Consider the following 72,089-nt stretch of genomic DNA (forward strand, 5'->3'; position numbering starts at 1 on the left):
GTTTCCTCCCACTGTCCAAAGATATGCGCGTTAGGTGGATTGGCCATGCTAATTTGCCCCTCAGTGTCAGGGGAACTAAGCTAGGGTAAATGCATGGGGTTATGGGGATAGGGCCTGGGTGGGGTTGTGGTCGGTGCAGACTTGATGGCTGAATGGTCCTCTTTCTGCACTGTAGGATTCTATGATTCTATATGAGGAGAGGGAGTGGAGAGCCACTGATTCCCCCTTCATGGGCATCTGAAGGGAAAGGATTATTCTAAAAACAATAACAGTAATACATTTTGCAGCAAGGATAGAAAATTATGGGGTGATCTAATTTTCGTGTTTAATGTATTGAGATATAGTAAAAAGTATTGTTTTTTGCACGCTATACGGACAGCATACCATTCATAGAGTACATAGGGAAGGAAAGGAGAGGATGCAGAATGTAGTGTTACAGTCATAGCTAAGGTTATGGCCAACTCACTATAAGAAGGATGTGGAAGCGCTGGAAAGAGTGCAGAGGAGATTTACCAGGATGCTGCCTGGTTTGGAGGGTAGGCCTTATGAGGAAAGGTTGAGGGAGATGGAGCTTTTCTCTTTAGAGCGGAGGAGGATGAGAGGCGACTTAATAGAGGTTTATAAGATGATGAGGAGGATAGATAGAGTGGACGTTCAGAGACTAGTCCCTCGGGTGGATGTAGCTATTACTAGGGGGGATAACTATAAGGTTCATGGAGGGAGATACAGGAGGGATATCTGAGGAAGGTTCTTTACTCGGAGAGTGGTTGGGGTGTGGAATGGACTGCCTGCTGTGATAGTGGAGTCGGACACTTTAGGAACTTTCAAGCGGTTATTGGATAGGCACATGGAGCACAGCAGGATGATAGGGAGTGGGATAGCTTGATCTTGGTTTCGGACAAAGCTCGGCACAACATCGAGGGCCGAAGGGCCTGTACTGTGCTGTACTGTTCTATGTTCTATATAAGATCATAGAATAGAATAAAATGTCTACAGTGCAGAAGGAGGCCATTCAACCGATCGGACCCGTACTGACTCTCTAACAGAGCATCTTACCCAGGCCCTATCCCCATAACACCATTAATCCACACATCAGGGCAATTTAACATGGCCAATCTAACCCGCACATCTTTGGACTGTGGGAGGAAACCGGAGCACCCGGAGGAACCCCACACAGATACGGGGGGAATGTGCAAACTTCACACAGATAGTGACCTAAGATTGGAATCGGACCCGGGTCCCTGGCGCTGTTAGGTAGCAATGCTAACCACTGCACCACCGTACCGATGATTAATTTATGGAACAGTTAGAGATTAGAGAGACTGAGAGGAGATTTGATGGAAATGTTCACAATCATGAGAGGTCTGGACAGAGTTGATAGGGAGATCGCACTGACGGAAGGATCTAGAACCAGAGGACACAGATTTCAGATCAATGGCTAAAGAACCAAAGGCAACATGAGGAAAATTGCAAACTTTGTTACTCTACACTCGGTCCCCTCCTCCAGATCGTCTATGTATATGGTAAATAGTTGAGGCCTCAGCACTGATCCCTGCAGCACGCCACTAGTCACTGATTGCCAACCAGAAAAGCACCCATTTATTCCGACTCTCTGCTTTCTGTGAGATAGCCAATCCTCAATCCACGCTAACACTTTACCCCCAACTCCGTGTACCTTTATCTTATGCAGCAACCTTTTGTGAGGCACCTTATCGAGTGCCTTCTGGAAATCTAAATATACCACATCCACCGGTTCCCCTCTGTCAACCGCACTCGTTATATCCTCAAAAAATTCCAGTAAATTAGTCAAACATGACTTTCCCTTCATGAATCCATGCTGCGTCTGCTTGATTGAACCATTCTTTTCCAGGTGTCCTGCTATTTCTTCCTTAATGATAGATTCCAGCATTTTCCCAACTACGGACGTTAAGCTAACCGGCCTGTAGTTACCCGCCTTTTGTCTACCTCCTTTTTTAAACAGTGGCGTCACATTAGCTGTTTTCCAATCAGCCGGCACCTCCCCAGAGTCCAGTGAATTTTGATAAATTATAAACCAACGCATCTGCTATTACTTCTGCCGTTTCTTTCAGTACCCTGGGATGCATTCCATCCGGGCCCGGGGACTTGTCTACCTTTAGTCCCATTGGCCTACCCAGCACTGCCTCTTTAGTAATAGTGATCGTTTTAAGGGCCTCGCCCCCTACAGTCCCATGACCGTCAATTTTCGGTAAGCTATTTGTGTCCTCCACTGTGAAGACCGACACAAAAAACTTGTTTAAGGCCTCGGCCATTTCCTTGTTTCCCATTATTAAATCCCCCTTCTCGTCTTCTAAGGGTCCAACATTTACTTTAGCTACTCTTTTCTGTTTTATTTCTCCTGTCCGTCATTGGATCACAGGGTTTCAGGTATGCCAGGAGATTTGATAATGGGAAATTCAATCATTACTTTCTCCAACCTCTCTGTCCCCGGGTACCCTGCATCTCCTGGCCTCCCGTTCCCTGGGAAGGGCCCTTCATCATCCTCCATCACTTCAGACACTAAACCTTGATGAAAGTATCAGGTGGCAGGGAGATTGGGACCTCTCTCCTTTGATCCAATTACATATTCCGCTTTGTTCCCCCCTTAGTCTCCTGCCCCCACCCCGCCCTCCCCCCTTCCTGGGACCGTGCATGACCCAGCCTGAGGTAGAGTTGAAGACCGGTGTTCCAGTGCCTCAGTGGGTGATACTCTTGTCCCAGGGTCAGAGCTTTGGGAGCTCAGGCCCCTTCACCACAGCGATCAGCACAAAGTCTGGCTTAACCTCCCAAGTAAGAGTTTTAACAACACCAGGTTAAAGTCCAACAGGTTTATTTGGTAGCAAATACCATTAGCTTTCGGAGCGCTGCTCCTTCGTTAGATGGAGTGGAAATGTGCTCTCAAACAGGGCACAGACACAAAATCCTGTGCCCTGATTGAGAGCACATTTCCACTCCATCTGACGAAGGAGCAGCGCTCCGAAAGCTAATGGTATTTGCTACCAAATAAACCTGTTGGACTTTAACCTGGTGTTGTTAAAACTCTTACTGTGTTCACCCCAGTCCAACGCCGGCATCTCCACATCATTAACCTCCCAATGCAGCGCTGAGGGCAGGAGATAACAGGAGAGGGCAGGACAGGGCAGGAAAGGGCAGGAGATGGCAGGAGAGGGCAGGAGAGGGCAGGAGTGGGCAGGAGGGGGCAGGAAAGGGCAGGAGTGGGCAGGAGATAACAGGAGAGGGCAGGAGAGGGCAGGAGATGGCAGGAGAGGGCAGGAGTGGGCAGGAGAGGGCAGGAGAGAGCAGAAGAGGGCAGGAAAGGGCATGAGTGGGCAGGAGTGGGCAGAACAGAGCAGGAGAGGGCAGGAGAGGCTAGGAGAGGAAAGGAGAGGACAGGGGAGGACAGGGCACAAGGATTGTTTCTGTAGGTCTCTGAAGCTGTTTGGGGGTGAGGAGGGTGGAGTATGGGGCTTGGGGGACGGGGGGGGGGGGGGGGGGTGCAGGAGAGATGGTCCAGAGAGAGACTACCTGCTCAAGGAAGGACCTCACTGACTGAGGGATCACTGAGAGACTGTGTTTCCTGTTAGATTCATTGGTCATGCTAAATTATTGTTGTCACATGTATTAGTATACAGTGAAAAATATTGTTTCTTGCGCGCTATACAGACAAAAGCATACCGTTCATAGAGAAGGAAAGGAGAGAGTGCAGAATGTAGTGTTACAGTCATAGCTAGGATGTAGAGAAAGATCAACTTAATGCAAGGTAGGTCCATTCAAAAGTCTGACGGCAGCAGGGAAGAAGCTGTTCTTGAGTCGGTTGGTACGTGACCTCAGACTTTTGTATCTTTTTCCCGACGGAAGAAGGTGGAAGAGAGAATGTCCGGGGTGCATGGGGCCCTTAATTATGCTGGCTGCTTTGCCGAGGCAGCAGGAAGTGTAGACAGAGTCAATGGATGGGAGGCTGGTTTGCGTGATGGATTGGGCTTCATTCACAACCTTTTGTCGTTCCTTGCGGTCTTGGGCGGAGCAGGAGCCATACCAAGCTGTGATACAACCAGAAAGAATGCTTTCTATGATGCATCTGTAAAAGTTGGTGAGAGTCGTAGCGGACATGCCAAATTGCCTTAGTCTTCTGAGGAAGTAGAGGCGTTGGTGGGCTTTCTTAACTATAGTGTCGGCGTGGGGGGACCGGGACAGGTGGTTGGTGATGAGGACAGAAGGATTAGCAGGGTGGGATTGAGGGGATAGGACCTGGGTGGGATTGTGGTCGGTGCAGAGTCGATGGGCTGAATGGCCTCCTTCTGCACTGCAGGGATTCTATGAATCAATGAGACCACTGCAGCTGAGGAGGTGAATTCCTGGGAATGGGAGCAGTGCTGGAAAAGGGCAACATCCTGAGAGTCACATTCATCACTTCTCCGGTGAAAGATATCAACCTTGAAGTAGACAGGGTCGACAGTCAGAATCGCTTCCCCAGAGTCAGAGTGTCTCATACTCAGGGACATGCACTGAAGGTGAGAGGGGAAAGTTCAAAGGAGATGTGAGGGGCAAGTCTTTTACACAGAGGCTGGTCGCTGTCAGGAGTGACTCACCTGATGAAGGAGCAGTGCTCCGAAAGCTCGTGACGCCAAAGAAACCTGTTGGAAGGAAACACCACAAGCTGGTGTTGTGGGACTTCTCAGGAGTGGTGCTGCAGGCAGGTACGACAGGGGCATTTTTAAGTTTTAACTTTTTAAAGTTTAGTTTATTTATTATTGTCACAAGTAGGCTTACATTAACACTGCAATGAAGTTACTGTGAAAATCCCCTCGTCGCCACACTCCGGTGCCTGTTCGGGTACACTGAGGGAGGATTTAGCATGGCCAATGCACCCTAACCAGCACGTCTTTCAGACTGTGGGAGGAAACCGGAGCACCCGGAGGAAACCCACGCAGACATGGGGAGAATGTGCAAACTCCGCACTGACAGTGACCCGAGCTGGGAATCGAACCCGGATCCCTGGCGCTGTGAGGCAGCAGTGCTAACCACTGTGCCCCCTTTAAGGGGCTTTTAGATAAGCACATGAATATGTAAGGAACAGAGGGATATAGAGCAAGGGCAGGCAGAAGGGATGAGTTTAATTTGGCGTCATGTTCGACATATGATTGTGGGCTGAAGGGCCTGTTCCTGTTCCTGTGTTGGTCTATATTCTATGAAGTGTTAGCTCAGTTTCTGTTCACACAGTCCTGCCTGGCCTGCTGGGGACTGTACTCAACATCAGGGACCCCTTTTAAAGTCCAACTCCGGCATCTCCACATCACCGCTGGGTGCTTCCAGCATGTTCCATTCTGACTCCAGAACTGGAACATGTGCACGGTCTGCCCTCTGGTGGTGACCCAACCATCTGCTACATCAGAGTGAATTGCAGTGAAAATCCCAGCCGAGACACAGACTGCAGGCCGGAATCTCCCTCCTCTCCCGCGACCGGGATTCTCCGTCCTCACCGGAGTGAACGGACATTTGGCTGAGCGCCAAATTGCCCACTCGCGCTGGCAACGGTGGCGGGGCGTGAAGGGCTGGAGAATTCCGCCCTCCAGCTGTGAAATCAGGGTGATGGCAATGTGTGTGACATCACCTCAGGAAGAAACAAAGGAACAGGAGGAGGCCATTCAGCCCCTCAAGCTGGTTCTGTAATTCAATCCAATCGTGGCTGATTCAATCGACCCACCCTGGCTCTTTATCTTTTCACACGTCCTGCCTCACAACGATCTGTCAATCTCAATCTTACTCCCAGGGGAAGAACGTCAAAGAGTAAACGGGATCTCATGAAAATCAGATGGATCTGCCCCCCCCCCCCCGCCCCACCCCCCCGCCCCCCGCCCCCCACCCCCCCGCCCCACCCCCCCCCCCGCCCCCCCCCACCCCCCCACCCCCCCACCCCGGACTAAGAGAGTTGAGGAGTGAGTGGGTTCAGTCGAAGAAGAATTACAGAGTTCTGGCCATTTTCCTAACCAATAGTCATCTCTGAGTCAACACCTGGAAAACTGTGAATAGTTTTGGTCGCCTTATCTGCCAGTGGGCTGACGAATGGCGGATGGAGTTTAATTTAGACAAATGCGAGGTGATGCATGATCGAACCAGGGCAGGACTTACTCAGTTAATGGTAGGGCGTTGGGGAGAGTTACAGAACAAAGAGATCTAGGGGGACATGTTCATAGCTCCTTGAAAGTGGAGTCACAGGTGGACAGAGTGGTGAAGAAGGCATTCGGCATGCTTGGTTTCATCGGTCAGAACATTGAATACAGGAGTTGGATGGAATGCCTTGTTGAAGATGTACAGTTCATTGGTAAGGCCACACTTGGAATACTGTGTGCAATTCTGGTCACCCTATTATAGAAAGGATATTATTAAATTAGAAAGAGTGCAGAAAAGATTTACTAGGATGCTACCAGGACTTGATGGATTGAGTTATAAGAAGAGGCTGGATAGACTGGGACTTTTTTCTCTGGAGCGTAGGAGGCTGAGGGGTGACCTTATAGAGGTCTATAAAATAATGAGGGGCACAGATCAGCTAGATAGTCAATATCTTTTCCCAAAGTTAGGGCATAGGTTTGAGGTAAGAGGGGAGAGATACAAAAGTGTCCAGAGGGGCAATGTTTTCACACAGAGGGTGGTGAGTGTCTGGAACAAGCTATCAGAGGTAGTAATAGAGGCGGGTACAATTTTGTCTTTTAAAAAGCATTTAGATAGTTACGTGGGTACGATGGGTATAGAGGGATATGGGCCAAATGCGGGCAATTGGGATTAGTTTAGGGGTTTTAAAAAAAGGGCGGCATGGACAAGTTGGGCCGAAGGGCCTGTTTCCATGCTGTAAACCTCTTTGATTCTACGACTCTATCTAAGGAAAGATGTACTGGCATTGGAGACAGTCCAGAGAAGGTTCACTTGAGTGATTCCGGGAATGGAGGGATTTTCCTATGAGGAGAGGTTGAGTAGATTGGGCCTGCACTTATTGGAGTTTAGAAGAATGAGAGGCGACCTTATTAAGACATACAGGATTCTCAGGGGGGTGAACAGGGTGGATGCTGAGAGGTTGTTTCTCCTTGTGGGAGAATCTAGGGCCAGAGGGCAGATCTCAGAGTAAGAGGGTCACCCATTCAAAACAGGGATAAGGAATTTCTTCTCTCAGAGGGTGGTGAATCTGTAGAATTCTTTACCACAGAGGCTGTAGAGGCTGGATCGTTAAGTATGTTCAAGGCTGAGATGGACAGATTTTTAATCAGTAAGGGAATCGAGGGTCATGGGAGTAAGGTGGGAAAGTGGAGTCGAGGATTATCACATCAGATCAGCTGGGTTCTTATTGAATGGTGGAGTGAACTCGATGGGCTGAATGGCCAACTTCTGTTCTTACGTCTTATTGCCTTATGGTCAATCGCTCCTTTTATAGAGTCCAACCGTCAGAGACCCTTTTTAGAGAGAGAATCTCACCATCAGGGACCCCTTTTATTGAGAGAATCTCACCATCAGTGACCCCTTTTATAGAGAGAATCTCACCATCAGTGACCCCTTTTAAAGTTTATTTATCAGTGTCACAAGTAAGCTTACATTAACACTGCAATGAAGTTACTGTGAAAATCCCCCAGTCGTCACACTCCGGTGCCTGTTCGGGTCAATGCACGTAACCAGCATGTCTTTGGACTGTGGGAGGAAACTGGAGCACCCGGAGGAAACCCACGCAGACACAGGGAGAACGTGCAGATTCCACACAGTGACCCAAGCCGGGAATCGAACCCAGGTCCCTGGCGCTGTGAGGCAGCAGTGCTAACCACTGTGCCACCGTGCCCCTTTCCAGAAAGTCTCACTATCAGGGACCCATTAAAAGGTTATCCCTGGTTCATATTGCTTTGCGAGTGAGTGCGTTTGACACTGGGTGGAGAGGGAAGTGTTAATTCCCTCCGCGCGCTATTTTTAGCCCCTTGCTTTGCACATTCTGTTTAACTTCCTGTCTGTTCTTATTAACAACCGTTAACCCATCTCAAATCAAATTAAATTGAGCGAAGTTAGCGACTGTGCTAAAATAGCTGGGGAAGGACATTAACTCCATTGGACAGCTCAACATTGCAGACACAGGGGGAAGCATGGTGGGGGCACATCTGGCTGCAGCTGGAATCACATAAGCACACTGTTTATTGTTAACACATCTGGTGACCCGTGAATAGGCCACGGTACATACAAACAGGCCCATTTCGGAAGACAATATCAGAACTGGGGGTTTTAGCCATTGGGAAAGTCTGCGCAGGCTGGGACACTTTCCAAAAGGCAAGACTGAGGGAGTGACTAATAAATCCCACAGGAAATTCAAGGATCATAGAATCGCTACAGTGCAGAAGGAGGCCATTCGGCCCATCGCGTCTGCACTGACCACAGTCACACCCAGGCCCTATCCTGATAACCCCATGCATTCATCCTAGCCAGTCCCCCTGACACTAAGGGGCAATTTATCATGGCCAATCCACCTAACCAGCACATCTTTGGACTGTGAGAGGAAACCGGAGCACCCGGAGGAAACCCACGCAGTCACGGGGAGAACGTTCAAATTCCACACAGACAGTGACCCAAGCTGGGAATTGAACCCAGGTCTCTGGCGCTGTGAGGCAGCAGCGCTAACCACTGTGCCACCTTTACCCAGAAAGTGAGGAAGTTCCTAACAAAGAACAAAGAACAAAGAACAGTACAGCACAGGAAACAGGCCCTTCGGCCCTCCAAGCCTGTGCCGCTCCTTGGTCCAACTAGACCAATCGTTTGTATCCCTCCATTCCCAGGCTGCTCATGTGACTATCCAGGTAAGTCTTAAACGATGTCAGCGTGCCTGCCTCCACCACCCTACTTGGCAGCGCATTCCAGGCCCCCACCACCCTCTGTGTAAAAAACATCCCTCTGATATCTGAGTTATACTTCGCCCCTCTCAGCTTGAGCCCGTGACCCCTCGTGATTGTCACCTCCGACCTGGGAAAAAGCTTCCCACTGTTCACCCTATCTATACCCTTCATAATCTTGTACACCTCTATTAGATCTCCCCTCATTCTCCGTCTTTCCAAGGAGAACAACCCCAGTCTACCCAATCTCTCCTCATAGCTAAGACCCTCCATACCAGGCAACATCCTGGTAAACCTTCTCTGCACTCTCTCCAATGCCTCCACGTCCTTCTGGTAGTGCGGCGACCAGAACTGGACGCAGTACTCCAAATGTGGCCTAACCAGCGTTCTATACAGCTGCATCATCAGACTCCAGCTTTTATACTCTATACCCCGTCCTATAAAGGCAAGCATACCATATGCCTTCTTCACCACCTTCTCCACCTGTGTTGCCACCTTCAAGGATTTGTGGACTTACACACCTAGGTCCCTCTGTGTTTCTATACTCCTGATGACTCTGCCATTTATTGTATAACTCCTCCCTACATTATTTCTTCCAAAATGCATCACTTCGCATTTATTCGGATTAAACTCCATCTGCCACCTCTCCGCCCAATTTTCCAGCCTATCTATATCCTGCTGTATTGCCCGACAATGCTCTTCGCTATCCGCAAGTCCAGCCATCTTCGTGTCATCCGCAAACTTGCTGATTACACCAGTACACCTTCTTCCAAATCATTTATATATATCACAAATAGCAGAGGTCCCAGTACAGAGCCCTGCGGAACACCACTGGTCACAGACCTCCAGCCGGAAAAAGACCCTTCGACCACTACCCTCTGTCTCCTATGGCCAAGCCAGTTCTCCACCCATCTAGCCACTTCTCCTTGTATCCCATGAGCCTTAACCTTCTTAACCAACCTGCCATGTGGGACTTTGTCAAATGCCTTACTGAAATCCATATAGACGACATCCACGGCCCTTCCTTCATCAACCGTTTTTGTCACTTCCTCGAAAAACTCCACCAAATTTGTAAGGCACGACCTCCCTCTTACAAAACCATGCTGTCTGTCACTAATGAGATTGTTCCGTTCTAAATGCACATACATCCTGTCTCTAAGAATCCTCTCCAACAACTTCCCTACCACGGACGTCAAGCTCACCGGCCTATAATTTCCTGGGTTATCCCTGCTACCCTTCTTAAACAACGGGACCACATTCGCTATCCTCCAATCCTTGGGGACCTCACCCGTGTCCAAAGAAGCGACAAAGATTTCCGTCAGAGGCCCAGCAATTTCACCTCTCGTCTCCCTGAGCAGTCGAGGATAGATGCCATCAGGCCCTGGGGCTTTGTCAGTTTTAATGTTCCCTAAAAAACCTAACACTTCCTCTCTTGTAATGGAGATTTTCTCTAACGGGTCAACACCTCCCTCCGAGATACTCCCGGTTAACACGCCCCTCTCCTTCGTGAATACTGACGCAAAGTATTCATTTAGGATCTCCCCTATTCCCTTGGGTTCTAAGCATAATTCCCCTCCTTTGTCCCTGAGAGGTCCGATTTTCTCCCTGACAACTCTTTTGTTCCTAACGTATGAATAGAATGCCTTAGGATTCTCCTTAATCCTGCCTGCCAAGAACATCTCGTGACCTCTTTTTGCCCTTCTAACTCCCCGTTTGAGTTCTTTCCTACTCTCTCTGTATTCCTCCAGAGCTCCATCTGTTTTCAGTTGCCTGGACTTAACGTACGCCTCCCTTTTCATTTTAATCAGATCCTCAATTTCCCAGGTTATCCACGGCTCTCGAATCCTACCTTTCCTATCTTTCCTTTTTACAGGTACATGCCTATCCTGCAGCCTTATCAATAGTTCCTTAAAAGACTCCCACATGCCAGACGCGGACTTACCCTCGAACATCCTCTCCCAATCAACATCCACCAATTCCTGCCTGATCCGGCTATAGTCAGCCTTCCCCCAATTTAGCACCCTGCCCGTAGGACAGCACTCATCCTTGTCCATTACTATCCTAAAGTTAACAGAGTTGTGGTCACTATTTGCCACATGTTCCCCTACCGAAACTTTGACGACCTAACCGGGCTCATTTCCCAGAACATAGAGAGTGGTTGAGGTGAATAGTGGAGATGTACTTCAGGGGAGCTGGATAAACACCAGAGGGAGGAAGAGATGGAAGGATTTGTTGATGGGATGAGATGATGATGGGTGGGAGAATTCTCCCCTGGACCTGATGAAATATATCCTAGGATTCTTTGGGAGGCAAGGGATGAGATTGCAGAGCCTTTGGCTTTGATCTTTGGGTCCTCACTGTCCACGGGGATGGTGCCAGAGGACTGGAGAGTGGCGAATGTTGTTCCTCTGTTTAAGAAAGGGAATAGAAATGACCCTGGTAATTATAGACCAGTTAGTCTTACTTCGGTGGTTGGTAAATAGATGGAAAAGGTCCTTAGGGATGGGATTTACGACCATTTAGAAAGATGCGGATTAATCCGGGATAGTCAGCACGGATTCGTGAAGGGCAAGTCGTGCCTCACAAATTTGATAGAATTTTTTGAGGAGGTAACTAAGTGTGTTGATGAAGGTAGGGCAGTTGATGTCATATACATGGATTTTAGTAAGGCGTTTGATAAGGTCCCCCATGGTTGGCTTATGATGAAAGTAAGGAGGTGTGGGATAGAGGGAAAGTTGGCCGATTGGATAGGTAACTGGCTATCTGATCGAAGACAGAGGGTGGTGGTGGATGGAAAATTTTCGGACTGGAGGCAGGTTGCTAGAGGAGTGCCACAGGGATCAGTGCTTGGTCCTCTGCTCTTTGTGATTTTTATTAATGACTTAGCGGAGGGGGCTGAAGGGTGGATCAGTAAATTTGCTGATGACACCAAGATTGGTGCAGTAGTGGATGAGGTGGAGGGCTGTTGTAGGCTGCAGAGAGACATAGATAGGATGCAAAGCTGGGCTGAAAAATGGCAAATGGAGTTTAACCCTGATAAATGTGAGGTGATTCATTTTGGTAGGACTAATTTAAATGTGGATTACAGGGTCAAAGGTAGGGTTCTGAAGCCTGTGGAGGAACAGAGAGATCTTGGGGTCCATATCCACAGATCTCTAAAGGTTGCCACTCAAGTGGATAGAGCTGTGAAGAAGGCCGATAGTGTGTTAGCTTTTATTAACAGGGGGTTGGAGTTTAAGGGCCGTGGGGTTATGCTGCAACTGTACAGGACCTTGGTGAGACCACATTTGGAATATTGTGTGCAGTTCTGGTCACCTCACTATAAGAAGGATGTGGAAGCGCTGGAAAGAGTGCAGAGGAGATTTACCAGGATGCTGCCTGGTTTGGAGGGTAGGTCTTATGAGGAAAGGCTGAGGGAGCTCGGGCTGTTCTCTCTGGAGCGGAGGAGGCTGAGGGGAGACTTAATAGAGGTTTATAAAATGATGAAGGGGATAGATAGAGTGAACGTTCAAAGACTATTTCCTCGGGTGGATGGAGCTATTACAAGGGGGCATAACTGTAGGGTTCAGGGTAGGAGATATAGGAAGGATGTCCGAGGTAGGTTCTTTACGCAGAGAGTGGTTGGGGTGTGGAATGGACTGCCTACAGTGATAGTGGAGTCAGACACTTTCGGAACATTTAAGCGGTTATTGGATAGGCACATGGAGCGCACCAGGATGATAGGGAGTGGGATAGCTTGATCTTGGTTTCAGATAAAGCTCGGCACAACATCGTGGGCCGAAGGGCCTGTTCTGTGCTGTACTGTTCTATGTTCTATCAGGAATCCCCCCCACTCCCACAACCGCCCCCCCCCCCCCCCCCCCCCCCCACCCTGCAGGGTGTTTTGTGGCAGTGGAGGTGGACCGGCAGTGGCCAGCGGTGAGATGTTCCAGTCCTGCTGCAGTCCACAGGACTTCCCGTTGCTCGCAACCTCTGTCACCAGGGAAGCAGGGGCATGCAGTCGACGGAGAATCCCCGCCCAGAGCGGTTTTATATTCTATCTAATTCCTAAAACACCGACAAGCCACTCTGTCTCAGAGACAGCCCGATACAGGCTGGTCAGATAGATTCAAGAAATGGAGATTGACTAGGATTGGAGTGGATAGCAGAATAGGTCTAAGGGCTGAATGGTCTCCTCCTGCGATCATGGGTGCTGAGTTAGGTACTGGAGTAAAGAGAGTTAGATAGCACTGCACTGTCAGTCCATTTACCCAGCATCAGAGGTTAGGGGTCACATTTACACAATAGTGAACCTTGACCTTTTCCCCGGAGTTGTGAAAGGTTAAGGGCAAACTGACAGAGATCTTTGATTTTCTCCTCAGTGCCTCGTGACTCTGCCCACACCCTCCTTCCCCCCCCCCAACACCCCTCCCACAAAGCCCTTAACAAACGTTGTCAGGACTTGTGGGTGGCACGGTGGCACAGTGGTTAGCACTGCTGCCTCACAGCGCCAGGGACCCGGGTTCGATTCCCAGCTTGGGTGACTGTGTGGAGTTTGTACGTTCTTCCCGTGTCTGCGTGGGTTTCCTCCGGGTGCTCCAGTTTCCTCCCACCCTCCAAAGAAGCAGTAAGTAGTCTCACAACACCAGGTTAACATCCAACAGGTTTATTTGGTAGCTCAGCTTTCGGAGCGCTGCCCCTGAAGGGGTCCTGAAGGAACAGCGCTCCGAAAGCTCGTGCTACCAAATAAACCTGTTGGATTTCAACCTGGTGTTGTGAGACTACTTACTGTGCCCACCCCAGTCCAACGCCGGCAACTCCACATCATGGAATCCAAAGATGTGCGGGTTAGGTGGATTGGCCATGTTAAATTGCCTGTTAGTGTCAGGGGGACGAGCTAGGGTAAATGCATGGGGTTGTGGGGATAGGGCGTGGGTGGGATTGTGGTCGGTGCAGACTCGATGGGCCGAATGGCCTCCTTCCGCACTGTCGGATTCTGTGAACCGGCTGCAGAGACTGAAATGAGCTTACTTTCCAAATCCCTGCCAATCTGTTCAATTCTGGTCGCCACACTACCAGAAGGATGTGGAGGCTTTGGAGAGGGTACAGAAAAGATTTATCAGGATGTTGCCTGGTATGGAGGGCATTAGCTATGAGGAGAGGTTGGAGAAACTTGGTTTGTTTTCACTGGAACGATGGAGATTGAGGGGCGACCTGACAGAAGTCTACAAGATTATGAGAGGCATGGACAGAGTGGATAGTCAGAAGCTTTTTCCCAGGGTGGAAGAGTCAATTACTAGGGGGCATAGGTTTAAGGTGCGAGGGGCAAGGTTTAAAGGAGATGTACGAGGCAAGTTTTTTACACAGAGGGTGATGGGTGCCTGGAACTCGCTGCCGGGGGAGGTAGTGGAAGCAGATGCAATAGTGACTTTTAAAGGGTGTCTTGACAAATACATGAACAGGATGGGAATAGGGGGATATGGTCCCCGGAAGGGCAGGGGGTTTTAGTTCAGTCAGGCAGCATGGTCGGTGCAGGCTTGGAGGGCCGAAGGGCCTGTTCCTGTGCTGTAATTTTCTTTGTTCTTTGCTCTCTGCTGGTGAGATCCGGAGCCGTTCGGGAGTGAATCCCAGACAATAATCCTTCAGCAGAGAAACCCAACACTCGGGAAGAGCAGTCTTTGGCTGACCTCTGCTGGCCCAGGCAGCACATTACAGGACAGTTGGCACTGTGACAGCAGTGGGGTCCAAATGAAAGGACAGGACATCCGCAAGCACTTTGCAGTCACAGAGGACAGTGTGGGATGGTTGTCCCTGTGTTTAATGTTGGAAACACAGCAGCCAAATTATGCACATTTGATTTGATTTGAGTTATTATTGTTACGTGTACTGGGATACAATGAAAAGTGTTGTTTAAAAGCAAATTACTACGGATGCTGGAATCTGAAATCAAAAGAGAAAATGCTGGAAAATCTCAGCAGGTCCGGCAGCATCTGTAAGGAGAGAAAAGAGCTGACGTTTCGAGTCCAGATGACCCTTTGTCAAAAGTATTGTTTCTTGCGCGCTATACAGACAAAGTTGATAGATTACATAGGGGAGAAGGGAAAGAGAGGGTGGAGAATGTAATGTTATAGTCACAGCGAGGGTGTAGACAGCTGTTCCCACAGTGAATGGTCAGATCAGCTGGTCCTGTGGCACAGTGGGTAGCGTCCCTGCCTCTAAACAGTAGAGTCCAGGTTCAAACCCTGCTGTGGGAGATGAGGGCCGTGGGAGGTGCATTGAGAACCTGGTCAAACGGCTTTAACATCAACCTGTGAATCCTTCCACAGTGCCTGTGTCAGCTGGTAAGAGAGAAGAGTAACTGGGCAGTGGGAGCCATGGGTCATCACAGTGTAACAGCCTCCCCATGTTAAAATACTCCGCACACAGGATCTTGTCCTGGGATGTACCGGGATTTTCCGGCTGTGCTTAGAATCATAGAATCCCTGCAGTGCAGAAGGAGGCCATTTGGCCCACCGAGTCTGCACCGACCGCAATCCCACCCAGGCCCTATCCCCATTCCCCCATGTATTTATCCTAGCTAATCACCCTGACACTAAGGGGCAATTTAACGTGGCCAATGCACCCAACCAGCACGTCCTTCGGACTGTGGAAGGGAATCAGAGCACCCGGAGGAAACCCACGCAGACACGGGGAGAATGTGCAAACTCCGCACAGACAGTGGCCCAAGCCGGGAATCGAACCCAGGTCCCTGGCGCTGTGAGGCAGCAGGGCTAACCACTGTGCCACCATGCTGCCTTTAGTGAGGATTCTTCAATGGGATTGGATAAGGAGACACAGTGAAACATGTCCAGCTCACAAATGCGGGGTAAATACTTGCGGTTACGGGGAAAAGGTCTGGGTGGAGTTGCCCCTTAGTGTCAGGGGGATTACATGGGGTGACAAGGATAGGGTCTGGGTGGGATTGTGGGCAGTGCGGACTCGATGGGCCGACTGCCTCCTGATGCACTGTGGGGGTTCTATGATTCTATGCCCCAGGTGTAGAGAAAATAATGTGGAACAGGTCAGTACAGGTCAGAGGGGTTATTAAACTGCAAAAAGGAAGCTTCAAGTTGATGCGGCGCCAATGAAATGCCTGTTCCAAAATGTGGATTTAGAACATACTTTGCCCTTAGTTGTTGGTTGCCACGTTTAACCTTGCCTGAAGATGCTAAATCAGCACCTCAGCAGGTTTAACACTTGAAAGCTGATTAGACGCAATTGCCACAAGTGTCAGTGACAAAGTCTCCCAGAGAGTCTCCCAATGGGTTCCAAAAATCCTCATCAGCCTCCAGCAGTGACTAATGATATCAGGATCTGACTCAGAAATATATCGCTGCTCCTTCACTGCTACCGGGTAAAAATCCACGATCTCCCTCCCTAACAGCACTGTGGGTGTACCTACACCTCCGGGACTGCAGCGGTTCGAGAAGGCAGCTCACCACCACCTTCACACGGGGCAATTAAGTTCATTTAAGTTTATTTATTAGTGTCACAAGTAGGCTTACATTAACACCGCAATGAAGTTACTGTGAAATTTCCCTAGTCACCACACTCCGGTGCCTGTTCGGGTACACTGAGGGAGAATTTAACATGGCCAATTCACCCTAACCAGCACGTCTTTCAGACTGTGGGAGGAAACTGGAGCAGCCGGAGGAAATCCACGCAGACATGGGGAGAACATGCAGGCTCCACACAGACAGTGACCCAAGCTGGGAATCGAACCCGGGTCCCTGGCGCTGTGGGGCAGCAGTGCTAACCACTAGCGACACCCAAATCCCATGAATTAATGAGAAATATACATCTATATCTTTGAGTAGTGCTCAGCGTCCTCAGTAGAGACGAGTTTACCCCCACTGAGCTGATGGAGAGGGTATGAGGTTGAGCAATCGCCACAAAGTGCTGTTACCCCCTAACCCTTACAGCTCTTGAGCAGGGTGGCATGATGGCACAGTGGTTAGCACTGCTGCATCACAGCGCCAGGGACCCGGGTTCAATTCCAGCCTCGGGTCACTGTCTGTGTGGAGCCTCCATAGGGAAACCCAGAGGGAAACCCACGCAGACACGGGGAGAACGCGCAGACTCCACACAGACAGTGACCCAAGCCTGGAATCGAACCCGGGACCCTGATGCTGTGAGGCAGCAGTGCTAACCACTGTGCCACTGCGCCACCCATGAATGACTGACGCTCGATCATCTCCAATAAACAATCAATAGAAGCGTTCTTTAGAAAAATATCAAGAAGATGCAATGTGCTTCTGTTCCCTGATAATTTTTATTCTGGGTGTTTCTGAGAGCTGTTGCCTTGGAGATAGAGGCAGTTCTGGAAGTTTGGCATCCCTAAATTATTCACCATGCATAATTATCTAAGTACTGAAGAATCATCTGGAAAACTGTGAGAGGTGAAAGCCTTTTAATAGTCCCAATCTTTGCTCCTCCTTTTGGTTCCAGCTCCTGTTATCATTGCGAGCACCTGCTGTATCTGACTAAAAGGCCAGTCCAATTAAGTGTATTTAGGAGATAAGCTCTCACAGACCTGCTCCAGTAACTATGACATCCTGTCACACCATCAGAGTACAGTGTCTCCCACTGTGTCCTTCTCTAGTTCAATATTATAGAATCCCTACAATGCAGAAGAAGGTCATTTGGCCCATCAAGTCTGCACCGACCACAACCTCACCCAGGCCCTATTGCCACAACCCCATGCATTTACCCAGCTAGTCCCTCCTGACACTAAGGGTCAATTTAGCATGGCCAGTCCACCTAACCCGCACGTCTTTGGAGTGTGGGAGGAAATCAGAGCACCCGGAGGAAACCCACTCTGACACCAGGAGAACGTGCAGACTCTGCACAGACAGTGACATCAGGAATCCGGATCCCTGGCGCTGTGGGGCGGGTTACCTGATGAAGGAGCAGCGCTCCAAAAGCTAGTGGCTTTTGCTACCAAATGAACCTGTTGGACTTTAACCTGGTGTTGTGAGACTTCTTGCTGTGGGGCAGCAGTGCTAACCACTGTGCCACCCATCTTCTCCAAGGAAAATACCCCCAACTTCTCCAATCTATGTTGCTCAATGATGTTCCTCGTCCCTGTTTCTCTTACGCTTGTGTGACTGTCTGTGTGGAGTTAGCACGCTTCCCCTGTGTCTCCCCCGCCAGGCCCTCCAGGGAGATGCGGCCTAGGTGGATTGGCCATGGTAAATTGTCCCTCAGTGTCCCAAGATGTGTAAGTTAAGGGGATTAGTGGGATAAATGTGTGAGGTTATGGGGATAGAAACATCAGCTGAGTTTCTGAATTAACAGTCGAGTGAGAATACCCACTCGGCCATCACTTATATTCAGGCAGTAAATGTTCCCCACACTCTAATGCCCCACATTCCCCCTTTCCCCACCATCCTCCGTCCATCTAATTCATCGGGTGGTTATAGCAGAGGAGGAGGCCATTCAGCCCACTTGCCTCTCTGAAGGAGCAATTCTCGAACCACTTCCCTGATTTATCCTCGTGCTCCACTGTCTCACTGAGGGTTACTGAACGCAAACAGCAGGATTGGGAAGGTCGAAAGGTTTTCACGGCCCGGTTTTACATGAAGTGACTTCAATGAAAACAAAAGTACAGAGAGATGTGCAACGGGCTGGGGACTGCTAGCGAGGGCTTTGGGCACAGCTTTGCTCATTGTCAAAAATCACTTGCAACAGAGTCATAGAGTTTTACATCATGGAAACAGGCCCTTCGGCCCAACTTGTCCATGCTGCCCCTTTTTTTAAACCACTAAGCTAGTCCCAATTGCTCGCATTTGGCCCATATCCATCTATATCCATTGTACCCATGTAACTGTCTGAATGCTTTTTAAAAGATAAAATTGTACCCGCCTCTACTACTACCTCTGGCAGCTTGTTCCAGACACTCACCACCCTCTGTGTGAAAAAACTGCCCCTCTGGACCCTTTTGTATCTCTCCCCTCTCACCTTCAACCTATGCCCTCTAGTTTTAGACTCCCCTACCTTTGGGAAAAGTGTTGACTATCTACCTTATCTATGATCCTCATTATTTTATAGACCTCTATAAGTTCATCCCTAAGTCTCCTATGCTACTGGGAAAAATGTCCCAGTCTAATAATATCCTTTCTATAATAGGGTGACCAGAATTGCACACAGTATTCCAAGTGTGGCCTTACCAATGTCTTGTACAACTTCAACAAGACATCCCAACTCCTGTATTCAATGTTCTGACCAATGAAACCAAGCATGCTGAATACCTTCTTCACCACTCTGTCCACCTGTGACTTCACTTTCAAGGAGCTATGAACCTGTACCCTGAGATCTCTTTGTTCTGTAACTCTCCCCAACACCCTACCATTAAATGAGTAAGTCCTGCCTTGGGTCAATCTACCAAAATGCACATTTATCTAAATTAAACTCCATCTGCTATTCGTCAGCCCACTGGCCCAACTGATCAAGACCCCTAGATAACCTTCTTCACTATCTTCAGAGTCTGTGAATCTTCACTCTCCTCCTGCCCGCAGGTCTCACACAGATGCACAAACCTTCAGTGAATCTTCACTCCACTCCCATTAACACACTCAGGATGTGTAAGGCTTGCTTTAGGCAGCAGACAGGCAATTTCTGAAGAACCACCCATATCCCTATGGCAGCAACCTCACAGATTGGGTGTGGGCCATCAGAGCAACCAGACATTGGGTGGATTAACTGTCCCCAGAGACACCGTGCCACTAGCTCAGTGACAAACCCGATGCTCCCCGCCATCACTTCTGCCAAGAGTTTCCACGAAAAACCACCCATCGTTTCAGGTTTGAAGGAGTCTTAGTCAAAGGGTCTCAAAATGTTAACAAGAACAGTCCCAACCTCTCCAATCGATCCTCGTTACCGGAGTTTCTCAGCCCTGGAACCATTTTTTGCAAACATATTCTGCACTCTCTCTAATATGTTCACATCCTTCCTATATTGTGGCGCCCAGAACTGTACCCAATCATCCAGCTGAGGTCTGACTGGTGTCTTGCACAAGTCCAGCATAACCTCCTTGCTAGTTACATGGGTAAGATGGGTATAGAGGGATATGGGCCAAACGCAGGCAATTAGGACTAGCTTAGTGATTAAGAAAAAGGGCGGCATGGACAAGTTGGGCCGAAGGGCCTGTTTCCATGCTGTAAACCTCTATGACTCATACTTTTGTACTCTGTACCCCTATTAATAAAGCCCAGAATACTATGTGCTTTATTAACTGCTCCCTCCATCTGTCCTGCCACCTTCAATGATCTGTGCACATTTACATCCAGGTCCCTCTGCTCCTGCACCCCTTTAAGAATTTTACTCCATATTTTCTATTGGCTCTCTGTTTTCCTCCTCCCAAAATGTATCACCTCACACTTCCCCACATTGAACTTCATCTGCCACCTATCCGCCCACTCCACCAACTTGTCTCTGTCCTTTTAAAGTTCTACACTGTCCTCTTCACAGATTACAATACTTCCAACTTACAAATTGTTCCCTGAACACCAAGATTTAGATCAGTGATACATATCAGGAAGAGCAAGGGTCTCAATACCGACCCCTGGGGAACACCACTACAAACCTTCCTCTAGGCAGAAAAATATTCATTGACCATTGCTCTCTGCTTCCAATTATTTGTATCCATGTTGCTGTTGTCCCTTTTATTCCATGTGCTTTAACTTTTCTCACAAGTCTGTTGTGTGGCACCAAATCGAATGCCTTCTGAAAGTCCATGTACACCACATCAACAGCATTACCCTCATCGACCCTTTCTGTTGCCTCCTCCAAAGACTCCAGCAAGCCAGTTAAACACAATTTCCCCGTTAGAAATCCATGCTGGTTGCTCCTAATCAACCCACATTTTTCCATGTGACTACGAATTCTATCCCAAATTACTGTTTGTCGAAGCTTGCCCACCACTGATGTGGAACTGACTGCGCTGCAATTGCTGGGACAATCCTTACAACCATTTTTGAACAAGGGCGTAATATTTGCAATGAATCTGTTGTATTGTTTCTACTGGAAATCAACCTTATGGGGCGTGACTGGTTTAATGGGATTGGATATGAATGATTTAGAGACAGAAAGCCTTCAAAGGACCAACCCAATAAAAAAGCTTAAAAGCAAATGATTTATGAAGATCACAAGAAATGGGAACAGGAGTAGGCCATTCAGCCCCTTGAGCCTGCTCTGCCATTCTATAGGATCATGGCTGATCCGATGACATTCCTCAAGTCCACTTTCACGTTACTCTTGACTCCCTTAATGATCAAAAATCTATCTATCTCAGCCTTAAATATACTCAAGGACTCTGTCCCCACAGCTCTCTGTGGCAAGGAGTTCCAAAGACACTCAACCCTCTGAGAGAAAAAATTCCTCCTCATCTCAGTCTTAAATTGGTGCCCCTTTATTCTGAGACTATGCCCTCTGGTCCTAGACCTTTCTACAAGGGGAAGCATCCTCTCAGCATTTACCCTGTCAAGCACAAGTCCCCCCAAGTCCCCTTGAGCTGTGGCTTCCTGCAGTTTTTCTCCATTTAAATGATACTCTGTTCTTTTGTTCCCTCTTCTAAAAGAAACAACTTCACATTTTCCCGCATTCTCCTCCATTTGGCAAATTTTTGTCCACTTACTGAACCGATCAATATCTCTTTGTAAACTGTTTGTACGCCTCTCACAACTTGTCTTTCCATCTATTTTTGTGTCGTCTGTAAATTTGGCTACAGTACATTCGCTTCCTTCCTCCAAGTCATTAATATATATTGCAAAAAGTTGGGGTCCCAGCACTGATCCCTGTGGAACCCTGCAGGTTACAGGTCAACATGAAAAAATAACCCCTTATCCTCACTCGCTGTTTCCTGTCCATCAGCCAATTTTCTATCCGTGCCAATATACCACCTCCAACACTATGGGCTCTTATAACTTAACCTTTTGTGAGGAACTTTGTCGAAAGCCTTCTGGAAGTCCAAAGACAACACTTCTACTGGTTCCCCTCGATCCACTCAGGTTGAGATTTCATCGAAAAACTCTAATAAATTAGTCAGACACAATTTCCCTTTCAGGAAGCCGTGCTGACTCTGCTTAATTAGATTATAATTTTCCAAATGTGCTGCTGTTACTTCCTCAATAATTGATTCCAATATTTTTCCAACAATAGATTTTAGGCTAATCGGCCTAAATTGACATGGTGACCCAATGGTTAGCACTGCTGCTTCACAGCGCCAGGGACCCAGGTTCGATTCCTGGTTTGGGTCACTGTCTGTGTGGAATTTCCACGTTCTCCCCGTGTCTGTGTGGGTTTCCTCCGGGTGCTCCGGTTTCCTCCCATACTCTGAAAGACATGCTGGTTAGGTGCATGGACCCGAACAAGCGCCGGACTGTGGCGATTAGAGGAATTTCAGAGTGACTTCATTGCTGTGTTAATGTAAGCCTTATTTGTGACTAATAAATAAACTTTAACTTTAACTATAGTTACCTGCATTTTGCCTCCCTCCCTTTTTGAGTAGGGATGTCTCTACTTTCTCAGAAGACTAAGGAAAGTTGGCATGCCAGCTACAACTCTCACCGCCTTTTACAGATGCACCATAGAAAGCAATCTTTCTGGTTGGATCACAGCTTGGTATGGCTCCAGCTCTGCCCAAGACCGCAAGGAACGACAAAAGGTTGTGACCGTAGCCCAGTCCCATCACGCAAACCAGCCTCCCATCCATTGACTCTATCTACACTTCCCGCTGCCTTGGCAAAGCAACCAGCATAATTAAGGACTCCACACACCCCGGACATTCTCTCTTCCACCTTCTTCCATCGGGAAAAAGATACAAAAGTCTGAGGTCACGTACCAACCGACTCAAGAACAGCTTCTTCCCTGCTGCTGTCAAACTACTTTGCATTAAGTTGATCTTTCTCTACACCCTAGCTCTGACTGTAACACTACATTCTGCACTCCCTTGTTTCCTTCTCCATGAACGATATGGTTTGCTTGTATAACGCGCAAGAAACAATACTTTTCACTGTATGTTAATACATGTGACAACAATAAATCAAATCAAATCAAAAGTCAATATGATATGTTGATGAACCGAGGGTGCCAGGGGAACTTGCAGAAGAATTCACACAAGACAAAGGAAGAGGTGGTTTGAAGTTGGCTATCTCATTTCAAAAACCAGATAATTGGAAGATTGTAACTCGATGAAGAATGATAGGGTAGGTTTATTTATAAAATATCGTAGCCGTAAAGTTAAAAAAAAGGGTTAATTAATTATGGGGAAACTGAACTTCAAAAGGATTGTTGGAAACAATAGGGGGGAAGATCAAAGGGGAAACAGATGAATAAAACACTGAAGACTATGTGAGCGCTGGCGGCTGGTAAAATCTCAGAGTGTGGACAAGACCAGACCTGGAGATCCAGTTTGCTGTCACCTTCAGAGAACACCCTAACAGCCACAGGGCATTGTGTGGTAAAGTTACTGGAACTTTATAGAATATCTAAAATGGCTGTTGCCATTTAAAGTGAGCACAGTAGGTAGTCTCACCACACCAGGTTAAAGTTCAACTGGTTTATTTGGTATCACAAGCTTTTGGAGTGCTGCTCCTTCATCAGGTGAGTCATCAGCTAAGCAGCACTCTGAAAGCTCGTGATGCCAAACAAACCTGGACTTTAACCTGGTGTTGTGAGACAACGTACTGTGCCCACCCCAATCCAACGCCGGCATCTCCACATCATTTACAGTGAGGTCAGCACTGAGTTATTTAAGCCAAGATTAGTTTGGAAATGTTAAAGAGTACTGTTAACCGTGTCAAGGTGTTCTTGTGTTGAACTGTAATTTTTTTTATTTTCATAAATGTATCATTTAATTAGTCTGAAAAGTTACTTCCTGATTTTGGAAAACCTCCACATAATACACAAATCACAAGACTGTTCTGGCAGCTGGATGAAGTTTCCCTTTGGGATTTGGGCAGCTCGGCACTTACCATCCGCGATCAAATAACAAAAATAAGATCCTGAGGGGCCTTGACAGGGTGGACGGTGAAAGGATGTCTCCACTTGTGGGGGAGACGAGAACGTGGTGATGCAGTTTGAAAATAAGGGGTCTCCCATTTAACAGAGAGATGAGGAGAAGTTGTTTCTTACATTGGGTCAGGAGTCTCTGGAACACTCTTTCCCAGAAAGTGGTGGATGCAGGGTCATTGAGTCATTTTGCTGGCAGCACAGTGGGTTAGCACTGCTGCCTCACGGCACCAGGGATCTGGGTTCGATTCCTGGCTTGGGTCACTGTCTGCGTGGAGTCTGCACATTCTCCCCGTGTCTGCGTGGGTTTCCTCCGGGTGCTCCGGTTTCCTCTGACAGTCCGAAAGACGTGCTGGTTAGGTGCATTGGCCATGCTAAATTCTCCCTCAGTGTACCCCAACAGGCACCGGAGTGTGGCGACTAGGGGATTTTCACAGTAATTTCATTGCAGTGTTAATGTCAGCCTACTTGTGACAAGTAATAAATAAACTTTGAAATTTCAAAACTCATTTTAAAGCCAAGGTAGCTTTGACCCCAAAAGGGGTCAAAGGTCATTGAGAAGTTACATAAGTGGAAACATGTGCTTCGCTTATTGTTAAACATTTAGCAGCTACAGAAAACAGATTGCAAGAGATTAGACAAGCACAACAGCGGAAATACAAATGCTTCCCAATAAAATAATATTGCCAGAACGATTGGCCAGATTTCACTCTTAATAACCCAATACTTTGTTGGTACTTGGAGCTGAGAAAACATCACACTGTCTTTTTTAAAGAAGGGGCTAGAGTAAGTAACACAAGTAAGAAACATAACCAACAGGGAAATAAAGTGGAGGCCAGGTAAAATAAGTTTGCCTCAGTAAACCAAAGTAAAATAACTGGGTGGCACAGTGGTTAGCACTGCTGTCTCACAGCTCCAGGGACCTGGGTTCGATTCGCCGCCTTGGGTCACTGTCTGTGTGGAGTTTGCACATTCTCCCCGTGTCTGCGTGGGTTTCCTCCGGGTGCTCCGGTTTCCTTCCACACTCCAAAGACATGCAGGTTAGGTTGATTGGCCAAGCTAAATTGCCCATTAGTGTCCCGGGATGTGTAGGTTAGAGGGATTGACGGGTTAAGTATGTGGGGTTGTGGGGATAGGGCCTGGGATGGGATTGTTGTTGGTCCAGAACTCGATGGGCCAAATGGCCTCCTTCTGCACTGTAGGGATTCTATGAAAGTTAACGGAAGGAAAGTAAACGGAAACCAGGTAAGTGAACTAGCCGAATATCAACTGGGATACGAACAGTGTGAAGGGCAGAGAGTGACCCAGGGTAACGCTCTAGGGACCCAGGTTCGAAACCCACCACGGCACATGGTGAAATTTGAAATCAATGAAAATCTAGAATTAAAAGCCTACTGATGACCATGAAACCATTGTCGATTGTCGGAAAAACCCATCTGGTTCACTAATGTCCTTCAGGGAAGGAAAGGCAGAGATGCTTCAGCCTGATTTGCACAGGCTGAGTGTGTGGGCATGTGCATGGCAGACGCAGTATAATGTGGATAAATGTGAGGTTATCCACTTTGGTAGCAATAATAGGAAGACAGATTATTACTTGAATGGGTGTAAATTGAGAGCAGTGGATACTCAGTGAGACCTTGGTGTCCTCGTGCATCAGTCGCTGAAAGTAAGCACACAGGTGCAGCAGGCAGTAAAGAAGGCAAATGGTATGTTGACCTTCTTAGCGAGAGGATTTGAGTATCTGGATAGGGATGTTTTGCTGCAATTGTACAGGGTGTTGGTGAGGCCACACCTGGAGTATTGTGTGCAGTTTTGGTGTCCTTATCTGAGGAAGGATGTCCTTGCTATAGAGGGAGTACAGCGAAGGTTTACCAGGCTGATTCCTGGGATGACAGGTCTGTCATATAAGGAGAGACTAAGTTGGTTAGATTTATATTCACTGGAGTTTAGAAGAGTGAGAGGGGATCGCATAGAAACTTACTAAATTCTAACAGGTTTCGACAGGGTAGATTCAGAAAGAATGTTCCCAATGGTGGGGGAGTCCAGACTAGGGGTCATAGTTTGAGGATAAGGGGTAAACCTTTTAGAACTGAGGCGAGGAGAAATTTCTTCACCCAGAAGGAGGTGAATGTGTGGAATTCACGACCAGAGAAAGTAGTTGAGGCCAAAACGTTGTCTCATTTGAAGAAGAAATTAGATATAGCTCTTGGGACTAAAGGGATCAAGGGATATGGAGGGAAGGGGGGAATCAGGATATTGAATTTGATGATCAGCCATGATCAAAATGAATGGCGGAGCAGGCTCGAAGGGCCAAATGGCCTCCTCCTGCTTCTAGTTTCTATGTTTCTATGAAATTTGACATCCTTACCCAGTCTGGCCTACTTGTGACTCCAGAGCCATAGCAATGTGGTTGACTCTCAACTGACCCTGAAATGGCCGAGTGAGCCTCTCAGTTCAAGCATATGCAATACTTTCCCTTATTGGGCAAGGTATTGAAAATAAAAGCAGCCAGCATAATGACTGTCTGTGTAAAGTCTGCACGTTCTCCCCGTGTCTGCGTGGGTTTCTTCTGGATGCTCTGGTTTCCCCCCACTGTCTGAAAGATGTGCAGGTTAGGTGGATTGGCCATGCTAAATTGCCCTTTAGTGTCCCAAGATGTGTAGGTAAGGGGGATTAGTGGGGTAAATACGTGGGTAACAGGGATAAAGCCTGGGTAAGATGCTCTGTTGGAAAGTCCATGCAGGCTCAAGGGGCTGAATGGCCTCCTTCTGCACTGTAGGGATAGAAGGAGGCCATTTGGCCCATTGAGTCTGCATGGACTTTCCAACAGAGCATCTTACCCAGGCCCGATCCCTGTCATCCCACATATTTACCCTGCCAATCCCTCTAATCTACGCATCCCAGGACACTAAAGGGAAATTTAGCACAGCCAATCTATCTAACCAGCACATCTTTTGGACAGTGGGAGGAAACCGGAGCACCCAGAGAAAACCCTCGCAGACACGGGGAGAACGTGTAGACTCCACACAGACAGTGACCCAAGCTGGGAATCAAACCCATCTCCCTGGCACTGTGAGGCAGCAGTGCTAACCACTGTGCCACCGTGCCGTCCCATTCTATGACTCAATCGTACAGAGAGTTTGCTGTGAATTACTTTAAAAAGTTGGACCCCCTAAAGTAAGGGTTTGGGCAAACTGAGACTAGTTTAAAAATATTTAGTAACACCTCTGCTTGTGTACAGACAGTGTGAGGATAAAAAGTTCAGTTTCCCTCCCTCTCTTGTCTGTAACACTATACATCTGAATACCGTGCTGGGAAATGCCAGAGTTTATGAGATGGGTTTTCACGGTGAGTTAGATATTCCCCCTCAGGAACACACAGTGAGAGAATTACCCACAATCTTCCTTCTCCCTTCACTCATATTTCAGTCTTTCTGGGCTCTGCCCTATTAGCTGATGACTCATTCTGAAAAAGGCCAATCGCAAAATATCTCGAAGGGGTAAACGATAGGGGGGACTTCCCCCCCACGCCCCCCGCCCACCTGCCACGGGAATCGTAGCAGGCAAGAGCGGACCATGCAAAGATCTGTTGACCTGGGGTGGGATTTTGCGGTCGGGGAGCGAGCGCGGCCGGAAAATCCCGCCGGATATCTCCGAGTGTTCCTTTTTCCAGGAATTAGAAGCCTCATTTTTATCACCTTGGCTGGTTTCCGCGGTTTCCATCGACCTGACAGAAATGCCAGCTCCATCGGTCCCTCGTGATCGCATTCACACACGTTAACAACTCATCAAACACAGGAACAGACAATAAGCAGCGAGTTAGGCTTTGGTCTCAGAATGAGAATGGGATCAGTCTGAGCCGGTGATGACACAGTTTGGAGTGAGGATCAGGGAGGCTGTGTTGGGTGTGAGAGTTGGGAGATGAGTTTGGGACAAGGGGATGCAGTAATGGTGGGATGATTGATAAAGAGGAGGTGGGGGGGGGAGGGAGGGAAGAGTAACCATGGCGATGATGAGGAGGAAGAGGGTAACCATGGCAATGGGGAGTTGGAGAAGGAAGGGGGTAATTGTGGCAACGTGGAGCAAGAAGTCTCAAAGCACCAGGTTAAAATCCAACGGGTTTATTTGGTGGCACGAGCTTTTGGTGCGTTGCCCCTTCATCAGGTGAGAGTGGGAGACTGTCACCTGATGAAGGAGCAGCGCTCCGAAAGCTGATGATTCCAAATAAACCTGTTGGACTTTAACCTGGTGTTGTGAGACTTCTTACTGTGCCCACCCCAGTCCAACGCCGGCAACTCCAAATAATGTGGAGCAAGGGGAAGTGTATCCAGGAAGGTGACCAATAGAAAGAGAGAAAGAGAGAGAGAGAGAGAACAAGTCTACCTGTGTAGCCAAACGAAGTGTCATCGTCAGAGGTAGGGATTGGTGTTCCACTCTCGTTACTCCTCTCCTGGCTGACCGGGTCTGTCGGGAGAAACATCACAGCTACTGATGGGTTCAGGATGGGAGAGACATGCGGCATTTCGAGCAGTGAGTGTCCACACACTGACACATCCAGGAACAAGACGGGAACATACAATGACCACAACAAGCTGACAGTCCTCAACGATGACCAGGTCAAACCGGGTGGGTGGTGTGATTGGCCACCCATGGCCACTCTACCCATTATTCCTCTGCTTGCCCTCTCCTCTCTTTCTTTCTGATGGCACTTCCCCAGAGCCAAGATGAGCACCCCTCTCTCCCTCTCTCTCGCTCTCTCTATCTTACAGGTTCTGACAAGAGGTTTGTCTCACAGTACAAGAGGCAGACAGGCGAATGGCAATGATGCTCCTTTTCAAGCTTATTGTTGATCAAACCCATTGACTGCATAATCAATTGCCACCCGCCTCTCGGCAATCACAACCCACCCCCCCCCCCCCCCCCGACATGACATCATCAACCCCATTGGCAAGTTGGGGGCTGGGAGTCGGGGTGGAGGGGGAGGGGTTCCATCGCTGAGGGGGAGGAATGATGCTTCGGTTCAGCTGCGATCTTCACTCAGTGACCTGTTTGCTCCAGAGTCACAATAAAGGATGAAGCTCCCCAGGTGGAGGCAATAATCAGGCCAACACCTGCAGGAGTTTAGGTGGGATGCCTTCCTCACCATAGCAACCAGCACAATAAAAGAATAGAAACCTCTCCACTCAGACAGTTCCAAGCCAGGAATAAAATTGCACTCGGGGAAAGCGGCGGGGGGAGGTATTGTTAGGAACTGTTCAAGGTTAGGGGCACATCCTGTTAGACTGTGATTATGGTGATTGACTGAAACGGCGGCGGAGAGACAGAATGGAAGAAAGTGAGAGACAAAGTGTAACATCGGGGTACAGAGGGAGGGAGAGAGAGAGACTGAGACAGAGAGAGACTGAGACAGAGAGAGACTGAGAGACTGAGACAGAGAGAGACTGAGACAGAGAGAGACTGAGAGACTGAGACAGAAAGAGACTGAGACAGAGAGAGACAGAGAGAGTGAGAGAGAGACAGAGAGTCAGAGAGAGAGAGAGAGACTGAGACAGAGAAAGATAGACAGACAGAGAGAGGGATATAGAGACAGAGAGATACAGAGACAGAGAAAGAGACACTGTGACAGGGAGAGACAGAGAGTCAGAGAGAGAGAGAGACAGACAGACAGAGAGGGAGAGAGAGAGACAGAGGGAGAGACAGACAGACAGACAAACAGAGAGAGAGAGACAGTGAGACAGAGAGAGACAGACAGAGAGAGACAGACAGACAGAGACAGAGAGACAGTGAGACAGAAAGAGAAAGAGAGAGAGAGAAAGATAGAGAGTCAGAGTGAGTGAGAGAGAAAAGCAAAGAGAGAAAGGTAGATCGGAAGAAGGATAAGAGTGAGAAACAAAGTGTGACACAGAGACAGAGAGGAAGAATGATAAGAGAATAAGAAACAGAGAGACAGGGAGAGAGAGAGAGAGAGATTAAGACAGATAAAGAGAGAGACTGAGACAGAGAGAGAGAGAGAATTGGCCAAATTTCAATTCTGTGCAAGTTGATGGGTTTTGATTGCATCAAAACCTCACCAATGAGTGAGGCAGACAGCAAGTGACAAGAGAGTGAGATACAGAGAGAGAGAATGAGAAGAACCGTAAGAGAGGAGTAAGGATAGGCAGAGAGGGTGCAATACACAGCTGGAGGTAGAGAGCGGGGCAGAGCGAGACACAAAGGAAATGAACTTAGTGAATGCAAAGACTATGGCCCGGATTCTCTGGGGGGCGGCGGGGGAGGTGGTTGGTGGGTTGGGGGTTGGGGGGGGGGGGGGGTTTGGGGGGAGGTCGAGTAGGCCGGTGAATGTGGGGGGAGGGCGCGGGGGGGGTCAGTGTGCATGCGCCGATCTTCCCGCTGATAGATCAGTGGATGTGCAGTGGCCCACTCAGCACTACGCTGCTGGCCTCTCCAGCGGGATGTGGTCCAGCCCCTCACTTTCCAGCGTGGGTCTCTCTGAGGCACTCTGTGATGTACAGAGTGCTGGAGATTCATTCAACTAAGTACGCCTAAAAATATAGATGGGAAAAGCTCTTGTTTTCCCACCCATTTTATTGGGGAGAATTCCAGCCAATGTCCTTCTGGATGAGTGGAGTGAAGATCACTGGATTTGTAACTGACACAATAAACTGATGTGACTGTGTAACATGTAATAAAGCCATGGAAATTAAACACTTGACATGAAAGGTCGAGAAACATATCAATGGACCCACCTCCAATCATGCAAAGTCCAGCGCCAAGCTGTCACAACATGCATTCCGAATGCTCCCTAAAATTACACTGCTGTACAGCGTTAGCAGCTACTCACTCACTGAGATACAAGTCGGAATTTTACCGGCACGTCTGCTCCGGAATCGGGACGGGCGAGGCTCGCAGAACGGAACTGTCTGTTGGCCTCGCCTGAGCGAGGTCGCAAAATTGTGGCCACAGTGTTACATGCTCCTCACTCACAGGGATACAGTGTTACAACTTCCTCTCTCACTGGATACAGTGTTACAACTTCCCCTTTCGCTGGACACAGTGTTACAACTTCCTCTCTCACTGGATACAGTGTTACAATTTCCTCTCTCACTGGGTACAGTGTTACAACTTCCCCTTTCACTGGATACAGTGTTACAACTTCCTCTCTCACTGGATACAGTGTTACAACTTCCTCTCTCACTGGGTACAGTGTTACAACTGCCCCTCTCACTGGGTACAGTGTTACGAGATCCTCATTCACTGGGATACAGTGCTGCAAGTTCCTCTCTCATTGGATACAATGTTACAACTTCCTTTCTCACTGGATACAGTGTTACAACTTCCTCTTTCACTGGATACAGTGTTACAAGTTCCTCACTCACTGGGATACATTATTACAAGTTCCTCTCTCGCTGGATACAATATTATAGCTTCTTCTCTCACTGGGATACAGTGTTACAAGTTCCTCACTCACTGGAAACAGTTACAACTTCCCCTCTCACTGGGTACAGTGTTACAGGTTCCTCACTCACTGAAATACAGTGTTACAAGTCCCTCTCTCACTGGGTACAGTGTCCTAAGTTCCTTACTTACTGGATATAGTGTTACACATCCCTTTCTCATGGGATACAGTGTTACAAGTTCCTCTCTCACTGGGATACAGTGTCCCAAGTTCCTCACTCCCTGGATACAGTGTTACAAGTCCCTCTCTCACTGGATACAGTGTTACAAGTCCCTGTCTCACTGGATACAATGTTACAAGTTCCTCACTCAAGTACCCGTGACCAAGTCCACACTTTGAATATATTTTAGCGGGGAATGGGAAATGTTGATGATATTCCCCAGCCTGGTCGAGTGCTTAATTATATAAATTACCAATGCACAATTTGAAAGGCTTAGTCAATCTCACTGGGCCTGCCAGGCTGCATTATCCATCCTTCCAGTTTTCATACATTTTAAATAAAGATTAATAAAGCTTTTGGTGTTTGCCGCTGTCTCTGGGCAATCTCGGCACAGACAGGAACTGTCTGCTTCTGTGGGTGCACAGCAATTATTAAGATTTGCATTAGACCCAAAATTCAACAGGGTTCAATTATCCTGTTAATCTTTGCATCCTGTGCTCAGAGGCCTGGGAGATTGTTCCACAGTCTGCCTGTGTCAACTACCAAGGCTCAGGGCAAGACCTGCTTGCAATGAATTCACTCTCAAAGTTCAGGTCCTTACATCAATGGAGACGAGGTAGAAATGGATGAGAGGTTCAGGTTTTTAGGTGTCCAGATCACCAACAACTTGTCCTGGCTCCTCCATGCGGACGCTCTCATTAAGAAAGCCTACCAACGCCTCTACTTTCTCAGAATACTGGGGAAATTTGATATGTCAGCTACAACTCTCGTCAACTTTTACAGATGCACCATAGAAAGCATTCTTTCTGGTTGTGTCACAGCTTGGTATGGCTCCTGCTCTGCCCAAGACCGCAAGGAACTACAATTGGTTGTGAATGAAGCCCAATCCATCACGCAAACCAGCCTCCCATCCATTGACTCTGTCTACACTTCCCGCTGCCTCGGCAAAGCAGCCAGCATAATTAAGGACCAAACGCACCCCGGACATTCTCTCTTCCACCTTCTTCCGTCGGGAAAATGATATAAAAGTCAGAGGTCACGTTCCAACCGACTCGAGAACAGCTTCTTCCCTGCTGCTGTCAGACTTTTGAATGGACCTACCTTGCATTAAGTTGATCTTTCTCTACACCCTAGCTATGACTGTAACACTACATTCTGCACTCTCTCCTTTCCTTCTCTATGAACGGTATGCTTTGCCTGTATAGGGCGCAAGAAACAATACTTTTCACTGTATGTTAATACATGGGACAATAAATCAAATCAAATCAAATCAAATCAAATCCTGTCCCTGTAGAATGCCTCCTTCATGTTAAAGATCTATAGGCTGAGCTCCTCTCTCTCTCTCTCACATTCACTCTTTCTCCGCAGAGATACTTAACACAATTTTAACCATCTATACCGCACTCTGACACTTCAATTTCAAAGGGACTAGAGGCACTGGAGAAGGTAGCAAAAAATAGATTTACAAGGAGGATGCTGTGTGTGGCCCAGTGGCACAGTGGTTGGCATTGCTGCCTCACAGCGCCAGGGACCTGGGTTCAATTCCTGTATTGGGTCCCAGTCTGTGTGGAGTTTGCACATTCTCCCCGTGTCTGTGTGGGTTTCCTCCGGGTGCTCCGGTTTCCTCCCACCATGCTGGTTAGGTGCATTGACCCGAACAGGGGCTGGAGTGTGGCGACGAGGGGATTTTCACAGTAACTTCAGTGTTAATGTAAGCCTTACTTGTGACTCATAAATAAACTTTACTTTATTTTTTAAACAGTTTCTCCCGATCTTTTCCATTAAGTCCCCTTATGATTTTGGACACCTATATTATGTCACTCTGTAACCATACAGAAAGTGTCTCAGTGATTGTCAGAATGTATATTTTTATAAAGCCTATAGTTCGATTAGCCATGGGAGGCCATTATCATTAGATTATTAATCCAGAAAGTCAGTGAATGTTCTGCGGACCCGGGTTCGAATCCCACCACGGCGGAAGATGGTGGAATTTGAATTCAATAAATAACAAATATCTGGAATTAAGAATCTACTGATGACCATGAAACCATTGTCGATTGTCAGAAAGACCCATCTGGTTCACTATTGTCCCTTGAGGGAAGGAAATCTGCCGTCCTTACCTGGTCTGGCCTACATGTGACTCCAGAGCCACAGCAATGTGGTTGACTCTCAACTGCCTTCTCAAGGGCAACTAGGGATGGGCAATAAATGCTGGCCCAGCCAGCGACGCCCACGAACCACAAATGAATAAACAATAAGCCTATGCTGGAGATAATGAAGTCATGGTGAGGTCAGTACCAAAAACAAATGCTAATATAAATCATTAATCCAACTGAGGAAGAGGTAGTTCTCAGAGCCAAATGAATCAATAGCTACATTAAGTATTAAAGAACATTAAGCTGTTTTTAAAAATCTCTTTCCTGGTCCTATTGATTAAGACAGCAAATGGGATGTTGGCCTATATCGCGAGGGGGATAGAATATAAAAGCAGGGATGTCTTGATGCACCTGTACAGGGCATTGGTGAGGCCGCAGCTGGGATACTGTGTGCAGTATTGTTCCCCTTATATGAGGAAGGATATATTGGCATTGGAGGGAGTGCAGAGAAGGTTCACCAGGTTGATACCGGAGATGAGGGGTTTGGATTATGAGGAGAGGCTGAGGAGATTGGGTTTGTACTCGTTGGAGTTTAGAAGGATGAGGGGGGATCTTATGGAGACTTATAAGATAATGCGGGGGCTGGATAGGGTGGAGGCGGAGAGATTCTTTCCACTTAGTAAGGAAGTTAAAACTAGAGGACACAGCCTCAAAATAAAGGGGGGTCGGTTTAAGACAGAGTTGAGGAGGAACTTCTTCTCCCAGAGGGTGGTGAATCTCTGGAATTCTCTGCCCACTGAGGTGGTGGAGGCTACCTCGCTGAATATGTTTAAAGCGCGGATGGATGGATTCCTGATCGGTAAGGGAATTAAGGGTTATGGGGATCAGGCGGGTAAGTGGTACTGATCCACGTCAGATCAGCCATGATCTTATTGAATGGCGGGGCAGGCTCGAGGGGCTAGATGGCCTACTCCTGCTCCTATTTCTTATGTTCTTATGTTCTTATCTGGTTGATCCTGGGCGGCCATCTCACAGGAAACCAGCCGTGGCTGATGTGCAATGAGAGATCCATTCTGGCCTTTCTCTGGACTGTGTCTGTTGGAATTTTCACATTCGCCCAAGAAGGCAAACTGAGTCCTAGTTTAACTTGAAACACTGCCACTGCCCACACTGCCACCCTGCTTCTCACTCTGGGAGGACACTAAATGCCAGTCTCTATGATTGCCATTCACATTCTGACCTTGATGTTTCTAGGTGTTCAGATCACCAACAACCTGCCCTGGTCCCCCCCATGCCGACACTATAGTTAAGAAAGCCCACCAACGACTCTACTTTCTCAGAAGACGAAGGAAATTGGACATGTCAGCTACGACTCTCACCAACTTTTACAGATGCACCATAGAAAGCATTCTTTCTGGTTGTATCGCAGTTTGCTATGGCTTCTGAAACCAAAAGAGAAAATGCTGGAAAATCTCAGCAGGTCTGGCAGCATCTGCAAGGAGAGAAAAGAGCTGACGTTTCGAGTCCAGATGATCCTTTGTCAAAGCTGTGATTTTGACAGCTTTGGCAAAGCTTTGACAAAGGATCATCTGGACTCGAAACGTCAGCTCTTTTCTCTCCTTACAGATGCTGCCAGACCTGCTGAGATTTTCCAGCATTTTCTCTTTTGGTTTCAGATTCCAGCATCTGCAGTAATTTGCTTTTATCTTTTGGTATGGCTCCTGCTCTGTCCAAGGCCGGAAGGAACTACAAAAGGTTGTGAATGTAGCCCAATCCATCATGCAAACCAGCTTCCCACCCATTGACTGTCTACACTTCCCGCTGCCTCGACAAAGCAGCCAGCATAATTAAAGACCCCACGCACCCCGGACATTCTCTCTTCCACCTTCTTCCATCAGGAAAAAGATACAAAAGTCTGAGGTCATGTACCAACTCAAGAACAGCTTCTTCCCTGCTGCCGTCAGACTTTTGAATGAACTTATCTTATATTAAGTTGATCTTTCTCTACACCCTAGCTATGACTGTAACACTACATTCTATACCCTCACCTTTCCTTTTCCCCTATGTACTCTATGAATGGTATGTTTTGTCTGTACAGGACACAAGAAACAATGGGCGGGACTTTACGGCCTCACTCATTCCAAAGTCATAAGATCCTTCCGAGGTCAACGGACCTTTCCATAGCCCACCTCTCACCCGCTCCAATTCTCGTGGTGCGCTGGATGGTAAAATTCCAGCCAATACTTTTCACTGTATCCCAATACAGGTGACAATAAACCAAATCAAATCAAATTAAATAGCTGGGGCCTTCACAGATATCTTCACATCCTCTTTGACCACAGGCGAGGTTCCAGAGGACTGGAGAATAGATGATGTTGTTCCCTTGTTTAAGAAAGGAAGCAGGGATAATCCTGGAAATTATAGACCAGTGAGTCTGACGCCAGCGGCGGGAAAGCTTTGGGAGAAGATACTGAGGGACAGGATATATGCACATCTGGAGGAAAATGGACTTGTTAGTGACAGGCAGCATGGTTTTGTACGGGGAAGGTCACGTCTCACCAACTTGATTGAGTTTTTTGAAGAGGTGACAAAGAAAATTGATGAGGGAAGGGCTGTGGATGCAGTTTATGTGGACTTTAGTAAGGCATTTGACAAGGTCCCACATAGTAGACTGGTACAAAAATTAAAATCACATGGGATCTGGGGTGGACTGGCTCGATAGATACAGAACTGGCTTGGTTATGGAAAACACAGTAAGAAGTTTAACAACACCAGGTTAAAGTCCAACAGGTTTATTTGGTAGCAAAAGCCACACAAGCTTTCGGAGCCCCAAGCCCCTTCTTCAGGTGAGTCTTGGGGCTCCGAAAGCTTGTGTGGCTTTTGCTACCAAATAAACCTGTTGGACTTTAACCTGGTGTTGTTAAACTTCTTACTGTGTTTACCCCAGTCCAACGCCGGCATCTCCACATCTTGGTTATAGAAGACAGAGAATAGCGGTGGAAGGGTGTTTTTCAGAATGGAGATCTGTAGCTAGTGGTGTTCCGCAGGGATCAGTGCTGGGACCTCTGTTGTTTGCAGTATATATAAATGATCTGGAGGAAAATGTGGATGGTCTGATTAGTAAGTTTGTGGATGACACAAAGATTGGTGGAGTTTGCTGATAGTGCCGAGGATTGTCAGAGGATACAACAGGATAGAGATAGATTGGAGACTTGGGCACAGAAATGGCAGATGGAGTTTAATCCAGACAAATGCGAGATGATGCATTTTGGAGAATCAAATTTAGGTGTGAATTATACTGTGAATGGCAGAATGCTTAGGAACATTAACATACAGAGGGATCCGGGCGTGCAGGTCCACAGTTCCCTAAAAGTGGCAACACAGGTGGCCAAGGTGATTTAGAAGGCATATGGCTTGCTGGCCTTCATCAGCCAGGGCATTGTGTCTAAGAGTTGGCAAATCATGTTGCAGCTATATAAAACCTTGGTTAGGCTGCATTTGGAGTATTGCGTGCAGTTCTGGTCACCACACTATCAGAAGGATGTGGAAGCTTTGGAGAGAGTGTAAAGAAGGTTCACCAGGATGGTGCCTGGTCTCGAGGGTGTTGGCTACGAGGAGAGGTTAACTAAACTGGGATTGTTTTCTCTGGAAAGACGGAGGCTGAGGGGAGACCTGATAGAGGTCTACAAAATTATGAGAGGCACAGACAGGGTGGATAGTCAGAGGCTTTTTCCCAGGGGGGAAGTGTCAATTACACGGGGGGGCACAGGTTCAAGGTGAGAGGGGGAAAGTTTAAGGAAGATCTGCAGGGGAGGTTTTTAGAAGACTAAGGAAATTTGGTATGTCTACAATGACTCTCACCAACTTTTACAGATGCACCATAGAAAGCATTCTTTCTGGTTGTATCACAGCTTGGTATGGCTCCTGCTCTACCCAAGACCGCAAGAAACTACAATGGGTCGTGAATGCAGCCCAGTCCATCACACAAAGCAGTCTCCCATCCATTGACTCTGTCTACACTTCCCGCTGCCTTGGCAAAGCAGCCAGCATAATTAAGGACGCCACGCACCCCGGACATTCTCTCTTCCACCTTCTTCCATCGGGAAAAACATGCAAACGTCTGAGGTCACGTACCAACTGACACAAGAACAGCTTCTTCCTTGCTGCTGTCAGACTTTTGAATGGACCTACCTTGCATTAAGTTGATCTTTCTCTACACCCTAGCTATGACTGTAACACTACATTCTGCACTCTCTCGTTTCCTTCTCTATGAATGGTATGCTGTGTCTGTATAGCGTGCAAGAAACAATACTTTTCACTGTATGTCAATACATGTGACAATAATAAATCAAATCAAATCAACTCATTACAGACAATATCCCAGACACAACCATCACCATCGCTGGATATGCCCTGTCCCACCACCAAAGCGGCCAGCACAGTGGCATTCAGTCAACTCCTGACCCCTGAGGTTTCAGGTCAAATATGAGTAAGGAAAGTTTCCTGCTGGTGACCACCTCCCCTCTCAGCTGATGGATCAATGCTCCTCCATGTTGAACTTCACTCGGTAGAAGCACTGATGGTGGTAAGGGCACAGAAGATATGCTGGGTGTGGGACTTCAGGGTCCATCAGCAAGAATGTCTCAGGACCACCAGCACCGACTGAGCTGGTTGTGGGAAGCAGGACAAAGTCAGCCCAGCCAATCACTGTCCCATCAGTCTACTCAAGGCGGAGTGAGAGTTAACTATAGAAGTTAAGAATAGTATCGAATTCAAGGAAAACACAAATAACAAGGCAAAGATGAATGGCAGGTTAGATGATTGGTCAGAATATAAAGATTAGCAGAGAATGACTAAAAGATTAATCTGGAGCAAGAAATTAAGAGTACGAGAGGAAGCTAGTTAGAAATGTGAAACAGGTTGCAAGAATTTTTCCAAGTATTTAAAAAAGGAAAGGATAAGTGAGTGTTGGTTCTCTAGAGAGTGACGATGGAAGAGTTAATCATAGGTAATAAGGAAATGGTGAATGAAATAAATAAAATATTTTGCTTCTGTCTTCAGGATAGAACATTCCAGGAATAGCTGTAAATCAGGAGGTGGAAGAGAGAGGGGAACTTGGTGAAGTTACAATCCCAAGGGAAGCTGTACCGAGCAAACTGATGGAGCTGCGACCTGACAAGTCCCCGGGTCCAGGTGGACTTCATCCTAGGCTCTTAATGAGGTTATCAAGGAGGTGATAGATGTGTTGGTGCTAATTTCCCAAAATTCATTTGATTCTGGAAAAGAGGGATTTGAAAACATGGACGGAAATTTTAGAATTGAGGTGTTCTCGGACTGGGAGCCAATTTCAGTCAGGGAGCATTGGAGTTTTGTGTGAACAGGACTTGGGGTGAGTTTGGAATCATAGAATCCCTCATGCAGAAAGAGGCCATTTGAACCATCAAGCTAACACTGACAACAATCCCACCCAGGTCCAATCTTGGATAGGGACAGCAGAGCTAGGGATCAACTCAAGGTGCCTTAGTGACTGGTGCTAATGGTGATGGAGAACAGTTATCTCCATTTGACTGAGATTGGCAGCTGCACGTGCGTGGACAGTGTAGGTGAGACTGTATTCCACTCCCTCGGTGGGTCAGTGGGTCAAAGCCACACTGAGTATGGAGACCTGAGCTCCAGTCCTTCCTCTGTAGTCAGTCACAGTCTGGGTGATAATGCGAGTGTTGTAATTAGCCTCAGTACCTCTGTGTTGGGGAGTGTTCTGTGACTGATTGGTTATCTTGCCAACTGACAAGGGCATCAGACAAGACCAGGTCAGATCCAGCTCTGCTGCCTTCCTACCAGAGTCAAATACCCTGGGGGGAATCACGGACCACTCGCGCCAGCTCTGAGGTGAGAAGTGGAAGCAGTGAGGCCTGTTGGCCAATGCAGACACAATGCCTTCAGAAGTAGAGGGAAAGATGGGAAGAGGAAATTAGATAGAATTAAATATCACAGACGTTTCACACGGAGGGAGAGAGATAACACGATATTAGTATCGATTGTAGAATCACAGAACCCTGCAGCATAGAGAAGGCCATTCAGCCCGTCACTCCTGTACTAGCTCTTGGAAAGAGCTATCCAATTTGTCCCACTTCTCCTCTTGTTTGTCCCTCACAGCCCTGCAAATTTTCAATTCTTTATCCCAACCAATCTTGAAAGTTCCTGTTGAATCAGTTTCGAATTCCCCCTTTCTGACAGTGCATTCCACAACTCACTGAGTAAAAAATAATCCCCTCAGTTCTCCCTCTGATGCACTTGCTTGCAATTGGAAACCTGAACTCCTCTGGTTACCTACGCTCTTGCCGCTGCCAACAGTTTTGTTTCATTCACTCTTATTAAAACCCTTCATGATTTTAAACACCTCTACTAAATCATAGAATAAAGTTAATTTATTAGTCACAAGTAAGGCTTATATTAACACTGCAATGAAGTTACTGTGAAATTCCCCCAGTTGCCACACTCCAGCGCTTGTTCAGGTCAATGCACCCTAACCAGCACGTCTTTCAGTCTGTGGGAGGAAACCGGAGCACCCGGAGGAAACCCACGCTGACACGGGGGAGAACATGCAAACTCCACACAGACAGTGACCCGAAGCTAGAATTGAACCCGGGTCCCTGGCGCTGTGAGGCAGCAGCGCTAACCACTGTGCCACCGTGCCGCCCTCAAATCTCCCTTTAATCACCTCTGCTCTAAGGAGAACAACCGCAGTTACTCGGGTTTCTGCACATTAACTGAAGTCCTCGTCTCTGGAACCATTCTAGTAAACCTCCTCAGACACTTATACTCATTGCCTTTCTTTACAATATCTTACAAGACGTACTGCACGGTCTGTCTGTGAGAAATGTTGCTCAGTTTTGCGCGGAACCGGACAATCATTAAAAAGGGCTGTGCTTGGCTGAGAGAGGGTTAATGAGCTGTGGGCAGGTGCCTAGTGCATCACTGCTGCTGTGAGGAGAGTCATTCTGAAGGCCTTCGCTTGCTGAATGCAATGCTCGATGCCAGGTGAAATCGTCCAGCCCCTACCTTTATCTAAGATCCATAATGCAGCCCTTACATTTCCTTCCCTGTAAACCGAGATAGCAGCGACTGACAGATGCATGATCCACTGCTCGAGGGAGAAGTGAGGGTGGGGAGCGAAAGGGCAAGGTGGGCAAAGGCAGTGGGGGGGGGGTCGCAGCTTTACTCACGGCTCTTCCACCGAGGCCCGACCTTTGACCTTCCCGAGGTGTCCGCACTGGCGGTCAGTTGAGGTGCCCAAATCAGCAGAGGTTGCAGTAACAACAGCCAATGTACCATGCTCAATTCACTCGCGGAGAGGAAAGAGTAGGCAGCAAGCAAAGGTGTTTCTATATATATCCCAACGCGGTGTGTGGTTAGAAATCCTGGCAGGAGTATTTTCTGTTGACCAGCAGTCAGTGATGAGGAGGGAGAAGCTCTCGGTCAATGATGCAGAGTGAGGAACTTCACACAGGTAAGCTTCTTTCAGCTAGGAACTCAACAAATAGACTGGCATTTCCCTTTTCTGTTCTGTGTGTGTGTGTCAGTGTCTGCGTGTGTCTGTGTGTGCGAAAATGTGTATCTGTGTGTGCGTCAGTGTATGTTTGTGTACCTGTGTGTGTGTGTCTACGTGTGTGTGTCTGTGTGCGCCACAGTGTGTATCCGTGTGTGTGAACGTGTGTCTGTGTGTGTCTGTGTATGTTTGTTTGTGTACCTGTGTGTGTGTGTCTACGTATGTGGTCTGTGTGCGCGACAGTGTGTATCCGTGTGTGTGAACATGTGTCTGTGTGTCGATGTGTGTTTGTTTGTGTACCTATGTGTGTGTCTGTGTGTCAGTGTACGTTTGTTTGTGTGCCTGTGTGTGTGTCTGTGTCTGTGTGCGCGACAATGTGTGTCTGTGTGTGTGTGTGTCTGTGTCTGTGTGCGCGACAATGTGTATTCGTGTGTGTGAATGTGTGTGTGTGTGTATGTGTGTGTGTGTGTGTCTGCAGTGTATTATAACCTGTCAATAACCCCACACAGTGAGATGGGATAATTGATTCTAATCATTTTTTTCCTCTCCTCCAATCTGCGTATTGTAACCTTTAGTTCCTCGAGTATTTAACAGTTGCCCAATGCACCATCATCTTCCATCGTTATCATGTATAAAGTTCTCTTCTCCCATAACTTTGGAAAAATATTTTTCATTGCAGAGTGCTGCTCACGCTGGAATTATTTAGTGTCTTTTTCACTCGCTCTATCTGTACAGATATGTATATAATATACATGTTTGATCTCCAGTACTGCGCCGTTGCTATGGGCTTGTGAGGATTGGCAAGCTGTCCAGGCTCAGACAGACTTGCTCTCTCTCTCTCTCTCTCTCAGTGGTGTTTAATAAGAGGTGGGATGGAGTTTGGATGGAAGCGGCCCATGCCCCATTGTCTGGATTTCAGTTTTGCTCAGGCTGACTCACAGAGAACTCCAGATACAAGACCAAGTGATAATGAGATACAGTGGGAGGGAGGGAGAGCTATGTGCTCATTTCTGCCTTTGAGTTGGTCTGTGGGAATCCCTTTTCCCTCTGATGCTGTGTTTAGCTGAAGCTTGCAAGGAGGCAGACACGAATGGCACACTTTCATATACATACCCATCTACAAGTGTGTATATCAGGGCAGATACATGTGCCCAGTGTACAAACCCTCCTACCACTGAAACCTTTCTCCATTTTTATTATTTCACAGGATGCGGGCGTCGTTGGCTGGCCAGCATTTATTGCCCATCTGAATTACCCCTTGACAAGGTGGTGGTGAGCTGCCTTCTTGAACCACTGCAGCCTGTGTGGAGTAGGTACACCTACAGTGCTGTTAGGGAGGGGGGCTTCCAGGATTTTGTCCCAGCGACAGTGAAGGAACGGCGATATATTTCCAAGTCAGGATGGTGAGTGGCTTGGAGGGGTGGTGGTGGTGTTCCCATGTATCTGTTTCCCTTGTCCTTCTAGTTGGTAGTGGTCTTGGGTTTGGAAGGTGCTGTCTAAGAAAGCTTGGTGAGTTTCTGCAGTGCGTCTTGGAGATGGTACACATGGCTGCTACTGTGCATTTATGTGGAGGGAGTGGATGTTTGTGGATGTGGTGCCAATCAAGCGGGGCTGCTTTGTCCTGGATGGTGTCAAGCTTCTTGAGTGTTGTTGGAGCTGCACCCATCCAGGCAAGTGGAGAATATTGAACCACACCCCTGACTTGTGCCTTGCAGATGGTGGACAGACTTTGGGGAGTCAAGAGGTGAGTTACTCATCGCAGAATTCCGAGCCTCTGACCTGCTCTTGTAGCCACTGTGTTTATGTGGTGAGTCCAGTTGAGTTTCTGGTCAATGATAATCCCACACAGCAAACTGCAATTCTTAAAACAAATGTTAGGGAATTCTGGGCCGCCAAATAACAATCCCACCCTGGCCAATGAACCCTGGCTCCCTGGCTCCATCTCTTTGCTTCCCAGTTAGAAAAGACCTGGTTTGACTAATGAGTGAAATTTTTACCCAAAACAAAAAACAAACTTGCATTTATATAGCGCCTTTTGTGATCGCCCAACGACATTCACAAGGAATTAGGTACTTTTTGAAGTGTGATCGCTGCTCTAATGTACGGAACACAACACCCAATTTGTGCATAGCAGGATCCCACAAACAGCAATGTGGCGTCAACTCCATAAACAGGAATTAGGAGTAGAGATAGGCTACTCAACCTTCCAAGCATACTCCACCATTCAATGAGATCATGGCTGATCTCATTGTAACCTCAACCCCTCATTGCTGCCTGCCCTTTCACCCTGCTCGTTAGTCAAGAATGAAGAATCTACCACAGCCTTAAAAATATTCAAAGATTCTGCTTCCACTACCTTTCGAGGAAGAGAGTTCCACAGATTCACCACCCTCTAATTCTCCTTATTTCTGTCCTAAATGAGCGACCCCTTATTTTTAAACAGTGATGCCCTAGTTCTAGATTCTTCCACAAGAGCCAACACCTTCTTCACATCCACCCTGTCCAATACCGCGCAGGATCCTGAAGGTTTCAATCAAATTGCCTCAAGTTGATCAAGTGGCTTTTCGCGATGTTGGTTGAGGGATCAATATTTGCCCCGGGACATTAGGTAGAACTTCCCTGCTCTTCTTCCATATCAGCAGCAAGGGACTCAAAACAAAAATGACCTCCAACTAACTTAGCGGCGGCTAGAGTTCCCTTGAGGATCTGACCTCTGACCTGCCATATTAGACACCGTTGCACCCATGTCATGCTCCAGGGACAACAGTCAAGTTCAGACTTTATGGTACCAGTAGGGTTGTCTTTGGTTTTTACGGTTTACAGTTTACAGTCCAAAGATGTGCGGGTTAGGTGGATTGGCCAGGTTAAAAAAATTGCCCCTTAGAGTCCTGGGATGCGTAGGTTAGAGGGATTAGCGGGTAAAATATGTGGGGGTAGGGCCTGGGTGGGATTGTGGTCGGTGCAGACTCGATGGGCCGAATGGCCTCCTTCTGCACTGTGGGTTTCTATGATTTCTATGATAAGAAGGCGTAGTGGTAATAGCACTGAAATGGTAATCATGAGGCCAAGGATACTATACTGGGGAAAGCACAGTTCCTGGGACCCGGGTTCGATTCCCGGTTTGGGTCACTGTCTGTGTAGAGTTTGCACATTCTCCCCGTATCTGCGTGGGTTTCCTCCGGGTGTTCTGGTTGCCTCACACAGTCCAAAGATGTGCGGGTGAGGTTGATTGGCTTTGCTAGATTACCACTTAGTGTTCGGGGGTTAGTAGTGTAAACAGGTAGGGTATGGGGATAGGGCCTGGGTGGGATTGTGGTTGGTGCAGAGTTGATGGGCCAAAGGACCTCCTTCTGCACTGCTGGATTCTATGATTAAATCTCATTATAGTAGCTGAGAAGGGTGAGAGGGGATCTGATCGAAGTATATAGAATTTTAAAAGGGATTGATAAAGTAAAGATAGACCAAATGTTTCCTCTTGTGGGGCAATCTAGAACAAGAAGTCACAGGGTAGAGGTTGCGAGGCGGTAGATTTAAAACTGAGATGAGGAGGAACTACTTCGCGCAGAGGGTGGTGAATTTGTGGAACTCGCTGCCCCACAGCGCGGTGAAGTCTGAATCATTGAATAGTTTCAAGAAGGAGATAGATATATTTCTAATTTTAAAAAAGGGATAAGTGGGTATGGGGAAGAGGTGGGGAGGTGGATTTGAGACCCGGGAGAGATCAGCCATGATCTGATTGAATGACGGAGCAGGCTCGAAGGACTGAATTTGCCGACTTCTGCTCCTAATTCCGATGTTGGTCGTTGATGTTGTGCAAATTTAATTCACCAATGAATCTGGAATTAAAAATCTAGTCTGAATAATGGTGACCATGAAACAATCATTGATTGTTGTAAAAACCTATCCGGTTCATCAATGTCCTTTCATAGATAGATACATAGAAACCCTACAGTACAGAAAGAGGCCATTTGGCCCATCGAGTCTGCACCGACCACAATCCCACCCAGGCCCTATCCCCATATCCACCCACTATCCCTCTAACCTACGCATCTCAGGACTCTAAGGGGCAATTTTTAACCTGGCCAATCAACCTAACCCGCACATCTTTGGACTGCGGGAGGAAACCGGAGCACCCGGAGGAAACCCACGCAGACACGAGGAGAATGTGCAAACTCCACACAGACAGTGACCCAAGCTGGGAATCGAACCCAGGTCCCTGGAGCTGTGAAGCAGCAGTGCTAACCACTGTGCTACCGTGCCGCCCGGGGAGGAAATCTGCCGTCCTTACCCGGTCTGGCCTACATGTGACTCCAGTAATACAGCAATGTTTGCCGAATTTTACCGCCTCACCTGCCCGTGGCTCAGAAGATCCCACCTGAGGCTAATGGAGAATTCTGTTCTGCGAGTCTCACCCATCCCGATTCCAGTGGGGGGGGGGCGTGCCGGTAAAATCCTGGCCGTGGTTGACTCTTGAACTCCCTCTGAAATGATGTGGTAAGTTGTACCAAGCCGCTATAGAAACTACACTGCTTTCAAGCAGGGAGCTCACCACCACCCTTCTGAAGGGTAATTAGGGATGGGTAATCAATGTGGAAGCTAGCCAGCGAGACCCACCCACGCCCGGTGAAAGAATAAACAAGATCACCCAGGTTTGAGTCCTGTGAGCCGATCAGTCCGCCCGTTCCCGCTCCGTGTTTTTGACAGATCTGCTGGCTATTTTCTTGTTGCACACACTGGCAGCTCCAATCACAGGCACTGATTCATTATCGCTCTCATTGCTGTGCTGCTGAAACAGGCTATAAATTGCTGATTCCAGAAGGTTCTCTAGTTCTGGAATCACTTTCGCAGCGATGCACCAGCCTGTCTATCGACCTGCCGGAAGGATGCGTCTGTCAGAAGCCTTCGCTCTCACACCAGGCAACATTTTCATTTCTTTGCTGTACTTGCGACTTGAAAGCAAATGTTGAAGTTAGGAGGATGCTCCTTATCACGAAACCTCCCGCTAGTGATGAGGCAGGGAGGCCAATCAGCCCATCTAATGGCAGTCATTGAGAAAGACTTGAGAGCCGACAGAGCTCACATTAAACTCCTTCGACAACCACGGGACATTCCGAAACACTGAGAAGCCAATGACATACTTACACAGCATCCTCATTGCTGCCATACAGCAGAACGCTGCAGGAAATTTGCGCATAGCAAGCTTCCACTAACAGCGATGGAATGATCTGATCATCATAGATTCCTGACAGTGCAGAAGGAGGCTATTCGGCCCATTGAGCCTGCACTGACCACAATCCCAGCCAGGCCCCATCCCCATAACCCCACACATCCATTCACTCTGTCTACACTTCCCGCTGCCTCGGCAAAGCAGCCAGCATAATTAAGGACCCCACGCACCCCGAACATTCTCTCACCTTCTTCCGTCGGGAAAAAGATATAAAAGTCTGAGGTCATCTACCAACCGACTCAAGAACAGCTTCTTCCCTGCTGCCGTCAGACTTTTGAGTGGATCTACCTTGCATTAAGTTGATCTTTCTCTACACCCTAGCTATGACTGTAACATTACATTCTGCACTCTCTCATTTCCTTCTCTATGAATGGTATGCTTTGTCTGTAGAGCGCGCAAGAAACAATACTTTTCACTGTATGCTAATACATGTGACAATAATAAATCAAATCAAATCAAATCCACTCTGTTAATTCCCCTGACACTAAGGGGCAATTTAGCATGGCCAATCGACCTAACCTGCATGTCTTTGGAGTGTGGGAGGAAACCGGAGCACCCGGAGGAAACCCACGCAGACACGGGGAGAACGTGCAAACTCTGCACAGACAGCGACCCAAGCCGGGAATAGAACCCGGGTCCCTGGTGCTGTGAGGCAGCGGTACTAACCACTGTGCTACCTTGATAATCTGCATCTTTAACTGATGTCGGTTGAAGGATAGATATTGAGCAGGAAATAACTCCTCTGGTTTTCTTCAAATTAGCGACTGTGGAATCATCCACTTCAGAGGCGGGGGAGACAGATCCTCAGCCATAGGCTGCGTGGTTGCACAGTTGTCTGAATAGCGCACACGAAACAATACTTTTCACTGCACACTAATGCATGTGACAATAATTTTTTAAAAATACCTGGAATTAAGAATCTACTGATGACCACGAAACCATTGTCGATTGTCAGAAAAACTCATCTGGGTCACTAATGTCCTTTCGGGAAGGAAATCTGCCGTCCTCACCCGGTCTGGCCTACATGTGACTCCAGAGACACAGCAATGTGGTTGACTCTCAACTGCCCTCTGAAACGGCCGAGCGAGACACTCGGTTGTATCAATCGCTACAAAGTCTCAACAAAGAAATGAAAGTGGACGGACCACCTGGTATTGACCTAGGCACCGGAAAAGACAACAGCAAAACAAACAGCCCTGTCGACCCTGCAAAGTCCTCCTTACTAACATCTGGGGGCCAGTGCCAAAACTGGGAGAGCTGTCTCACAGACTAGTCAAGCAACAGCCTGACATTGTCATTCTCACCGAATCATACCTTCCAGATACACCCCAGACACCACCATTACCCTGGATATGTCCTGTCCCACTGGCAGGACACTGGCAGGACACTGGCAGGACAGACCCAGCAGAGGTGGTGCACAGTAGTATACAGTCGGGAGAGAATTGCCCTGGGAGTCCTTAACATCAACTCTGGACCCCATGAAGTCTCATGGCTTCAGGTTAAACATGGGCAAGGAAACCTCTTACTGGGTACCACGTACCATCATCCTTCGGCTGATGAATCAGTATTCCTCCATGTTGAACAACTCTTGGAGGAAGCACTGAGGATGGCAAAGGAGCAAACTGTACTCTGGATGGGGGATTTCAATGTCCACCAAGAGTGGCTCGGCAGCAGCTTTACTGATCGAGCTGGTCGGGTCCTGAAGGATATAACTGCTAGACTGGGTCTGCAGCAGGTGGTGAAGGAACCAACAAGAGGAAAAAACATCCTTGACCTCATCCATACCAATCTGCCAGCTGCAGATGCGTCTGTCCATGGCAGTATCGGTAAGAGTGATCACCGCATAGTCCTTGTGGAGACGAAGTCCCACCTTCACATTGAGAATAACCCCCATTGTGTTGTGTGGCACTATCACCGTGCTAAATGGGACAGACTTCAAACTGATCTAACAATTCAAGACTGGGTATCCATGAGACGCTGTGGGCCATCAACGGCAGCAGAACTGCAATCTCATGGCCCGACATATCCCCCACTCAACCATTACCATCAAGCCAGGGGATCAACCCTGATTCAATGGAGAGTGCAGGAGGGCATGCCAGGAGCAGCACCAGGCACACCTGAAAATGAGGCGTCAACCTGGTGAAGCTACCAACCAGGACTACTTGCATTCCAAACGTCAAAAACAGCAAGTGACAGACAGAGCTAAGCGATCCCACAACCAGTGGATCAGATCTAAGCTCTGCAGTCCTTCCACATCCAGTCGTGAATGGTGGTGGACAATTAAACAACTCATTGGAAGAAGAGGTTCCACAAATATCCCCATCCTCAATGATGGAGGAGTCCAGCACATCAGTGCGAAAAATAAGGCTGAAGTATTTGCAGCAATCTTCAGCCAGAAGTGCCGAGTGGATGATCCATCTCGGCCTCCTCCAGTGGTCCCAGCATCTCAGATGCCAGCCTCCAGCCAATTTGATTCACTCCACGTGATATCAAGAAACGGTTGGAGACACTGGATACTGCAAAGGCAATGAACCCTGATAACGTTCCGGCTATAGTACTGAAGACTTGTGCTCCAGAACTTGCCACTCTCCTACCCAAATTCTTCCAGTACACCTACAACACTGGCATCTACTCAACAATGTGGAAACTTGCCTAGATATGTCCTGTACACAAAAAGCAGGACAAATCCAACCTGGCCAATTACCGCCCCATCAGTCCACTCTCGATCATCAGTAAAGTGATGGAAGGGGTCATCAACAGCGCTATCAAGCAGCACCTGCTCAGCAATAACCTGCTCAGTGACGCCCAGGTTGTGTTTCCCCAGGGTCACTCAGCTCCTGACCTCATTACAGCCTTGGTTCAAACATGGACAAAAGAGCTGAATTCCAGAGGTGAGGTGAGAGTGACTGTCCTTGACATCAAGGCTGCCTTTAACCGAGTGTGGCATCAAGGAGCCCGAGTGAAACTGTAATCAATGGGCATCAGGGGGCAAACTCTCTGCTGGTTGGGGTCATGCCTGGTACATAGGAAGATGGTTGTGTTTGTGGAGGGTCAGTCATCTCAACTCTACAACATCTCTGCAGGAGTCCCTCAGGATAGTGTCCTAGGCCCAACCATCTTCAGCTGCTTCATCAATGACCTTCCCTCCATCATAAGGTCAGAAGTGGGGATGTTCATCGGTGATTGCACAATGTTCAGCACCATTCACGACTCCTCAGGTACTGAAGCAGTCCATGTTCAAATGCAACAATATCTGGACAATATCCAGGCTTGGGCTGACAAGTGGCAAATAACATTCGCGCTACACAAGTGCCAGGCAATGACCATCACCAACAAGAGAGAATCTAACCACAACCCCTTAACATTCAATGGTGTTACCATCACTGAATCCCCCACTGTCAACATCCTTGCGTTTCCAATGACCAGAAACTCAACTGGACTCACCACATAAACACAGTGGCTACAAGAGCAGGTCAGAGGCTAGGAATATTGCAGCGAGTAACTCACCTCCTGACTCCCCAGACCCTATCCACCATCTACAAGGCACAAGTCAGGAGTGTGATGGAATACTCCCCACTTGCCTGGATGGGTGCAGCTCCAACAACACTCAAGAAACTCGACACCATCCAGGACAAAGCAGCCCCGCTTGATTGGCACCACATCTACAAACATCCACTCCCTCCACCACCGAGGCTCAGTAGCAGCAGTGTGTACCATCTACAAGATGCACTGCAGCAATTCACCAAAGATCCTTAGACAGCACCTTCCTAACCCACCACCACTTCCATCTAGAATGACAAGAGCAGCAGATACATGGGAACACCACCACCTGCAAGTTCCCCTCCAAGCCTCTCACCATCCTGACTTGGAAATGTATCGCCATTCATTCACAGTCGCTGGGTCAAAATCCTGGAATTCCCTCCCTAACAGCATTGTGGGTCAACCCACAGCACATGGACTGCAGTGGTTCAAGAAGGCAGCTCACCACCACCTTCTCAAGGGCAACTAGGGATGGGTAATAACTGCTGGCCAGCCAGCAACGCCCGTGTCCTATGAATGAATAAAAATAAATAAATCAAATCACCAAATTGGGGTCACCAAGAAAGTAGATGAGGGCAGTGCAGTTGATGTTGTCTACATGGACTTTAGCAAGGCCTTTGACAAGGTACCGCATGGTAGGTTGTTGCATAAAGTTGAATTTCACGGGATCCAGGGTGAGGTATCTAAATGGATACAAAATTGGCATCTTGACAGAAGCCAGATGGTGGTTGGAGAGAGTTGTTTTTCAAACTGGAGGCCTGTGACCAGCAGTGTGCCTCAGGGATCAGTGCTGGGCCCACTGTTATTTGTCATTTATATTAATGATTTGGATGAGAATATTGGGGGCATGGTTAGTTTGCAGATGACACCAAGATTGGTGGCATGGTGGACAGTGAGGAAGGTTATCTCCAATTGCAGCGGGATCTTGATCAATTGGGCCAGTGGGCTGACAAATGGCATATGGAGTTTAATTTAGACAAATGCGAGGTGATGCATTTTGGTAGATTGAACCAGAGCAGGACTTACTCAGTTAATGGTAGGGCGTTGGGGAGAGTTACAGAACAAAGAGATCTAGGGGTACATGTTCATAGCTCCTTGAAAGTGGAGTCACAGGTGGACAGAGTGGTGAAGAAGTCATTCGGCATGCTTGGTTTCATTGGTCAGAACATTGAATACAGGAGTTGGGACGTCTTGTTGAAGTTGTACAAGACATTGGTAAGGCCACACTTGGAATACTGTGAGCAATTCTGGTCACCCTATTATAGAAAGGATATTATTAAACTAGAAAGAGTGCAGAAAAGATTTACTAAGATGCTACCGGGACTTGATGGATTGGGTTATAAGGAGAGGCTGAATAGACTGGGATTTTTTTCTCTGGAGCGTAGGAGGCTGAGGGGTGACCTTATAGAGGTCTATAAAATAATGAGGGGCATAGACAAGGTAGATAGTCAATATCTTTTCCCAAAGGTAGGGGATTCTAAAACTCGAGGGCATAGGTTTAAGATGAGAGGGGAGAGACACAAAAGGGTCCAGAGGGGCAATTTTTTCACACAGAGGGTGGTGAGTGTCTGGAACAAGCTGCCAGAGGTAGTAGTAGAGGCGGGTACAATGTTATCTTTTAAAAAGCATTTAGATAGTTACATGGGTACGATGGGTATAGAGGGATATGGGCCAAATGCGGGCAATTGGGATTAGCTTAGGGGTTTCAAAAAGAAATAAGGGTGGCATGGACAAGTTGGGCCGAAGGGCCTGTTTCCATGCTGTAAACCTCTATGACTATGAATCTAAATCAAATCAAGCTGTACCATTGCTGCCTTTTCCTCAGCTCTGAAGAAGAGTCATCAGAGAATCATAGAATCCCTACAGTACAGAAAGAGGCCATTCGGCCCATCGAGTCTGCACCTACCACAATCCCACCCGGGCCCTACCCTCATATCCCTACATATTTTACCCACTAATCCCTCTAACCTACGCATCTCAGGACACTAAGGGGCAATTTTAGCATTGCCAATCAACCTAACCTGCACATCTTTGGACTGTGGGAGGACACCGGAGCACCTGGAGGAAACCCACGCAGACACGAGGAGAATGTGCAAACTCCACACAGACAGTGACCCAAGCCGGGAATCGAACCCAGGTCCCTGGAGCTGTGAAGCAGCAGTGCTAACCACTGTGCTACCATGCCGCTCCACGGGCAGATGTGAAATGTTAACTCTGTTTCTCTCTCCGCAGGTTCCACCAGACCTGCTGAGATTTCCAGCATTTTCTGTTTTTATCTCTTATTCCCCCTGGTTTTACACTTGCATGTTTATGTTGAAATAGGTTTTTGCTTTTCACCGTTCCTCTCTCCATGAGACCACCTCCCAAACAACTCCTCTCCAAAATCGCAAAGCTCAGATTTCCACCAACTCTCCACCTCAGTGTCCGAGGAGAAAGTGGTCGGGGCAGATTCCATAATAACTTTGCCATATGGTGGCACAGTGGTCAGCACTGCTGCCTCACAGCACCAGGGACCCAGGTTCGATTCCGGCCTTGGGTGACTGTCTGTGTGGAGTTTGCATGTTCTCCCCGTGTCTGCGTGGGTTTCCTCCGGGTGCTCTGGTTTCCTCCCACAGATTGAAAGACGTGCTGGTTAGGGTGCATTGGCCGTGCTAAATTCTCCCTCAGTGTACCCGAACAGCTGCCGGAGTGTGGTGACTAGGGGATTTTCACAGTAACTTCATTGCAGTGTTAATGTCAGCCTACTTGTGACTAATAAATAAACCGTGCCTTTAAATTTCTCTCCTGTGCTCTCTGATCTGCACTGTCTCCCAGTCCAGCAGCAACTAAAATTCTTCTCTTGGTTATCATATCCCTCCTCTCCTGATCTCTGTAATCTCTTCCAGCCCCACAACTCTCTGGGATATCAGCGTTCCCCTTAGTTCTGGCCTCTTCAGCACCCCGATTTTAACCATTTGGTGAGTGCGCATTCAGACGCAAAGGCCCTAAAAGCTGGAGCTCCCTCCCACATCTCCCCACCTCTCTACCAAGTTCATTTGCTCTAAGGGGCCTACCTCGTTTGTGCTAATATTTTATGTGGCTTGGTGCCTAGTGTTGCAGATAGCGGTCCTCTCAGGCATTCTGAGACACATCGCTAGATTAAAATCCCATCTGAACCCAAGTTGCCTTTGTAGTTTTTGTGAGTTCTGTTGCTCCCGGTGTCAGGTGGATCTGATCGCTGAAGGATTAGACTGGGGAATGGGCTGAGGTTACACATGAACAGATGGCAATCCTGCTGCTTCATCCTGAATTTCAGTATTATTGAAAAAAAACAGCGACTATTTTCACAGCTCCCAGCACTTTGTCACCCAGCATGCTCAGGATGTGAAAACAATGCAAACAATAAGGATGACTAAATATAGCTCATCACATACAGCTGTATCAGCAACCTCCCAACTGGCTCCACTGCTTCCAGAAAACCTCAAATATTGCCTTTCTGATCCCAAAATGTACAAGGATTCATTAATAGAAATACCATGACAGGTATCCCGGAGTGGGTTACAGACTGGAATCTAATCGAGGGGTTCGGGTGGTTTATATATAGAATAACAGATACCCGGGAGTGAGTTACAGACTGGAATCTAATCGAGGGGTTCGGGTGGTTTATATATAGAATAACAGATACCCGGGAGTGAGTTACAGACTGGAATCTAATCGAGGAGTTCGGGGTGGTTTATATATAGAATAATAGATACCCGGGAGTGACTTACAGACTGGAATCTAATCGAGGGGTTCAGGGTGGTTTATATATAGAATAACAGATACCCGGGAGTGAGTTACAGACTGGAATCTAATCGAGGAGTTTGGGGTGGTTTATATATAGAATAACAGATACCCGGGAGTGACTTACAGACTGGAATCAAATCGAGGGGTTCGGGGTGGTTTATATATAGACTAACAGATACCCGGGAGTGAGTTACAGACTGGAATCTAATCAAGGGGTTCGGGGTGGTTTATATATAGAATAACAGATACCCGAGACTGAGTTACAGACTGGAATCTAATCGAGGGGTTCGGGGTGGTTTATATATAGACTAACAGATACCCGGGAGTGAGTTACAGACTGGAATCTAATCGAGGGGTTCAGGGTGGTTTATATATAGAATAACAGATACCCGGGAGTGAGTTACAGACTGGAATCTAATCGGGGGGTTCGGGGTGGTTTATATATAGAATAACAGATACCCGGGGATGAGTTACAGACTGGAATCTAATCGAGGGGTTCGGGGTGGTTTATATATAGAATAACAGATACCCGGGAGTGAGTTCCAGACTGGAATCTAATCGAGGGGTTCGGGGTGGTTTATATATAGAATAACAGATACCCGGGAATGAGTTACAGACTGGAATCTAATCGAGGGGTTCGGGGTGGTTTATATATAGAATAACAGATACCCGGGAGTGAGTCACAGACTGGAATCTAATCGAGGGGTTTATCATATTCTTTTTTCAGTTACTTATGCAATCTAATTTTGAACATTGAAAGTTTTTACCTCAGTCCCTGGTCTTGGGCCTGACTCCCAGCTTTGTGAAGTAATTCCTCCTGCTCTTGTTTGAAGTAGAGGTGATCTGCAGCAGGTGATTAAGGAACCAACTATACGGAAAGACCTCTACACCTCTCATTCTTTTGCAGACCTCTCTATCAGGTCTCCCCTCAGCCTCTGTCTTTCCAGTGAAAACAATCCTCGTCTATTTAACCTCACCTCATAACCAACACCCTCGAGACCAGGCAACATCCTGGTGAACCTTCTTTACACTCTCTCCAAAGCTTCCACATCCTTCTGGTAGTGTGGTGACCAGAACTGCACGCAATACTCCAAATGCAGCCTAACCAAGGTTTTATATAGCTGCAACATGATTTCCCAACTCTTGTACTCAATGCCCCAGCTGATGAAGGCAAGTGTGCAGGAGGCTTTCTTAATCACCTTGGCTGCCTGTGTTGCCACTTTGAGGGAACTGTGGGCCTGCATGGCCAGTTCCTTCTGTATGTTAATGTTCCTGAGGGTTCTGCCATTTACAGTATAATTCACACCTAAATTTGATCCTCCAAATGCATTTGTCCAGAAATCTGCCATTTCTGTGCCCAAGTCTCCAATCTATCTATATCCTGTTGTATCCTCTGACAACCCTCGGCACTATCAGCAACTCCATCAATCTTCGTGTCATCCTCAAACTTACTAATCAGACCACCCAGATGATTCCTCCAGATCATTTATATATACCACAAACAACAGAGGTCACAGCACTGATCCCAGCGGAACACCACTAGCTATAGATATCCATTTTGAAAAACACCCTCCCACTGCTACCCTCTGTCTTCTATGAATAAGCCGGTTCTATATAAGAACATAAGAAATAGGAGCAGGAGTAGACCATCTAGCCCCTCGAGCCTGCCCCGCCATTCAATAAGATCATGGCTGATCTGACGTGGATCAGTATCCATCCAGCCAGCCTACTAGAACACAATGTGATTTTAGTTTTTGTACCAGTTTCGGTTCTGCCAGGGTCACTCAGCTCCTGACCTCATTACAGCCTTGGTTTAAACATGGACAAAACAACTGAATTCCAGAGGTGAGGTGAGAGTGATGGCCTTTGACATCAAGGCAGCATTCAACTGAGTGTGGCATCAAGGAGCCCTGGCAAAACTGGAATCAATGGGAATCAGGGGGCAAACTCTCCGCTGGTTGGAGTCATACCGGGTACAGAGGAAGATGGTTGTGGTGGTTGGAGGTCAATGATCTCAGCTCCAGGACATCTCTGCAGGAGTCCCTCAGGGTCAGTGTCCTCGACCCAACCATCTTCAGCTGCTTCATCAATGGTCTTCCCTCCGTAATAAGGTCAGAAGTGGGGATGTTCACTGATGATTGCACAATGTTCAGCACCGTTCACAACTCTTCAGATACTGAAACAGTCCATGTTCAAATGCAGCAAGACCTGGACAATATCCAGGCTTGGGCTGACAAGTGGCAAATAACATTCACGCCACACAAGTGCCAGGTAATGATCATCTTCAACATGAGAGAATCTAACCATTTCCCCTTGACATTCAATGGCATTACGATGGTTGAATTCCCCACTATCAACACCCTGGGGGTTATCATTGACCAGAAGCTGAACTGGACCCAGCCATATAAATACTGTGGTGACAAGAGCAGGACAAAGGCTAGGAATCCTGCAGCAAGTAACTCACCTCTCAACCCCTTAGTCTGAAATTGCTGCCCTTTTATTCTGAGACTATGCCCTGGTCTTAGACTCTCCCATGAGGGGAAACATCCTCTCAGCATTTACCCTGTCAAGACCCTTAAGAATCCTATTTATTTCTTTGTTTTTTACTCATTCGTGGGACATGGGCCTCGCTGGCAGGGCCAGCATTTATTGCCCATCCCTAGTTGTCCTTGAAACCGAGTGGCTTGCTCGGCCATTTCAGAGGCGGTTGAGGGTCAACCACATTGCTGTGGCCCTGGAGTCACATGTAGGCCAGACTGGGCAAGGATGGCAGATTTCCATCCCTGAAATACATTCTTGAACCAGATGGGTTTTTCCGACAATCGACAATGGTTTCATGGTGATCAGTAGATTCTTAATTCTAGATTTTAAAAATTGAATTCAAATTCCACCATCTGCCGTGGCGGGATTCGAACCCAGATCCCCAGAACATTAGCTGAATTTCTGGATTAATAGTCCAGCAATAATACCACTGAGCCATCGCCTCCCCAATGCGATCACCTCTCATTTTTCTACATTCCAATGAGTAGAGACCCAACATGTGTAACCTTTTCTCAGAAGACAATCCCTCCATGCAGGGGATCATCCGAATGAACCTTCTCTGAACTGCCTGTAATGAAATAATACCTTGCCTTAAATACAGGGACTAAAACTGCTCACAGTGCTCCAGATGCCACTTTCCTGCCCAACTGGCCAGTCCATTGATACGTTCCTGCTTTCTTCCAAACTGTCAACAGCAAAGCAAGACCGCCCTCCTGATATACCCTATTCCCTTGCAATATCTACCAATATTCCATTGACCTTCTTAATTAATTGCTGTACCCTAACATTCTGTAGTTCTTTAAAAAATGTTCTGTTTTTCTGTTCTTCCTGCCAAATTGGTGGGGCAACAATAATCTCTCCCTCAGTGTCAACAAAACGAAGGAGATAGTCATCGACTTCAGGAAGTGTAGAGGAGAACATGCTCCTGTCTACATCAATGGGGCGAAGTTGAAATGGTCGAGAGCTTCAAGTTTTTAGGTGTCCAGATCACCAACAACCTGTCCTGGTCTCCCCATGCCGACACTATAGTTACGAAAGCCCACCAATGGTTCTACTTTCTCAGAAGACTAAGGACATTTGGCATGTCCGTTACGACTCTCACCAATTTTTACAGATGCACCATAGAAAGCATTCTTTCTGGTTGTATCACAGCTTGGTATGGGCTCCTGCTCTGCCCAAGACCACAAGAAACTACAAAAGGTTGTGAATACAGCCCAATCCATCACACAAACCAGCCTCCCATCGATTAACTCTGTCTACAATTCCTGCTGCCTCGGCAAAGTAGCCAGCAGAATTAAGGACCCCACACACCCTGGACATTCTCTCTTCCACCTTCTTCCATCGGGAAAAAGATGCAAAAGTCTGAGGTCACGTACCAACCGACTCAAGAACAGCTTCTTCCCTGCTGCTGTCAGACTTTTGAATGGACTTACCTTGCATTAAGCTGATCTTTCTCTACACCCTAGCTATGACTGTAACACTACATTCTGCACTCTCTCCTTTCCTTCTCTATGAATGGTATGCTTTGTCTGTATAGCGCGCAAGAAACAATACTTTTCACTGTATGTTAATACATGTGACAATAATAAATCAAATTAAATCAAATCAAATCAAAGTGAACAGCCTTGCATTTTCCCACGTTATACTCCATCTGCCAATTTCTTCTCACTCACCTAACCCATCTCTCTCCCTTTGTGTGTTCTTTCTTTATGTCCTCCCCACAATTTCCTTTCCTACCTATCGTGGTCAGCAACATCAGCAGCTCTGGCTACACTGTGAACTGTCTCTTCATCCAAGACATTAATATGGATCTTAAATAGTTGAGGTTCCAGCACTGATTCCTGTGGAACTCCACTTGCCAATCTGAAAATCACCCACTTATTCCAACTCTCTGTTTCCTGTTGGGTTGCTCTACCCATGATAATATATCATCTCCAATTGTTGGAGTTCTTATCTTGTGCAGCAATCTTATTTATTGAATGTCTTTTGGTAGTCCAAATATATTATATCTATTGGTCCTCCTATATCTACCCTGCTTGTTGCATCCTCAAAGAACTCTAAAAACATTTGTCAAACATGATTTTCCTTTCACAAAACCATGCTGACTCTGTCTGATAGTGTTTTCTGAATGTTCTGCTATTACTACTTAGTAATAGTCTCCAGCATTTTCCCAATGACAGATATTGCATGAACTGGCCTTTGTTTCCTGCTTTCTGTCTCTCCCATTTTTTGAATTCTTGTGTTACACTTGCGATTTTCCAATCTATGGGAATCTTTCTGGGATCTGGGGAATTTTCAAACATTACATCCAATGCATCACTGTCTCCACAGTCACTTCCTTTAAGACCCAATGAAGCAGGCCACCCGGTCCAGGAGATTTGTCAGCCAATAGTTTTCCTCATACATTTTTCTCTGGTGATTTTGATTCTTCTAAGTTCCAACCTCCCTTTTATCTCCAGCTTTTCGACCTTACTTGGGATGCGTTTTGTGTTTTCAACTGTTCAGACAGCTAACAGGGAAAATTCATTAAGGGAAAATCATGTTTAACCAACTTGCTGGAGTGTTTGGAGGGGCTAACAGAGAAGGTTGATAAGGGCAATGCTGTTGATGTGGTGTATATGGATTTTCAAAAAGTATTTGATACAGTGCCACACAACAGACTTGTAAGCAAAATTCCACCTCATGGAATAAAAGGGAAAGTGGGCACTTGGAAAGGAAATTGGCTGAGTGACAGGCATGTGACGTTAGTGTACCTTTAAGAATGGTTTTTTAAAAATCATGTACTCTGTAAGCAAATTTTTTCAGTTTGTTTTTCTCATTGTTACCGAGGTTTTATTGCTGCTTAAATGGGAGTTTGTTTATATTTACTCTGGGATGTTTACGATGCTGCATTGTTAGGAGAATAAACTGGTTGGCAGGTCAGGTGACAGGAGTTTATTCATTTTCTGTTTAGAGCTGCAGTTTGAGTTTTAGTTTTAGAAGGGGCATCAAACTGAAAAGAAGTCTCTCTCTCCCTGGTTTTGGAAATTCTGCTGGTTAGCTGAAAGCAAGGTCTTGCCTGTCCGAAGGGAGGCCTAGAGTCTCTGGTATTTTGGGAAGCTGTTCTATGCCTGGGTGGCACGGTAGCACAGTGGTTAGCACTGCTGCTTCACAGCTCCAGGGATCTGGGTTCGATTGCTGGCTTAGGTCACTGTCTGCGTGGGTTTCCTCCGGGTGCTCTGGTTTCCTCCCACAGTCCAAAGATGTGCGTGTTAGGTTGATTGGCCAGGTTAAAAATTGCCCCTTAGTGTCCTGGGGTGCGTAGATTAGAGGGGTTAGTGGGTAAAATATGTAGGGATATGGGGGTAGGGCCTGGGTGGGATTGTGGTCGGTGCAGACTCGATGGGGCGAATGGCCTCTTTCTGTACTGTAGGGTTTCTATGATTTCTGACTTCAAACTGTTTTGAATCTATCCAGAGAACTGCAGACTTCATCCAAAGGTCTCAAGTCCAGCATCATGTGAGCATTAGTCTTTGCTGTGTTCAACCTGTGAAGAGGGTCTTCTGTCTATGGGATTGGTTTGATCAGAACACATTAGATATCTTTGTTAAGGGTTATACATTATAGTAGTTGTTTTGTTTCTTGTTTGTAATTGATAAAAGTTCTTGATAATTTTCTTACAATACATGTTAACTATATTCTTAAATAATCATTGTTTGATAAAAGCTCCCTAGTGGGTCATTTGAATCATATCTGAAGTGAAACCTATCATGCTTATCCTAGCCAAATTCAAGATGCAAAAGTTATGATTCAGGTGGGCTCCATAAAACGCTTTCTCAGCGCATCTTTCATCCTCAACGGAATATATCTTTGTTGAGAGCAATGAAATATCTCCTGAAATGTCTGTCACTGTTTCTCTACTATCTTACCATAGAACCATAGAAAATTACAGCTCAGAAACAGGCCTTTTGGCCCTTCTTGTCTGTGCCGAACCATTTTTTGCCTAGTCCCACTGACCTGCACTTGGACCATATCCCTCCACACCCCTCTCTACCATGAACCCGTCCCAGTTTTTCTTAAATGTTAAAAGTGACCCCGCATTTACCACTTTATCCGGCAGCTCATTCCACACTCCCACCACTCTCTGCGTGAAGAAGCCCCCCCTAATATTCCCTTCAAACTTTTCTCCTTTCACCCTTAACCCATGCCCTCTGGTTTTTTTCTCCCCTAGCCTCAGCGGAAAAAGCCTGCTTGCATTCACTCTATCTATACCCATCAAAATCTTATACACCTCTACCAAATCTCCCCTCAATCTTCTACGCTCCAGGGAATAAAGTCCCAACCTATTCAATCTCTCTCTGTAGCTCAGCTTCTCAAGTCCCGGCAACATCCTTGTGAACCTTCTCTGCACTCTTTCAACCTTATTTACATCCTTCCTGTAACTAGGTGACCAAAACTGTACACAATACTCCAAATTCAGCCTCACCAATGCCTTATATAACCTTACCATAACACTCCAACTTTTATACTCGATACTCCGATTTATAAAGGCCAATGTACCAAAGGCACTCTTTACGACCCTATCCACCTGTGATGTCACTTTTAGGGAATTCTGTACCTGTATTCCCAGATCCCTCTGTTCAACTGCACTCTTACCCTTTAACCTATTTTCCCATTTCACTTCAGCCAACTCTGTCTTCAGACACTGGTGATTACTTTATTTAAGTTTAAAATACAAATTTCAGACGCACATTTTTCACCCTCAAAACTGAATGTGAAATGTTACGATCACTCTCACCGAGAAGATCATTTGCTTTGAGGTAATTACTTAATCCTATTAAAATGCACATTACCAGGTCTAAATTAGCTTATTCCCTTGGTTGGTTCTAGAATGTATTGCTCTAAGAAACTGTCCCGAATGCACTCACTCTATCACAAAGATGTCCAAAGATGTGCAGGTTAGGTTGATTGGCCAGGTTAAAAATTGCCCCTTAGAGCCCTGGGATGTGTAGGTTAGAGGGATTAGCGGGTAAATATGTGGGGGTAGGGCCTGGGTGGGATTGTGGTCGGTGCAGACTCGATGGGCCGAATGGCCTCCTTCTGCACTGTAGGGTTTCTATGTTTCTATGTTTCACTCTGAACTCACCCTCCAGGCTAAATTTGCCAATTTGATTCATCCAATCGATAGGCAGGATTGTCTGATGAAGACAGATTGGGGAAACTGGTTCTACAGGTGATCTCATTAAAATTTGCAAAGTTTGGCCAGGTGTGAGAGGCGAGATGAGTTTGCTTTGGCTGCAGTGAGTCCAGAACCAGAGGATCCAATCTCAGAATGAGGGACAGGCTATTTATGAGTGAGATGAGGAGGAGGGTCTTCACTCAGAGGGTGGTGAATCTTTGGAATTTTCTCACCCAGAGGGCAATGGATAGATTTCTGGATACGAATGACATCGAAGGGTATTGGAATAGTAGAAAAAGTGCAGAGAGATGGGGGGTCAACCAAGGGGATGAATAGTCCACTCCAGTTCCTATGTTCCCATGTGAAGATTAAAGTCTCCCGCAATTCTGGCAGTACCTTTTTAAGCCCCATTATTTGTAGAATCACAGAATCCTACAGGGCAGAGGGAGTCCATTCAGCCCATCGAGTCTGCACCAACCACAATCCCACCCAGGCCCCGTCCCCAATAACCCCATGCATTTACCCCAGCCACGCCCCCCGACACTAAGGGGCAATTTAGCATGGCCAATCCACCAAACCCACGCATCTTTGGACTGGGAGGAATATTGGTGGCACAGTGGTTAGCACTGCTGCCTCACAGCACCAGGGACCTGGGTTTGATTCCCGGGGGCACGGTGGCACAGTGGTTAGCACTGCTGCCTCACAGCGCCAGGGACCTGGGTTTGATTCCCGGCTTGGGTCACTGTCTGTGTGAAGTTTGCACATTCTCCCCGTGTCTGCGTGGGTTTCCTCCGGGTGCTCCAGTTTCCTCCCACAGTCCAAAGATGTGCGGGTCAGGTGCATTGTCCATGCTAAATTAACCCTCAGTGTCCCGGGATGTGTAGGTTAGAGGGATTAGTGGGGTAAATATGCGGGATTGCGGGGATAGGGGCTGGGTGAGATTATTGTCAGTGCAGACTTGAGGGGCCGAATGGTCTCCTTCTGCACTGTCGGGATTTTATGATTCTATGAAACTGGAACACCCGGAAGAAACCCACGCAGACACGGGGAGAATGTGCAGACTCCGCACAGACAGTGGCCCAAGCTGGGAATCGAACCCGGGTCCCTGGCGCGGTGAGGCAGCAGTGCTAACCACTGTGCCACCGTGCCCCCGGGAATCGAACCCGGGTCCCTGGCGCGGTGAGGCAGTCATGCTAACCACTGTGCCACCGTGCCCCTGGGAATCAAACCAGGGTCCCTGGCATGGTGAGGCAGCAGTGCTAACCACTGTGCTACCGTGCCTTTTCCAAGCAATTGTGCAGTGAATCAAGACCCTTTTTTGATCATGGAGGACAGGACGGTGCATCTCGGTGGGACTGTGAGAGGCGGGGAGTGAAAACCTTGAGCATCATTGAGATGCTGCCCCCTTCCCACACACGGATCGATCGCTAAATATTTCAAAACACCCTCAATGAACAATCACCGCTGACAATCTGAATACCTTTAGAATGAATATTGACCCAACTGTCAAACAGAAAGAATACAATTCCTGTTGCGGGAAGGAGTACGGGGGGACAGGAGGGGTGGGGGGGGGGGGGGTGGGGGAGGGGGGGAGTGGGGGGAGGGGGGGAGGGGGCTGGAGGGGTGGAGGGGGGGAGGTGGGTGGAGGGAGGGAGGGGGGGGAGGGGGTGTGGATGGGGGGAGGGGGGAGGTGGGTGTAACAATGTGGGGGGGTGGAGGGGGGGAGGGGGGTGTGACAGTGTGGGGGTGGGGGGGGGGTGGATTTACATGTGCCGGTGAAGGGGGAGGGGTGCAGGGATATTGGAGAAATACGCTCGCTCACAGACTGATTCCAATTACAGCTGAGTTAATTGAATATATGGTTTTTAAAAATCCCCAACAGCCACAGGTAACTTTCTCTAACGAAAAAGTGTTAATCCTTGAATTGAATATCGATTAGCCCAGAGTTCCAATCCGTCTCCCTTGGCTCCAGATGTTAATTTAATTTTTTAAGTTCATTTGTTGGTCAGACTGTCGGGAGCTTTGCGGGAGAGCAGCTCACAGCACGCAGTCTGCAGTCACACTGCCTCAACACTGGAGGGCAGCAGCCACTCTCACCAACTGTTACAGATGTACCATAGAAAGCATTCTTTCTGGTTGTATCACAGCTTGGTGTGACGCTCCTGCTCTGCCCAAGACCGCAAGAAACTACAAAACGATGTAGCCCAATCCATCACTCAAACCAGCCTCCCATCCATTGACTCTGTCTACACTTCCCGCTGCCTCGGGAAAAGCAGCCGGCATAATTAAGGACCCCACGCATCCCGGACATTCTCTCTTCCATCTTCTTCCGTCGGGAAAAAGATATAAAAGTCTGAGGTCACGTACCAACCTTTCAAGAACAGCTTCTTCCTTGCTGCTGTCAGACTTTTGAATGGACCTACCTTGCATTAAGTTGATCTTTCTCTACACCCTAGCTATGACTGTAACACTACATTCTGCACTCTCTCCTTTCCTTCTCTATGAACGGTATGTTTTGTCTGTATAGCGCGCAAGAAACAATACTTTTCACTGTATACTAATAAGACCATAAGACATCGGAGCAGAATGAGGCCACTCGGCCCATCGAGTCTGCTCCACCATTCAATCATGGCTGATAATTTTCTCATCCCCATTCTCCTGCCTTTTCCCCATAACCCCTGATCCCCTTATTAATCAAGAACCTATCTACCTCTGTCTTAAAGACACTCAATGACCTGGCCTCCACAGCCTTCTGCGGCAAAGAGTTCCACAGATTCACCGCTCTCTGGCTGAAGAAATTCCTCCTCATCTCTGTTTTAAAGGATCGTCCCTTTAACCTGGGGTTGTTCCCTCTGGTTCTAGTTTTTCCTACTCGTGGAAACATCCTCTCCACGTCCACTCTATCCAGGCCTCGCAGTATCCCCTATAAATTTCAATAAGATCCACCCTCATCGATACATGTGACAAGAATAAATCAAAGCAAACCAAATCAGGAAGGGATACCCTGTCGCGCCCACTCAGAATTGTATCTGTTTCGATAAGGTCGCCTCTCATTCTTCTAACTCTGATGGATACAGGCTCAACCTGCGCAACCTTTCCTCATAAATGAACCCCTTTATCCCAGGAATCTGAACCTTTCTCAACTGCCTGGAATACAAGTAAATCCCTCCCCGAGTAAGGGGACTAAAACTGTCCCCAGTACTTGCGGCACAGACTCTCCAATGCCCTGTATGGTTGCAGTAAAACTTCCCCAGTTTCATACTCCATCTCTGCGGAGCTTTGTCTTTTACTCCCTGAATTCTTTTATAAAGCTGCCTTGATGCTGAGTCCTTCCTTTGCCTCTCCGTCTCTTGCATGAACTGTTGTCTAAATCTGTGGCCTCGAAGCAAGGTGAGGGGTAAGAGTGGCTATCTTTCCCAACTGGGTCCGGCATGGTGGCACAGCGGTTAGCACTGCTGGCTCCCAGCGCCAGGGACCCGGGTTCAATTCCCAGCTTGGGTCACTGTCTGTGCGGAGTTTGCACATTCTCCCCGTGTCTGCGCGGGTTTCCTCTAGGTTTTTTTTCCTTTAGTTGCCTCGTCAGCACTCACCTGATGAAGGAGCCGCGCTCTGAAAGCTCGTGATACCAAATAAACCTGTTGGGCTTTAACCTGGTGTTGTGAGACTACTTACTGTGCCTACCCCAGTCCAACACCGGCATCTCCACATCACACTAATAAATAAACTTACACTTTACATTTTTACTCTTCTGAGCCCCCTCCCGGAGGCCATGTCAGGGGGGGGGGGAGGGGAGGATGAGGGTCTGAGTGCAGGAGCTCCATTCCCTCTGGAATGTTGTCTAAAGCAATGAGTGGCCTAAAGGAAGGTGTTACACCTTGCCCTCGCCACTCAGCTCACTGCGCAGTGATGCAGCTCCTGGGCACAAGTTTACAGTTCACCATCGCTCACATTTCATTCCAGACAGAAATTACTATCTGCATTCTCCACCAGAGGGTGCTGCTTACCCACACACTGTCCCAACACGTCTCGGGGAGGGGGCTTCCATCGAGGACTTGACACATAAACCATCCAAACCATTCACACAGGGCAAGTGGACACAGCGCAGAGGGAGGAGATTTCCTTTTTTTTATTCAGTCACAGGGTGTGGTTCTCACTCATAAGGTCAGAAGTTTAGCTTGTGGCTAAACGCCCCCCGGTGAAGGTGATGAGTTTCCTCCCTGAATTCCTCGCTCCTGAGGTGAACAAGGGTTTCAGCGGCAGTGGAGCCGTGGAATAAGTGAACCCGATGGTTTTAGGAGCCACGTGGGTGGTTTCATGGTCATTTCCAAGATGAGTTTTTTTATGCCAACTGAGGAAGGCGGCACGGTGGCACAGTGGTTAGCACCGCTGCCTCACAGCGCCAGGGACCCCACTGCTGCTTCACAGCGCCAGGGACCGGCCTCGGGTCACTGTCTGCGAGGAGTCTGCACATTCTCCCCGTGTCTGCGTGGGTTTCCTCCGGGTGCTCCGGTTTCCTCCCACAGTCCATAGGTGTGCGGGTTAGATGCATTGGGAAATGCCTGTGGTTACAGGTATAGGGCCTGGGTAAGATGCTCTGTCAGAGGGTCGGTGCAGGCCTGATGGGCCGAATGGCCTCTTCTGCACTGCAGGGATTCAATGATTTATTTAATTAACCGCATCTAAATTCCCCGACTGCCAAGATGTGATTTGAACAGATCATTAACTCAGTAATGTAACCACAACATGACTGTACAGCTCCACAAATAATTCGGATCAGCGGGGGGTGAAGAGAGGGACACAGAGAGAGAGGAAGAATGTTAGCTGGAGCTGAGTACAGGAAGAGTTTTAACAAGACCAGGTTAAAGTCCAACAGGTTTATTTGCTAGCAAATGCCATTAGCTTTTGGAGCGCTGCTCCTTCGTCAGATGGAGTGGAATTTCCACTCCATCTGACGAAGGGGCAGCACTCCAGAAGCTAATGGCATTTGCTAGCAAATAAACCTGTTGGACTTTAACCTGGTCTTGTTAAAACTCTTACTGTGTTTACCCCAGTCCAACACCCGCATCTCCACATGCTGAGTATAGGAGCAGAGGGACAGAGGATGTGAAGGGTGTGATTGCACTGGAGGGGGTGCAGAGGAGATTCACTAGGATGCTGCCTGGGACGGAGCATTTAAGTTATGATAGGCTTGGACTGGCTTGGGTTGTTTTCATTGGAGCAGACTGAGGGTCGACCTGGGTGAGGTGCACAAGATTATGAGGGACATGGACAGAGTGGATAAGGAGCAGCTGTTCCTCTTTTCTCCAGAAGGAGAAGGAGCAGAAGGAGGCCATTTGGCCCATCGAGTCTGCACCGACAATAATCCCACCCAGGCCCGATCCCCGTAACCCCACGTATTTACCCTGCTAATCACCCTGACATTATGGGGCAATTTAGCACGGCCAATCCACTGAACCCGCACATCTTTGGAATGTGGGAGGAAACCGGAGCACCCGGAGGAAACCCACGCAGACACGGGGAGAATGTGCAAACTCCGCACAGACAGTGACCCAAAGCGTGAGTTGAACCCGGGTCCCTGGTTTAGTTGAAAGGTCAGTCACGATTTTGATTTTGATTTGATTTATTATTGTCACATGTATTAGTATACAGTGAAAAGTATTGTTTCTTGCGCTCTTTTCAGACAAAGCATACCGTTCATAGAGAAGGAAAGAAGAGAGTGCAGAATATAGTGTTACAGTCACAGCTAGGGTGTAGAGCAAGATCAACTTAATGCAAGGTAAGTCCATTCAAAATTCTGATGGCAGCAGCAGGGAAGAAGCTGTTCTTGAGTCGGTTGGTACGTGACCTCAGACTTTTGTATCTTTTTCCTGATGGAAGAAAGTGGAAGAGAGAATGTCCGGGGTGCGTGGGGTCCTTAATTATGCTGGCTGCTTTTCCGAGGCAGCGGGAAGTGTAGACAGAATCAATGGATGGGAGGCTGGTTTGAGTGATGGATTGGGCTACATTCACGACCTTTTGTAGTGGAGGTCATAGGTTCAAGGTGAGGGGCAGGGTGAGCACTTGGCACATCATAACATTCAGGGCTGTGGACCCAGTGCTGGCAGAGGGGGGTTCAGGTGTTTCCAATGTGTTGGTGTGGACTCGATGGCCCAAAGGCACTGAGTGATTCTGGGACATGGAGAGGACGGAGGGTGGGGGAACACTGATGTGAAGGCAGAAGAACCAGTGTTTTGTGTGTGTGATCAGAATGTCCTGTCACATCTGGTCACATCTGGTAAACACCCCGTCAGCAGACATTGAAGCTAATGTGTAAAAACAGCAGCTTTCATGGAAGGAACATTCCGGTGCACTGGGGAAGATTTCAGCTTCCACTTCCAGCTTTCACCAGCAGATGGAAGCATTGGGCCACCCAGATTTTGGACAACACAATGTGAGCTAATGAGATAAATGATTGCAATTTGCCACTCCCGCTCTGTCATTGTCACTGCCCTTGTCCAACTGCAATCCTAATACTCCATTGTCTACACAGGAAAACTAATCCCATCCACACAGACACCACCCTGTAATACTGAGGGAGTGCCGCACTGTCAGAGGGTCAGTACTGAGGGAGTGCTGCACTATCAGTGGGTCAGAGTACTGAGGGAGTGCTGAACTCTCACCATGGTATCTAAGTCAATCCTCTAACACCGTGCTGTACCTGTCCTGGGAGTGTTTGATGGGGGACAGTGTAAAGGGAGCTTTACTATGTATCTAACCCCGTGCTGTATCTGCCCTGGGAGTGTTTGATGGGGACAGTGTAGAGGGAGCTTTACTCTGTATCTAACCCCGTGCTGTACCTGTCCTGGGAGTGTTTGATGGGGACAGTGTAGAGGGAGCTTTACTCTGTATCTAACTCCGTGCTGGACTTGTCCTGGGAGTGTTTGATGGGGACAGTGTAGAGGGAGCTTTACTCTGTATCTAACCCCGTGCTGTACCTGTCCTGGGAGTGTTTGATGGGGACAGTGTAGAGGGAGCTTTACTCTGTGTGGAGTCTGCACATTCTCCCCGTGTCTGCGTGGGTTTCCCCCGAATGCTCTGGTTTCCTCCCACAGTCTGAAAGACGTGCTGGTTAGGGTGCATTTGCCGTGCTAAATTCTCCCTCAGTGTACCCGAACAGGCACCGGAGCGTGGCGACTAGGGGATTTTCACAGTAACTTCATTGCAGTGTTAATGTAAGACGACTTGTGACTAATAAATAAACTTTAAAAGTTAAACTTAGCGGTCATGTCACTGGATTAGTTCTCCAGAAACCCACCCTGTGGGGATTTAAAGACAATTCATAAAATCTGGCAATGATGACCATGAAACCATTGTCGACTGTCAGAAAAGCCCATCTGGTTCACTGATCCCCTTTAGGGAAGGAAATCTTCCGTCCTTACCCGGTCTGGTCTACAGGTGACTCCAGAGACACAGCAATGTGGTTGACATTGAAATGGCCTGACAAGCCACTCAGTTCGAGGGCAAATCGAGATGGGCATCAAATGCTGGCCCAGCCAGCGACGCCCACATCCCATGAAAGAATGAAGGAAAAAGGTTTCCATTGAATCTAATTCCACCACCCTTCGGAAAATGCAGCAACTCACTTCCTTCACTCATCTCTCCTTGAGTCACACGGCACACTGCCCTTTATCAATCGTGGTTTAGATTACAAAAGCAGAGAGGTCATGTTGGAGGTGTACAGAACTTTGGTGAGGCCACAGCTGGAGCACTGGGTGCAGTTCTGGTCACCACATTATAGGAAGGATGTGAATGCACTGGAGGGGGTGCAGAGGAGATTCACCAGGATGCTGCCTGGGATGGAACATTTAAATGATGAAGGGAGGTTGGATAGACTTGGGTGGTTGTCTCTGGAGCAGCGAAGATTGAGGGGCGACCTGATTGAGGGACAAGATTATGAGAGACATGTACAGAGTGGATAAGGAGCAGCTGTTTCCCTGAGTTGAAGGGTCAGTCACGAGGGGCCACAAGTTAAAAGTGAGGGACAGGAGGTTTAGGGGGGATTTGAGGAAAAACATTTTTACCCAGAGGGTGGTGAGGGTCTGGAATGCGCTGCCTGGGAGGGTGGTAGAGGCGGGATGCCTCACATCCTTTAAAAAGTACCTGGGTGAGTGCTTGGCACGCCATAACATTCAAGGCTATGGGCCAAGTGCTGGCAAGTGGGATTAGGTGGGCTGGTCAGGGCCTTTTGTGCGTCGGTGCAGACTCGATGGGCCGAAGGGCCTCTTCTGCACTGGAGGATTCTGTGATTCTGAGTCCTTCTGCCAATCAGCTTAAATCTGTATTCTCTGGTTACAGACCCAATAAAAACATTGAAGCCAAGGGTCTGAGAAGGCTTAGAAGGATGAGGGGGCATCTTACTGAAACTTACAGAACACTGCGAGGTCTGGATAGAGTGGACGTGGAGAGGATGTTTCCACTAGTAGGAAAAACTAGAACCAGAGGGCACAACCTCAGGCTAAAGGGACGATCCTTTAAAACAGAGATGAGGAGGAATTTCTTCAGCCAGAGAGTGGTGAATCTGTGGAACTCTTTGCCACAGAAGGCTGAGGAGGCCAGGTCACTGAGTGTCTTTAAGACAGAGATAGATAGGTTCTTTATTAATAAGGGGATCAGGGGTTATGGGGAAAAGGCAGGAGAATGGGGATGAGATAAATATCAGCCATGATTGAATGGCGGGGCAGACTCGATGGGCCGAGTGGCCTCATTCTGCTCCTATGTCTTATGGTCCTGTAAGCTGCACAACCTTCTGTATTTGCCCTCACTGCCACCTTCAGGGATTTATGACCACAGACCCTCCCCGCCGTTAACACTAAGCTCATTTGCCTCTCATTCGTCCCGTGTGTCATCACACAATTCTCAATGTTAAAGTTCGGCAAGCACCTGATATCTGTGGCCCCTCGTTCTTGACCCCTGCTCCCTCTGCTCCCACCATGAAGCTCGAAGAGCGACAGGCCTGGTCCTGAGACTCTGCATCGTTGACACTCCCATGCAAAGGAGCCCCCCCCCCGTCCCCTCTTCCCCCCTCTTCCTCCCACACCCACCACCTCCGCTACATGAGTGTCTTTGTAGAAACATATCTCGGGAGTAACTAACAAATAACTCAGGTGGGAGAGAGTTTGTGGAGATTGTGCTGGGTGTTCACAAGGGCACAGCCTCCTCGTGGCTCAGGATCCAACACATCACCCCTCAGGCCTCCTCGCAAAGTGAGGCCCGAATGGTATTTTTTTAATCTGCCGAATCCGAAGCCCGGGAATTCTGCCACGGATGCTCAGGTTTTAATAACGCGACCTGATTGAATTTCTTCGCACCATCAGACGTTGTGGGCTGGGATTCGCCGGGCTCGCCGGCGGCTGGGATTCTCCAGTCCCGCTGCAGCGAACAGAAGTCTGGCTGAGTGGTAGGTTGGTGCAAAAGGTTGGATCTCATGGGATAAAGGGGGAGGTGGCTAGATGGGTGGAGAACTGGCTTGGTCACAGAAGACAGAGGGTGGTAGTGGAAGGGTCTTTTTCCGGCTGGAGGCCTGTGACTAGTGGTGTTCCGCAGGGCTCTGTATTGGGACCTCTGCTGTTTGTGATTTATATAAACGATCTGGAAGAAGGTGTAACTGGGGTGATCAGTAAGTTTGCGGACGACACAAAAATGGCTGGACTTGCAGATAGTGAGGAACATTGTCAGAGGCTACAGAAGGATATAGATAGGCTGGAAATTTGGGCAAAGAAATGGCAGATGGAGTTCAATCCAGATAAATGCAAAGTGATGCATTTTGGTAGAACTAACGTCAGGGGGAGCTATACGATAAATGGCAGAATCATAAAGGGTGTAGATACGCAGAGGGACCTGGGTGTGCAAGTCCACAGATCCTTGAAGGTGACGTCACAGGTGGAGAAGGTAGTGAATAAGGCATATGGCATGCTTGCCTTTATAGGACGGGGCATAGAGTATAAAAGTTGGGGTCTGATGTTGCAGTTGTATAGAACGTTGGTTCGGCCGCATTTGGAATACTGCGTCCAGTTCTGGTCGCCACACTACCGGAAGGACGTGGAGGCTTTAGAGAGAGTGCAGAGGAGGTTTACCAGGATGTTGCCTGGTATGGAAGGGCTTAGTTATGAGGAGAGATTGGGTAAACTGGGGTTGTTCTCACTGGAAAGACGGAGGATGAGGGGTGACCTAATAGAGGTGTATAAAATTATGAAAGGCATAGATTGGGTGAACGGTGGGAAGCTTTTTCCCAGGTCGGTGGTGACGTTCACGAGGGGTCATAGGTTCAAGGTGAGGGGGGGGAGGTTTAACACGGATATCAGAAGGACATATTTTACACAGAGGGTGGTGGGGGCCTGGAATGCGCTGCCGGGCAAGGTGGTGGAGGCGGACACACTGGGAACGTTTAAGACTTATCTAGATAGCCAAATGAACGGAGTGGGAATGGAGGGATACAAAAGAATGGTCTAGTTTGGACCAGGGAGTGGCGCGGGCTTGGAGGGCCGAAGGGCCTGTTCCTGTGCTGTATTGTTCTTTGTTCTTTGTTTTCCAGTTTCTTGTTGGCAGTGGCGGCAGGACGGGATGGGAACGGTCGCAGGAAATCCGGCCTGCGGCTCAGTATTATCCTCACAAACATTTTGTCCATCGTCGGAGTTAAAGTTCCCCGGTAGGTGACGATGGGAT

This window comes from Mustelus asterias, chromosome 17 (genome assembly GCF_964213995.1).
Source record: "Mustelus asterias chromosome 17, sMusAst1.hap1.1, whole genome shotgun sequence".
Lineage (NCBI taxonomy): Eukaryota > Metazoa > Chordata > Chondrichthyes > Carcharhiniformes > Triakidae > Mustelus > Mustelus asterias.